The sequence below is a fragment of the Mastigoproctus giganteus genome, chromosome 4, assembly GCF_048544385.1.
Source record: "Mastigoproctus giganteus isolate SK-2022 chromosome 4, ASM4854438v1, whole genome shotgun sequence".
NCBI classification, from domain to species: domain Eukaryota; kingdom Metazoa; phylum Arthropoda; class Arachnida; order Uropygi; family Thelyphonidae; genus Mastigoproctus; species Mastigoproctus giganteus.
In genome coordinates, this window is record NC_143578.1 from 136,565,414 (window position 1) to 136,637,502 (window position 72,089).

Sequence of the window (72,089 nt, forward strand, 5' to 3'; positions counted from 1 at the left end):
ACTGTAGTTTAAAAAAATAAAGCGAGCAGTCTTGCTGACAGTGGGCTAAACCAGAGCATGATACGTTGGTCATACAAGTATGACCAACGTATCATGCTCTCCTCACCCGTGGTATGATATGTGCTGTGTTGTTGTCTGCTGCCAGTTACTTAAATTATTAAGAACTCTTGTCACCTACGCCAATGGAATCAAATGCCCTCAGCAAATTCCATATTTACTTAAAATCTCAACGAAAGATTAACCCTTTGTGCACAGGTTATATAGTATTTGGGCTGTTCGATTATTCAATGGCAAGCAAGCGAAAACTCTTCAGCTTGGATCGTTTTGATTCAATTTAACTGAGATGTTTTATAATTTGAAAATTCCATGCGGAAATAATTCTTAAAACATGTGGATGCATTCTAAAATTCAGTTTGTTATTTTTATGATGTGAAAAACTGAAGTGTAGTGGAGGGAAACCTCCATACCCCCCCCCCTCTTGAAACTGAACGCCTTATGTAACACTCAGTGCGGGGGGGAGGGGTTACTATCATTGTGGTGATCGAATATACCTTTTCCACTTGTATGGTAACATCTTCACAACAGATTGAAAGAGGACCATAGAATATATTGTTACTTCTGTCATTAGTATTTTTCAGATCATTAAAAAGATGTACACAAGATTTTTTTTCCACGTAATAAATGCTGGCTTGCCAGAGTCTGCAAACAGATGCTTGTAGAATTCCATTAGGTGTAATTTTACAACACCCTCCCTTCCCAAATATCATGCATGTCTAGGGACAGATTTCCTTTCTGATATCGCTGCCGAAAAAATAAATATATTCTGTACAGCGGTGGGCAACACTTCTTGGTGGGTAGTGACACTCTTCATTCCTTGATTTCCCCCACCTCCACTTCAGTTCCACAGGTTCTTTGCAATTAGCCTCTAAGTTATACTTCCATATGTTATCGTGCGGAGGAGAAAAAAAAAACAAGAGCCCATTAGCTTATAATTTCGTTGTAATAAATCTAATATAATGAAAACAGTACACAGAAAACAGGTTCAATTATTATGAAATTAATGGGAGAAACGTAACTTGTCTGCTCGGCTCATAATGCAAGGTACATGAATCACGTTACCACGAGTATGCATAAAAGTTTATAAAACAGGGAAGGGGGGGGACAGCGTATTCAGATTTCACTCATTGAATGCCATAATAAAATTCTAGAAAGTGTTAAGCTTCCATAAAGGACTTTCTTAGTGAAATTAAAACGCACTTGCGCTAATACCACGAACAAAGACACTAATGTGATGTGGTTGTCAAGAACTTTTCTAGCTGTACAATCAGCACGTTCCAGTAAATAAAAAAAAGCCGAATAAATCAAGAGAACATGAAGAATTTTAATAACCCATTTATATTACTTTCCAGTTGTACATACTATAAGTTTCTACCACTTATTCATGAGCTGTGTTTAATGCTCATCCCCAGGGGCCCAAAAAACAACAGAATCGCCAGTTAATTTCGCATTTTCCTATCGTAAATCTTTTTTCTTTATCTTATCTAATTAATAATGCATGTGCATCGTGTCTATTTGATAACTGCGAACAGATAATGTCTCTGTTCGCACCTTTAGTATTTCCTGCTACATAATTTATTTTAATGACTATATTAGACTTACTTTGCCATCAATCGTTTATTTTCCGTCTTAACGCTGAATAAACACAAAACTACTGTATGAAGCACGCCACACTGCGGAAAGAAACGGAACTGTTATTATTATCTCATTTAATTAAAATAGTATGCCATTGTTATCGACAGCTTATACTTTACTGAAATATACTGGATGAAAGATTAGAAATGAGTGAGCAGAGTGCAAAGCCCTTGCACCAAAAACTCAAGCGATATCTCACAAAAAAACACATTTTATTTCATTTTCTGAATCATAAATGGTAGAACTGCACAAAATATGAGTTGTGAGCGCAAATTGAACTGCTAGAAAATATTTTATGGGACTTTTACGAGTTCTAAATTACAAGATGTGGATATGTGGGTATATGGGCTATAAAATAAAAATGTAAACGCTATAACACTTCTTCTATTAATATAATTCAAATCTTTTAACAAACATTTGGAGTATATTAAGCCATTTTTTTAATTAATCAACTGTATCCAGTTGATTAATGGGTAAAATATCATCAGTGCTTTACTGTAGTGTGAGAAAGATAAAAATTTATCTTTTGTCTTTGCCATTCGTAATAATACATTTTTCACAAAATAAGACCATATCGGTTGCAATGGTCAGAGAAAAAAAGCTTAATAAGAACACGTTTTATTGATATCACTATTCTCGAAAAGACAAACCCATTGGATACAACCTCGTGGTCAGCAAACAGATTAGAGAATTTCACATATCGCCCCAAACGGAGTCCGAGAGTCATGTAACCAATTTCTCACACACAGAATGGCCCTCTCGGAGTGCTATATTGAAACGATTATTATTACTTTACGAATCTACAACGGTATCGAAATCTTCTCCCCATTTAATAGGGATCAAAAATCTCAATACATTTGCTTTCACAGACCTTCGAAAATCAACCTCCTACCAACAGAATTATTATCAGCACAGTCTTCCCATTTATTAATATTTTGATATATTGCTGACTGAGTAATTACAGGGAGATCAACTTCCTTTCCTGAGTTCGTGCGCCTAAAGGAACTGACGGGGGGGAAAGCGTTAAAGAGAGGTAGCTAGCAAGATTCATAACGAAAACAAGTAAGTGGAGGGGAAAAAAATCTAAATTTCGTTTATCTAATAATGTCTGTGCTAAAAGTTTTGTCTGAAAATAGTGTGCATATAAAAATCAGTTTTTAAGATGCACCCGGTAGAAAGCTCATAACTCAGTATCGATCGGAAAAATCCCTCGGGGGATGATGGTCATAACCAAACAACTAATCTGACCGCTGCTCTTTGATCTTCTACACTAATGCAAATATTAAATGCATTTCTTTTGCTAACCCTTCAGACGAGTCTTGAGTCGTTCGTCAATAGAACCGCATGGACATTTTGCGTGAATATTATTAAACTCTTAGACAGGTGAAGCTAAAGGAATCTCCAAGCAAAAGTAAAAATTCTGTACTGTGATGTTTACAGAAAGGGAGTGAGTTTTCACTTCAGATAGCTGAATTTCTTCCAAACTTTCCCAAGAAAAGAAAATCTAGAAAGCAGAACTTTGAAAGACTTCTTTACACACGAATCCTGCATAGAGTGTAGGACCTTTCGGGGACAAGTTTATACAGCGGATATATATACAGTATATGTATCATTATTTCTTTCAAAAATTTCTTCTGTCAAAGCAAACACCGAACGCTAAAGAAACTCTTTCCGCGACCCCACCGCTACGCTGCTGGCGAAGGCATTACAGAACAAAGTTAGTTTTTAAGCGTAGACCAGTAACGTCGTCTAGTTTAAAAATGGCAACACGAATACTCCTGAACAGGCTTTCCTCTCAACGTTAACATCGCTTTCTCATTTAATACGAGGCTAAAATACACCTTGAGTCTAATGGGAATTTCTTGTAGGTCATTAAACTATGGCGTAATGTAGCATTGCTTCCTATGGGCTTAGAATAATGAAAGTAAAAGAATGTAATGAAACTCAGAAAGGGCAAAAAAAGAGAAAGCTCAACTGTTTTGTGGAGTAATCATGAAATAAAACCTAATGTGCAGTCGGAAAAGTGGGGAGAAACATCCTGCTGGTTACCTCTTATCCAGTGGACTGTGATTTCCTTATAAAGTAATTGAATAGGTATAAAAATCTTGAAAAGCTTAAGCATTGGTTTAAGGCTGAAGATTTAATTTAGTATAGCACTACATTTGCTTGGAACTAGTGAACAACATGTCCTCTTCAGCGAAAGTCCAACAATAGAGCCTACATCGAACACTAGGTGAAAACTACTTGTATATATCCGTTCTGGCCTTCACTTTTGTAAGCCCTATCTTAGTAAATTACTATATAGACCAGTTCGGTGAAGATTCCATGAAAGCGTATCAAGAACTAAATGTATTCATGTTTCCATAAATCTTCATTCATTGGTTGTATTGTTTGAGGATATTTTAGAGCATCAAACTACTTTGGACAGGGTACGCTAGTTGATAAGGTTTATCATGTATTATTTCTGTACAAGTTTACGTTAATGGGTTGATTTGTACGCTACATAACAATAACTTGCGGGGACCCTACTCTCTCAGCTTTAGATTGGAAAATTACAATCTTGATTGAGAGGTCCTCCAGAATTTCATCGGCTTTTGACCGAATTTGACCTGAAAGCTGTTCTAATGAATGATGTAGCGAACGAACTTAAGCCATGAAAAATAACATGGAAATACTCAAAACCTTGAGCATTTAAACTGATCAGGACTCCATTTTGCTTTCTTTTTTTTTTTACACATCTTAAACAAGAGAACTGTTGTTAGAACTATTTCTGGATTAAATAACCAATGACAAGCACGGCCACTTGGACTTTTCACACAGAACATAAATGGTAAATTAGCATGGACGGATGATTAGAGTGGTACTCTGTCTATATTTAAGTCCACTTTGGCTCTTTTGTCAAGAGAAAAAGAATAATGCACTCAAAACAACACAATACACCCATGACATATTAATCGATCCTAGACGGGATCGATTAATTTCTCCAGTTTTTGAGACCTTATAGGCGTCTCTGCCGAGAATAAAAGAATGAGATACTCATGGTGAAGAAAACTTTAAACTTTTCGAAAAAGTGACGAGTGAAAAAAACACCCATCATTATCATATAGTAGTAGTAATAAAAATTATCTCAATACTAATTGATCAGCATCACAAAGGGAATATATACGTACACGTATACTTATTTCCGAAGACTTGATATGGTATACTCTTTTTATGTTTTTATGTTGTGCTCAAGGCTTTTCCTTGGCCTGTGGGAGGAGAACAGTGTCCTAAACTATGCCATACGCCTCACTGCCGAGTAAAAGTTTCGCCCGCAAGCAGAAAACTCACGGTTAAAACTTTAGTTCAGAAAACTTTGCAATATCTTAAGTAACAACGGTCTCTGCTAGCAATTTCCTTGAGGAGCTCTGTGGCTCTGTTGCATTGCAGCACATATTTCCCCTGTGGTATTAAAATTGAGGGATAGCAATGATAACTATTTTCATTTATACTTATTTTTGTACAGGGTTTCTCAATGAGTCACATTATTCTCCAACGGCTGGATGCATCTTTACAGTTCTCTATTGAATTCATGTTGTAATGGAACAAAATCTGAAATAAAAACTATGTAAATGATAGTTATTTCCAGAAATTTGAGTATCGATGATAATTAAAATTCCAGTTATTGGGTTTAGTTTGCAACAAAAATAAAATAATTGGTATTAATATCACAAAACCTACACGAGTTTTAAATTGTAAAATGATTCGTGGCCCAACTTCCCTATACTCATAATCCGAAGGCAACCACATGACGTCAGTTCTAATTTCATCTAGAGTTCAAATAATTCTACAAAAATATTTTATCCCAAAGTAAAAGAATTATGAACACTTAATATTCTTAATTATACGCGTTATAAAACATTTCTGCTTTGAATTAGTCTCCCAAAGGAGTGAAAACCGTGGAGTCTAGAAAAACTGACAAATGAGAGAATAGTCTTCAAGAAATTATTACAGTAGCACAAGTGTACGTTTAAAATCCAAACATTTTTCGGTCTGTTGAAATGGATAAAACTGGGTTAACCTATTTCTTCAAAACTGTACAGCCCATAAAAACGAAAACACCCTGCAATAAAGAATACTGAAACAGTGTCTAGACCATAAAATGGATTCTCTCGTACATTATCAGACATTTCCAGAATTCACATAGTTACATTAGCTAAGTGAAACATCTTCATATACTTCCATTCACACGTCGTCATGGCTGGTTACACAATGAAGTGATTTCCTGGCCGAATCTTCTGCTGCTATTATATATGGCTTCCCACTTCCTTCATCCATTTTAAGAAGTAGTAGAAAATAGCCCAGAAAACATTGGAATTAACTGACATTCCATTAAACAGCAGTGACAGAAATCAGCCTTAAATGAGCCAAAATTAGATAAGTGTAAAGTGGATTCGACAGCTGTGGCGCCACTGGTAATAAACATGGCGACAGTTACACTTTCTCTATCGGAAACACTTCGAGTGAAGACAGATTTGATGGTTACCCAACCACAACACACGATAAACATTGCTAACATATAAACTGTTTGTTCTGCTTGGTCGATATGAAATACTGTTGGAATCAAATGTCAAATATGTATTATTTGAATACATGTTGAATTGAAATTCTTTGTTCCTTTCAAAAAAAATGTTTGTTTGGCCCAATGTGGCTAAAGTTTCTAAACGAAGTTTGAAAATTTTCATGTAATTCAATGGAATGACAACGGACAAAGGACACCAATAAGAAACCGATTGCTCAAACAGTGATGTTGATCTTCCAATATGCGAAATGCAAACGTCGTCTCTGAGTTCGATTCAAAATAATCGCAAAAATTCATTACAACGTTTGTTGCTTATTTTTATCGTGAAACCATTTAGTTGCGTTTTACAGCAATTGTTTTATTTTTCTTTTAGCTCTCTCTCTCTCTCTCTCTCTCTCTCTCTCTCTCTCTCTCTCTCTCTCTCTCTCTCTCTCTCTCTCTCTCTCTTTCTCTCTCCACACCCTCCAAAGTCAGTGCAAATTCACACCAGAATATCTCTCAATTTATCCGTTTTCTTTTTGTACTCTATCAATTACCAGTCTCCATTAATCTTTCCAAGCACTCTGATGTTCACATGTAACCCATATTCCCTGAGGAACTGCTAACGACTTTCACCATCAGGCCTATCGTCATCACTCTTTCCTAGCTCAGCGAGTGTTTTTCCTTGAACTATGTTTTTACGACAAATTTACTTCTTTCCAGATGACTCTTAGTCGCCCTTAATTCATAGAACATCACGGGGGTAATTACTCAGCAGTACATCAGGCACAACCCGGAGATGCACTCCACGCAATAAATTAACAATCGTACTCTAATAATTTACTTTTTGAAAAGGAGTCGTGGTTTGGTCCCAGCAAGTTTTCCTTCCAGTGTACAATATCTGTACATAGATGGCTGACATCTCACCGCCTTTATTCAAGTTTCCGCTAACTCATTACTCACTCTGAGAAAGCTGTTAGGATCGCCAAGAAGAATCCCTTCATCGCCTGTCACATCTCTTTATCACCCCAATTCCTCCCTGAAGGCATCCTTAGTGTTTAGGAAATAAATGACTCCCACAGGCTGACACCATTAGATCTCAACGAATCTCCTTCCCTAGATGGACCTAAAGCGTCGTAGGAGGCAGAATTCTTTCATTAACCATGCCTTCCATTACTAAAGTTCTTTCAATCTATTTATAAAGATAAACTATCCAGTCATCCAACACATATTAATAAATTATCTTCTGAATATACTCCTGAACTCGACTTTAACATACTGTTCCATCTGCATCTTCCACTGGTTTTGAATTTCATAAGAAAAAAAAATTGACTTTATACAAAATACTTAAATAAAGGTCTAAGTATTTTGTATGAAATATTTAAATGTAGCTTCAATAATTTCTGTCTAATACAGAAATTGTCATGATTAGAAGGGTCTGGTCAATCTTTTAAACTTAACCGGAACTTTGTCCATCTCACATGGATAAATAATCAGGTTATATCTGAAACTAGTTTTTGTTGATATAAAGATCTTATTCGCTAACTTATAAAATAAAGAAATAAATAAACGTTTGTTTTCAATAACCTAAGTACTTCCGTGTTTATCGAATTTGTCACAAGTCAATTCTAACATATTACACAAAAAACATCATTCTCAGTGCCGGTCAGCTCCCTGCTAGCAATGTTTACTACAATTTTGCTCATTTATTTGGACAGTTTATTGTTTGCTGTCTTGTCTGGAGCTAATCTTGTCACCACTGGCAATAAACGAGTTACTTATGAGATAGAAAACCACTAAAACAAAAACTGAAGTTTCCCCTAAAAATGAGCGTTCTTTTAAAGTAAATTACAATTGTCATCACTACCCTTGAGTGACATTTTTTTGATCGAAATGGATGACAACAGATAATCCTGCCCGGTGTTCGAGAGCACCCATAGTAAGAACAGGATTAATGCAGTGAGGCATGCTGGTCAGTCCACACGATGGGATTAGTCGAGGTGAAACGAAACAGCTTGCCATTCCGAGTGTCGCCTAAAACAAGAAAAACCGATGACGTTGGGGTTCTCAGTTGATTGATTTTTTTTTTGCGGCACATAAAGATTACAACAGACGGCAAAAACTGACCGAGAGATGCATCATTAGTTAAAGTGCAGTGGCAGATATTGTAACAAATTAGGGGTTCTTATCACCCTTGTTCCTGTCCTTAATTCTGGGATCCCTCTTCACAGACGTCGGGTACATAATTACACCATTTGAGAGATCGAGTGCCGGCTTAAGCTGTGAAATAATCTGTGTTCCGGCCCTCTTTTAAGCTATATCTCCTATGCTGTGTAATTATTACAATACCCTGTCAAATTAATTGTACTAATCGGAAGTGGAAGAATGGAAGACGAATCGAATAAGCATCGGAAACAAGCTGCTGATTTGAAATTCATACGCAACAAAAACAACTTGTTAAAGTTGTTTAACAGGTTATAATATTGAAAAACATTTTGATTTTTTTATAACGGAAAATAAAGATTTTCGCACAATTCCAGAATCTTGAAGCAGCTTGATTGTGAGAAATGGTCCCGATCAAGCAAATATTACTCCTTAATTCATCGTCATAACAAGAGTGGAAAAAGTAATCGCAAAACTCTTATAAGAAACATGAAATTGTAAAGTAAATTGTTTTCAAATTACCGGGAGAAATAACAAACATACGTGGAATTAGCACTCGTAAAATTAGATTAACTTGAACACTTTTTTTCCATCTGAACGTATTGCTGAAACTACAGCAAGAATTCTTGGAAATCATTGTTGCCTATACTTGAACAAAGATTTACAAATAAATAAAACAATAACCTAACAACTGAAATTAACAAAATAAAAGGAAGCAAAGGATTAAGGAGGAGAAGAATAAGAGCGTTCACCCTCACTATGAGAACACTCTACAGAACTCCACACAACTGCAGCTTGTAATCCAAGTAGGAGACCACAGAAGGAAGTCTCGAGGTGGGGGCAGACACCTCAAAATTTAATTAATGAACTAAAAGAATAAAGAAGGTTAGGGAAGGAGGGAGGTAACTGGTATGATTTCCTCAGGGAGCACCCACAAAATCCCCAAAAGGTCGTATTTCCATAGTAAACTACTGAAAAACAGCTAAGCATCCACTGATGCCCCCATACGACTTATCAAAAGAAACAGACGAAGCTGGCGAAAGTACGAAACTAAATGCGACAAGACAAGCCCTCTATAGTTAACATAAGAAACTAAAACAACAAAATTCAGATTTTGCTGTCGACTGGTTGAAAATAGACTAATCCAAACTAAATGCAAATAAGCCAATTAAAATATACGAAATCAAACTATGAACTAAGAACTTCTTTTAGTTCATTAATTAATTTTTGTGGTGTCTACGTTCACGTATGGGATGTTCTTTTGTGATCTGTTTGGATTACAAGAAGCACTTGTCGAGAATTCTGAGGAGTGCTTCTCGAGGTGAGGGTGGATGGATATACTCTTATCCTTCTATTCCTTTTATTTCGTAATTTCAGTTGTTAAATAATTATTTTATTTATTTATTGAAATTTTTTTTGGCATATAGGCAACAGCGGTTTCCTAGTAAACAAGAATAGTTGCTGTGGTTTTCAGCAGTACGTTCACGTGGATAAAAAGCGTTAAAGCTAATCTAATTATTATTTTTTATTTTAAAAGTATATTTAATAAACAAATTATAATCAGAAACCTCCGTGTCATCCTGTTTTAGTTAAATTTGTGGTAACATGGATGATGTAAGGGGTTTCTGAGTTTTGTTTTCTGAGTAACGCTATTTATAGGGCTAGCAAACTCTTTTTGAGCAGTTTTAAAAATCAGCCTTTTTGTCTGTGTTTTCTAGGATGCCTGATTTAAAAGAACACCCAGCGCACATAAAGTTCTGTTACCAATATGCACTTGGAAAAACAGCTTCTGAAACAAAGGAAATGCTAAATATGGCGATTGAAGAGCAAAAAATGGGCAGAATGTAAACTTTCATGGTTTATGACTGCTGCTGATGATGCTGAACGTTCATAGTTCCCATCCGAGTCGGACTGTCTTCCCTCTGGAATGGATCCCCAGAGGTTCCTGGCCCATTACTGACAACACCAGGTGGGTCAGAGTCACTTTAGAGATGGTACGTGTTTTACTGGGCCTGGCCCACCTTCCCGTGGTGTGGACGAGTCATCCTGAGTGGAATCCATGACTTTGCACCCAACTACGTATTTGTGACGTTTTCCCAACAACACCATCCTGAATCCCCCAGTCACCCTGTATACTTTTTGTATTTGGTTCCTTACGCCTTTTCGTTCATTTACAAGAATAAAATTTAAACTCAAAGAGAGACAGACACAAAGACACAGAAGATTAACAAAAATCAAAAGAAGCACTGCAAGAGATTACAAAGCAATTGAAGAATTGTTGAACAAGGTGAACCTCGAGAGAAACGCCATGAAATACCCGTTAAATGAAACTGCAGTTTTTGGATAATATCTCATAATTTTCTGTTATCTTCGAAAAATCTCATTTATTACAGACAATTCAAATCTAATCTAACTCTAATTTATCCCATCCACATTTCATTACATATTACTATTCTTTAGCAAACCGAATAAAATTAGACTACATCTCGAAGTTTATAAAAATGTCCGCATGCTTTTAGTTAATTATGTTTAATGAAATGCATGTTAACCTTATTAATTTTAATAGTTATTAATTGCATATTTCTTCGTAAATCTTTTCTTTCATTCTAAAGAAATTATGATGGAATGAAAGAAACTACTTGTGCAAGTAGCTATAATTAAGCTTTTTATTGGATAAAATCGTTGTTTGCAAAAGCAGTTTCATTATGTGATGACGTGTAAAAGTCAGAAAAGCGTAGCAGTTTTAATTTTTAGAATTACTAGAAAAATTGTGCATCTTTAACATTTACAAGGAGATGCTGTTATTGTCGTTGCTGTAGGGTTTTAGACATCAGCAACTTAGGCAACATTGCGCTGCGTACTGTATATTGTCTGTAAATTGGGTGTGTTCTGTGGTCGATTTGGATTTTCGGTGGAAGAAAAACCACAGTTTCCCGGAGAAAGAAACCATGCAATCCTCGTTTGTGACCAATTAACTCAGCACCATATCAAAAAAGTCAATAAAGATTTCTCGCGTCATGCACTGGATTCGAACCGGGCCTTTTCCACCCAGTGTGGGAAGGACAGTGTTTATATGCACTGTGCTACGCCAGGGCCGATAAGAGGCAATGCTTCATTGTAAATCAATGTCCTTGCTGGTAGCACAGTGGTTATAATCACACCACTATCCCACACCATGTGAAAAAGCCTAGGTTCCAATTCAGACCATGGGTGAGTATGTTTTATGCAAGTCTCATGGGTATGTATGTCTTCAAAGGGTAAATCTTTAAAGACTAGGCGTTCAAAATACGTAATATTTTTGTCTCTGGACTTTCCAGCATGTAGAATAACACTTTTCGTTGTTACATAATGCAAAAAAAGAGACGATCGATTATTACCTATGAAGACCTACCTTTATAAGTCTTCATAGGCAATAATCGATCGCGTACTTGCGAATTTCATGAATTCAGCGGTACATCCACGCATTAATCTCGACTCAATTAACGCGCGAGTATATTTTAAACTTCATGAAAGTTTGACAATTACATTTGCCGTTAATAGCTCCAATATATTTCCCCACTCCTAATCCTTACATAAACTATAAAAACACAATTAGGAGAATAGACATCGTGTTTGCCGAACAGAAACGCTGTCAGGCGTAACGCAACCATTAACTTTAATGAATGTACAATGAACTGGTCCTTACGTGGTGAGGTACGCTCGGGAGTCATAAATAACCGCTAAACAGGAGATATAAAGTGCGATATTATCTTCATATCGAGTGCAACGAGGTTTCAACGAATATTTCCATTACACTAAATACGAGAAAAATTATGTAGCTGGCCGAGCGCAATTACTTCCGCATTTACACTGAACGAGTCAATATGGACTAATAGCGCAGCGATGAATTAAGTATTGAAAATATCATCCGCGCATTAAAGAACCAAGTTTAAAGAAAAGTCTTCTGTGCCAGAAACAAACACGCGTCCATTCCTGTGAAGCTGTTAATGAGAACGTCTTTCGTGCTTGCATCGCCACAGCATTATGACTTTCAACTGAATGAGCATTTATACTTATTCCACTAAACTGCTGTAATTTTATTAACTGGCATCGTGTACGCAGAGCTAATACTAGAAAATCATTTCTATTTTTCACCTTAACAAGTAAAAATCCTTTCTACACCAACACCATTGCATTTAACACATAACTCCGATGAAGATAGTTCAACACACATCACATTGTACAATGAAAGGACAGAATTCATAGGATACTTAGTTCCTGGGCAACGCGACGCTGTCACCCCCTCTCGCTAGTGGACGAACCCACCGCTTGGCAGGTATATAGGTACACTGCATTCACGTAAACGGTAATACGATGTCAGTATGGATAAATGTCGTGAGGTAACCGACTTTGAAAGAGGGATGATAGTGGGTACCCGGCGCATGGGTCACTCTATCGTGCAGGTAGTACAGAAATTGCACTATCCCCGTTCGACAGTATCAAGAGTGTATCGGGAATAAACCATTTCCAAAATAACAATTCATTGTGGACAGCGCTATGGGAGGAGAAAGGTGGTGGATGAATGTGGCCGTCGACGTCTGTATCGCATTGTTTCAGCCAACCGGAGAGCGACGGTGGAACATCATTGCCGAGTTCAACGGGGGGGGGGGGTTGCCAGAAACGTCTCACCAAGACCACCAGGCAATCATTAGACAATAGGTTATGGCAGCCGCCAACCCACTGACCCATTGCTAACATCAAGACACAGGACCCTACGCTTCAGCTGGGCAAAACAGAACATCGGCACCGGACCTCGGATGATTGGAGCAGGTGTCCTGGTCCGATTAGTCCCGTTTCCAGTTATTTCGAACGGACGATAGGGTGCGTATCCGGCGGAAACCCACGACGCTATGCACCCGTCACACGTCATGTCAAAAAGGAACTGTTCAGGCAAGTGGGTGGTCATTAATGGTCTGGGGCGTGTTCAACTGGTACGTCTAGACCTCATCTGTGAACGGTCCAAGTTACGTGTCAATCCTTGCAGACCATCTGCATCCCTTCATAGTCATCGTGCATCCACAGGGCGATGGACTCTTCCAGCAGGAAAATGCGCTCCCCACAGAGCTGTGGTGACTAGAACATCGTTCGAAGAGCATTCCGCAGATTTTACCACCATGGAATAGCCTCTCCTTTCACGGGACACGAACCCTGTGGAACATCTTTGGAATTCTATGGAAAGGTCCGTTCGAGCTTTGGATCCTCCACCCAGGAATGCGACGGAATTATGGGCAGCGGTGCAGCAAGCATGGATGGAAATACCTGTGGAACATTTTTGTGAACTAGTGGACTCAATGCCTCGCCGTATGACTGCCTTTATCCAGGAGAATGGTGGACCTACCCGTTCTAAGTAGGTATCCCATGATTTCTGTCCACTTAGTGTATATTTTTATTTTCAAGGGCGGGAGATTCATGAATTTAAATTAATGAATACATGCATTTTTAGCCTCTTGTGAAACTTCCTTTTTTTTTTTTTTTTTTCATGAAAACCCCAAACACGAGAGGTATTAGAACCTATAGTACTTAGTACCGTGCTTGGGTTGGAGGTGCCGACCGGGCTAGCCGGGTGGGTAAAGTGCCTGCCCGGCAACCCAAAGGTCGCGGGTTCGAATCCCGCCTCGGGCTTGGATCAAAGTACTGCAAAAACCTTGGGAGGTGCATTATGGCCACAGAAGCCGATGCGCCAACAACTACCAAAAAAAAAAAAAAAATGGGCTGGAGGTTGAGAAGACATTTGTTGACATTAGACTTGAACTTCTGTAGACTGCAGTTTTTAGGAAATACGGAAAAGTGCCCATGGAAGTATCGGTAGAAGAGGCATGCAGCAGAAACAGTATGTCTATGAGACAGCGAGTGGAGAGACTCTGTTAGAGAGGAGTCATTAATTAACCTAACTGCCCTCTTCTGAATGGAATCAAGAAGCCTGAGAGAGGTTTTGGGGGCACCGCTCTTTGCTCTTGTCTAAGAAATTCTCTCTCCCCATTAACGGGTAAACAAGCCCACGGTGACATCTTTAATTGAGAAGTGCTCACTGCTCAACAAAATTAACAGAACAAAATGTTTTTGAAGAATATTTTATTGTTAACAGTGTCGGCAGTGGTGAGTATTTTTTATACAATATGCTTCCTGGAATGCAAATTCTGAGCATCAAATAAAAATTGATCTTCTACCTTACAGAGCCGTATATTATTCAAATTATTCATGCTTATAAAATCACGGTTGAAACTCGTGTATTTATAGGCATGAATAAAAGTTTTGCATCACTTCATCCCCGTTTTTTGACTTGCTCAAAGGAATAGCCACATCTCCAGTACTCATGATGGCAAGTCATCGTCGTTTATATGATTCTTTGAGGTGGGCGGCCGTCTGACGACCTGAAGACGGACAGTTGCAGGCGGAAGTGGCATGTTGGCTTAATGTGTCATGCAGTGTCGTCTTGGCACTATGGAAGCAGTTATCAGTGGTATCGTCATCGTCCTCCCCACACAGGGTGAAAATGGCCCGGGTTCAAATCCTGTCGATGACGCGAGGAACTTATGGACTTTTACACTCCGTGGCTGAGTTAATCGGTCTCAGGCATAGATGGCGAGGTTTTTTTATCTCCTGTAACTCGGGGTTCTTCGTCCAGCAAAGCAGGCAAATCGACCAGAGAACACAAAATTTGCAGACACAGTACACATGGGTAGATGAAGTAACTTTCTGGGTGACCCTAATAAAGAGGTTTTTTTTTTTATGGAAGCAGTTTCAGGAGACAGAAACTATTACAAGAAACCAGTACAACGTCGCCACAACAGACCGCTATCTGGCTCTAAGAGCAAGATGGAACCCTACGATTTCCTCTTATCGACTTCAGGTTGCTGTGGCCACAGGTGAAAACATTGCCAACAGGACTGGGTTAAGAAGGCTCAATTCAAATGGCCTCTACGCATGGAAGCCAGTGGTTTGTCTCACATTAATCGCAAATAATCGCAGAGCTCGTCGAAACGTGTGCCATAAAGGTGTGACTTGGAGCCCGAATAAATGGGTACAGTTCTGTACTCTGATGAGTCCCGTTTTAGCCTACAAACAGATTATAGATGTTAGTCCATCTGGAGACAACGAAGAATGAGGTACCGTCCCTCCAACATCAGAAAAAGTGACGGTCGAAGCAGTGTTCTCGTATGGGGCGGAATAATGATCAACGGCTGCACCCCCCTCTTCACGTTTTTAATAGGGGCCGGTAACAGCGCAGGGGTATCGAGAACAGATTCTCTAATCCTATGTTTGACTTTTTAGGGACACATTCGCCCAGATTTTCTTTTTCATGCACTAGAACGCCACTGCACATAGAGTTCAAGTGGTGGAGGAATATCTAGAAACTGAAGATATCCAACCCAACGACTGCCTTGGCTAGCACGATCACCAGACTTCAATCCAAATGAACATGTGTGGGACGCACTTGGGCGTTGCATTGTACGCCGACAGACTACTCCTCGGTCGCTTGGTGAGCTAAGGTCTGCGTTGGTGGAAGAATGGGATTTGTTGCCACAGAATCTTTATAGATTCTCTTATATTGAGCATAGTTCGCTGCTATCAGGTCTTTTTAGCCGTAGGAGGGGATCATACGCCGTACTGATGTCATGTGACCATATTTTCGAGCATCATGTATCGACTTCCGTAATGCGACCTTTTTGGTAATTTTTGTAGAACCCTATAAATGTCCCTTATACCTGTCCGAAGTTTTTCTCTGTCTTCTTATTTCATGGTTATTCTATAGTACACCACCACACCAAATTTAGTCCCTCTTCATCTCAAGCTGCACGCGTTAGACCACGTATTCCTCGTGTTCTGTTAATTTTGTAGCGCAGTGTATTAAGCTGTATTTTAGGATACTAAATCAATAATTAGAGAAATCCTCCAAACGCTGAAATACGCCAAAGTTTAATGTAAAAAAAAAAGCAACCACCTTCCTTTTAATTAATGTCAAATGCTAAACTCGCTTTATTTTTTCCTTTAAGTTTCGTTATTATGAGGAAAGAATAATATCATGTGTGACAAAGTGCTTTGTCCTTTCATAAAGCTAACAAAATAATCATTACTCCATTCATCATTGAACACATAATACCCGTCTCCAATTTTTTGCTCCTTTGAAGCAGAAGGCTTTGTTGCGGGTCTTTTATAAAGATAATTGTCTTGTCACATCTTTCTTTAAATTAATCAAAGAAATATACTTTAAAAGACCTTGTAGGTAGAAACAATAATATAAAATTAAATTTTCTGGTTTAATTAATATCCTCGCAATCCTCAGTTAACAATTCCTTCCTTGAGTAAAATTAGAAAAGCTACAGGTTTGAGGGACTAATAATTCTTTAGGTTTTTTTGTGTGTTTTTTCAGTGCACCGAGTACAGCACAGAACTAGTCTCTGGGGCTCATGAGGTACATTGTCTAGGGATCCCTCTCTTCAGCAACCTGATTTCTGGCTTGAATGCTTTTCTTTATTTTTGTATAGTTAATTTGAAGTATATTGTAGAAGTTCACAACAGATCTTTGTAAGAGTAGATAATAATTCCGAATTTCAAAAATGAATTTTTTTCTTTTAAAAAATTTTGTTGACTGTTGAATATTCTGTGTGCTTAATGATCCTCTTACCTTTCTTTGAACAAAGGAAGCAGCTTCCTGCCTTGATAAACTTTCACGAATTCTAAAACAGTATCGAATTATTCGGTCTCTACAGGCAGTAATGATAACGCCCGCTTTGAATCGCTTGTTTGTTTCCAGCTATTCAGTAAGGCAGGTGTTCCTTGAAATCCTCGACATATGACGTGATATGACTTATTTACAGGAAGAAATTCCACTTCCTTTCCTAGTTATCTCCTAAATCGACTACCAACTGCACATGGGTTACAAAACCTAATACAGACGACATGTCCTTTGTCTGCAGAATTGTTTGATCTAGTTGGTTTGCATGTTGTGCCAATGGACAAACCAGGAAGAGCTAGCGGGGAAAAACCCTGCTCTCCCCCATTGAGGTCAGATAATGATAACTCCAATGATGCCTAAAGAACTCCTCCGGTCACTGATGGGAATCAGACCCAGAAATCTACAAACAAGTGGCAAGGGCAAAGTATCGTGCAAACTGTGCCACGGAGAACCTTCGACAAATACAGTTCAAAAATCAACAAGTTATATCACGGAGTATTTCCTAACAGTCTACGTTCGCCAGTGCAACACAGTCACTGACACATACAGAAATATTAGGGAATGACTTGTAAATGAGATTTCTACAACGAAATAGAAATCACTCCAAAGAAAATTAATAACGAATTTCAACTGAGAAAATACAAGGTTATCCAAATGCATCTCTCCGGAAGTGGAGTATGGTGGAGTATGATAGAATAATAATGAAATGAGGAGACAACAAGAAACTTTGGACAATTATAAGGGACATTTATAAGGGTTGTATAAGAATTATCAAAAAGGTCACGTTTCAAAAGTCGATACAAGATGCTCGAAAATATGGTCACATGCGTATGATCCCATACAACGGCTAAACAGGCCTGACAGCAGTGAATCACGCTCGGCGTAAGGGTGTCTATGAGATTCTGTGGCATCAAATCCCATTCTTCCACCAGCGCAGACTTAGCTCACCAAGTGACCGAGGAGTTGGCTGTCGGCATGCAATATTACGCCAAAGTGTATCACACAGATGCTTGTTAGGATTGAAATCTGTGATCGTGCTCACCAAGGCAATCGTTGGATATCTTCAGTTTCAAGATATTCTACCACTTGAGCTCCATATGCAGTGGTGTTGTCGCACTTGAAAAGAAAATCTGGGCCAAACGAACTCCTAAAAGTCGGACAAAGGGTTCGAGGATCTGTTCTGTGCAGTTACGGAATCCCTATTAAAAATATGGAGAAGGATGCGGCCGTTGATCATTATTCCGCCCCACACGAGAACACCGCCTCCACCGTAAATGTCCCTTTCTCTGGTGTTATAGGGATGATAGCGCATTGCTCGTTGTCTCCAAATGAAACGGGACTGACCAGAGAACAGAAATCTATCCCATTTGCTAGGACTCAAAGTCACATGTTCATGCCACCAGTTTCGACGAACTCTGCGATGGTTTGGGGTTAATTGGATTCAAGGTATTTGTGTTTGTATGGCGGTCTCCAGGGTATTCCCTATAACCGAGGAGTTAATGGGATAAAAACCACTGGCTTCCTTGCGCAGAGTCCACTTGAATTGAGCCTTCTTAACATAGTCCTGTTGTAAATGTTTTCACTTGTGGCCGTAGGTGAAAATGACCCTTTCTTCCTTAAGATACAGTATGTAAGTTCTTAACATATATATCATAAATAAAGATTCGGATATCAAAACTGTCTGTTTGGCTCGGAGTTCATATTATTTCATTCTGCGTTACTCAATTCGAAGTTTATAATTTAAGCGTAAATATTGTGACAGCAAAAATTTATGTTTACCTGTTAGTAGCTTTGTTAATTGAAATTAATTTTTCCCCCAAAAAAGAAGTGCTTTATATATTATCTTTTTTTTTTATTTAGCAGATGTAAAAAAGAGAATATTTTTAACCTAAATTGTACACGTCGAAATGGTATCGTCTTAAAATTCCTTAGCCCAGAGGGGCCTTTTGGAGCCTTTCAAGTAACGCCTATCATTGCTGCCAACATTGCTCTAGTTTGCTTTACAAATTTGGAACCCCTGTCAAACAGGTCGATTTTACCAACATAGAAACAGCAAGATATATTCATGATATATCACAAACAGGGAACCATTGTTTTGCCACAGAAAATATTATAAATATTTACAACTTCATAAATACTTCAAGCTTAAACCGCTAGAGGAAGAAACAATCGTGACAAGAACTGCTCTACCAATGAATTACGGGTCATTTTAGTATATCGACCTTTTAGAGCAGTTTCACTTCCATGTTCCTACAATTTCAACCAGCCAATGATCGTATTACTGAAGTAAATGTAATTTTTATTTACATTTTGCTCTCTCACCAAGAAGTCCCTGTGCTGCTGGCCAATTACAGAGAAGGTTACATGAGCATCCTATACGATGTTGTTGTTGTAGTAAGGTTTTAGGAGCATCGGCGAATAAGGCCATATTGCTCCATGTGTACTGTCTGTAAATTGCATGTGTTCTGAAGTCGAATTTCTGTTTTGTTGGACGAAAAACCAGAGTTTCCGGGAGAAAAAGCCGTGCTACCCTCGCCTGAGACCCACTAATTCAGCCAGGTTGTGAAAAATGCTCATAAAAATTCCTTGGCAGGATTCGAACTCAGGTCTTTTCCACCCGCTCTGGGGAGGACAGTGATTCTACCAACTGTGCTACCCACGAGATTCTTATAGAATGAACCACTTTGAAGACAGTACATACAAATAATAAACGGGAATGCATCTGTAAAGCCATCCATAGCTTGATCTTCGATGAGTGTAGGAGGACGTTCTGTATAATTGTCGACAGTTTGTGCCCAAATTCGGCAAGGCGAATGTGAAACCAGCTTGGGCATCTTGAACTGGTGTGTCCCACATGTGCTGGTTACAGAATATAACTATGCTGTGGCAGTTTCTTCAGTCTACATTGTTGGACTGAAATTTTATCACGGATTTCAGCCTTCTTCCAGCTTAACTGAAAGACGAGTAGTTAATGACCCTAGTCGCATATTCTTTCGACGCAAGCATTTACAAATTTTAGCCAAGATTTCTGCCATTTTCATAGTAAAGTTTCATAATGCATGCTATGGCAACGTTCAGATTTTCTCTTTGTTCTATCCTCTTTTGCATGGCATGGACTATGTACCTGATAACTGTCGTTGCATTATCTGAAATAGATGGTTTTCCACACAGATCGGAGTATTTAAAGAATTGTCAACATACGACTCTCTCAGAAATGTATCCCCGAGTGGTGTTAAACTAAGGGTTTCGATTTCCCCTACAAATAAAGAAAAAAATCGCTTAAAAACGCATCTCAGAACTCTATAACTACTACACCTTCCAGCATATGACATGCAGTGACTTATAGGTAGAATTAATGGATCAACAAGGGATGTATTGCGAACAAATGGGAGGGAGTCCATTAAGGAACCATTTTTTGTGTATGGGCAAGTTGCAGTTATTAACAGGAGATAACACTCCAATAATGAATAGGAGTACGAGCCATTCTCGTCCTGTAGGTGAGCACATTAAGTGGGAAAATAACGCGCTGTATGTTAAATCAATAACATCATGTATTTAAAGGTAGCACTTACTTATTTAGCAATAGAACGGGAGGTTGGCTGTAGTCACGGCATGCTTCTAAGCATAAAATGCCTTTCGCTAACGACCTGAACTATAGGGAGAAAATGTCGTTTATGAAATGCGTGTTGTTTAATCCTTAGTCACTTAAGCGTGAGGGGGTAGATGGGGGCCTCTGAGTCACGACATGCATTTAAGGTAGGTGAGTAAATTACCTTTTACGGCAACTCTTCGATCTTTAGGTGGCTCCTTGAGGTGGAGCTCTAGTAGCTGTCATTAAAGGCCAGGTTGGCTTCGTTCAAAGAATGGTCAAAAGCAATAGCCTTAATTCAGATTAAAAAAAGTCTGTGATGGAGGGATCATTGACTTTCTCTAGAACTCTAAATACGTTATTGGGACATTTCATTAAATTTATTACTTTATTACCCATCCTGTTCAAATTTCTGTTTACAAAATCAAAGAACAAATAGCGAATTAATTGATCCGTCTATGCTCTAACGCAGTATCGAAATTCCAATTCAAAATCAAACCCAATAAGACGATTTTTCTCTTTACTCACGCTGCCGTTCTTGTTAATCTGGTATAAAACTTGAAGTTCGGTACTTTGAAGCAAACTAGTTTTCATGCAGTAACTTTTTGAGCTATCAATACTTCAAAGGGAAGAGGGGGTGAAGGGAGAACTCGTTTCCACCTGAGTGAAACGACATGCAGCAAATCAAGAAAAATTGGGACAAGCCACTTGATTTTCCATGCTAGATGAGCTAATCAATTTAGCTGAAACAGCGCGTGGTAGGAGCCACTCATCACAGACAACACCCTGACGGAAAAGAAATCTACGTAGACAGCGTGAGAGGAGATACAGTGGACATCTTGTCACCCGCTCACTGTCCTTTTTTCACACCCACTATTTCAGTGTCTTCTAATCGATCATTCTTACCGACTGAAGATTCCTTTTATAGTGTCATCTCACAAGACTAGGGTGAACAGTCGATAAACCGATAAAACCGTCGTCTTCCACCGCCTCCTACCCATCTCTGCTCACTACGCTTCTCAGATCTACCTTGTTAATAAGAAGCCTAATCCTTCGAATAAAGCTGGTTTAATCTTGATAACATTCGATGTTGCAAGTCTCTGTTTTCGGTGAGTGTACCATCGAAGTGTTTATTTGTGCTTTGTTAAGCTTTGTTATCGACTCATGCAAAGCAGTATTTCTCCTGTAAACAGGAATGCAGTTATTTTCTTGCAAAAAATAATGTGATAAAGTACTTTGAAAGAGTGCGTATTTGGTCTTCTGTCTTTGCGATATTAGTAAATATCGACTATTTCTGATTTCATTAAAAGTTTTAATCTATCCTAGCCATTGCTGCAATTGTTTTCTGTAAAAGAATAATAAACGACATTGCAACATTCCTTTATGATGCGAAAAAAAAAAAGAGTCCCTATGCCCCTATGTCAATATTTTTCAGACCAAAAAGAAAAAAAATTTAGTGAATAACGCTGAATTATTAAATTGATAACAAAGTAATCTCATTTTCATTATATGAAATAATCATCAATTCTAAGGCAAGAAAATCAAAGAAAACTAAATCGGAACTTATTCCCATATACTGAAATACTAAAATGAATGTCCGAAATGTCGGTTCCATTCTTAAATCTTCATTGAGAACATTCGAGGACATTGAGGATTTTGGAGATATCTTGATTCTTGCTGTTCTATTTCCTTCTGAAATTTACATTCAGCGATGAAATGTTTGCGAATTTGTTTTCCGTTGGAGTTCAGACTCAATAATTGAGCATGAAGATTACTAAAATTTCTTGTCCCATAACAATACTTAGTGGGGATGTATCAAAGTTCAATTTATGAAAGGAACGTAATCCTACGGGCTGCATTTTCATCGAGAATAGATGAACAAACACCTTGTCGTCTATTGTCTTTATAGAAGTCAATTCATCACTAGCGGTTTTGGCCAGCCATACCATATTCTCAGATTTTTCTCAGTCTTTCCGTTACAATAAACTTTTTTCAACCGTATGGCAGCTTGTACATACTGTGAGTCTCGTTTGGTCAGCATAATCAGTTCTTCACCTGTGAGTCCTTTTGGAAGGTCTGTGTTCGAATTCTACGAGGGCTAGTGGAATTATTAAAGGCCTCTTCAATCAGAATTATAACTACAACTGCCAAAACACCAATTAGCATCAATGGAAATCATTAAGGGTGCATTCTGTCTCTGTGGCCAGCCTAAAGATTGGAAGCACATCGTTTATGATTGCCTCATCTACGAGAAAAAGCTTTCTCCCATTTTGTGCAGAGTCTTTTTGAACAGAGAAAATCGCTTCTCGCTTGTCTGCAAACCAAAACAACGGTGATGTATAGGTTTACTGAAAAGTTCATTGATCTGCCTCACATGAATGTACACTTACCGAACTATCCTCATCTCTGGACGTGACATCCACTATATCGAATTATCTTTGGACTTGCTACCTACTGGACTGACCACATGCCAGGATGTGGCACCTACTGGATGTGGCACCTACTCCGGACTTGTTTTCTTACTCCAGGAATTGACAACCACAAATCTCTGCTGACCCTGTTTCTCAGGGTGGGATGCTTTTTCTAGTTTGTGTTACTTTTGTGTACATCCCTTCTCTTCCTCCCCCTTTCCTCTGTTGCTTCACGCATCTTTCATTTGGTACATCATCATCGTTGTATTTCTTTCATAATGAGAGTGAATATCATCTGTGAAAGTTTAAATTCACTATAAAAATTGAATTCTAGTTGATTCTTCGTTTTTCCATGCAAATTTGCTGATGTCTCGTGTTTCAAAGTCTATCAGCTTATTGTTTTGCGCATGCTCCTTTGGGTCTTTGTCGGCAGTTAACTCACTTTAAAAGGTGGTAGTGCTTAGTCTTACGCTTCTTCATGTTTGGTGATGGTCTCGCGCAGTTGTTATTTAAATGTTGTTGGAAGTCATTAGAATTCGCAGGCGTAATCTTTGACAAACGTTACTGTGGTCTTCTTCAAGCACGAAAAAGACGTTAATTATACGGAGATCACGAGGTTCTGTTCTAGAAGATTATTTCTGCCTTGTATGTGAAGTCTTCAACGTTCTTGATTATACCGGTAGCGTTACTGTCCGGCATTTTGCGAATCATGTTAATCATTCGAGTGATTCGTATTTTGTTGGTCAGAGTTTGTAGCTAGGGATTTTGATATTCTTGTTATCTTTAGTTAAGCTTTTGTGTTTTCACCTACTATTTTAGGATTATTCGTCTATTGTATTTATGTTAGAAAGTATTACTGTAATACCCGCTTCAGGCTAAGCGCATACCAATTAGCAAAGGCAGTTTTAGTCTGCCTGAACCATGGAGGGTGAAGTTTAAATTCGTGTTTAACGCACGATTAGTCGAATGAGAATTAAGTGGAACTTTCGCTGTGTTTAGAATTTAGCAACATAAAACTGTGCCCCGTTTTTAATAAGTCAGAGTAGAGCATTTTCATTTAATTTCTTCTAATGAGTTGGTCGTACTAGTAGTCTAGTACTACTTCTACGAAGTGGTAAGTAATATTATCCGCTGTTTTCAGCGGAGGGTGCAAAAAGCGATTAAATAGTCTTTTATGTTGACTCGTCCTCCCAAAGTAGGTGAATTAAAATATTGATTTTATTTTAACAACTAAGGTCTTCATCTCGTTGGTAGAGATGCTTCCATAATTTTGGTTGACTTTCGTAAAAGTAAATTTTCCAGCGGGAAATTGTACTCTGTGCCTCGTTAAGAATGGACGAATTTATTTCCTCAAAAGATCCATATTTTATAGAAGTGTTGATAATCCGGGATAGCCACATAAGAGTCCTGCATTTCATTGTGGACTAAAACCGTAGTCAACGCAAACTCGTGTCCTACTGCATCCCCGCTTGATTACTCACCCATTCCCCAATCATACGCCCGTAACTTCACCTTGTTAACGACTAAGCTTGTTTCCCATCGGCGACTTGTCTCGCATCTTCTCTTGACAAGCCGGTGTGCGGTCGGCTGTGCTGTTAATTTTGGGCTTTGTATGTTTAAGCAACGCTTCCTGAAATGTTTAATTTTGCTGCGAAAGTCGCTAACGTTCTCCAACGGTGTCGTTGATCTTTCCTCCCCACCTTTTTATCAATCACGTGCAGCAGATATTCAAGTCCAGCGCACACCGGTTAGACAAGACAGAACTGCTTTGGATAGTCTTTGCAATAAACTGCAAAGTGACCATTTCTATCTAAAGCTGTCTTGACTAAGTGATGCGCACTTGGCCTGTGTTTATTTTTCTAACATCTGTAGAGTAATCTTTGGTCGCTCTGGGCAAGTGGGTGGTAGGTTAAGTAGCCCGGAGAAGCTTAATGTGTTGCAATAATTATTAAGTTGGTATAGGCATTAGTCTGAATTGTATGCAGAGTATTTCAGTAAATATTTGCAATATTATGATTATCTGTTTGTAATGATTTATTCTGAGTTTGTAGGTGAACTTGAAAATAAATATTTTGTTACTACTTTTCGGGACATAGTTTATTTATCCTAAAATGCAAATGATACTACTTATCACATGCATGCGAAAACAGTATACCCTCAAATTAAAAATTAGTTATTTTGCTTTTTCCTCTTCATTTCCATCCACTTTAATTTTATTTATAATATTTTTTCATACTTTAACTTCTACAGAAACCTTAGTATTTCGCAATCCAAATATGGAAGTGAATATCTTACTCAAACTGCTGTGAGGTATAAAGAAATCCCCCCCCCCTCTCTGAGGGACGCCACTGACCCAGTTCAATGTATGCAGTGGACAACTTGAGTGGGGCTACTTCCGAATAAAATTACCGAGGTTTGTAGATTGGATGCAGTAGGGCAGGTTGAGTGGGCATCTCCCCAGAAATTTAAATTTCCTAGTGAAATCGGCAGACTAATCCTTAACAATTGATCTTTTAGTATCAAAGATAATCTACCCCCAACTTAGGTCTGTTACATCTGCTTGGCTAATTCTTTTTCAGAAATTAGTAGCCTGTTACGTCCCGCTAATTCGATATCTAAGTTTCGGTTAAGTAATAGATTATTTGCAAGTTGGTCCTTTTTTTTCCCCCGAACTTTAGTTCACGTGTGTAATTTGAGAACTGAGCTGCACGTTATCCCTCCTTTTAGATGCCACATGAAAAGCTATCCGGAGAGCATGATCTAATTCGGTGAACCAGTTTCGTAATTCGTTAATGGTACAAAGCAGATTATAAAAGAATTTGCTTCCGCTTAATGTCCTACAAATAACTATACCAACTGCTTAGGCTGGTATAGTTATGCGCCTAAATAATTGGACCATTGAACACGAATATCTGATACAAAAAGTACCGCTTGCAATAGTACTTTTTCGCTGGAAAAGTAACCTACGCAATAGACATCCCTGTCTTGTGGAGTAGTCCGTTAACTATCACTGGGATAATTCGTGTAAGAATTACAAACATGGCAGTAACTCCTACAGAATTACTCTTAATTAAACAGTCCTTACACAAAACAAATGCAGTCTCCTGCAACATGTTTGACGCTCTTGAGAAACAGAAATCGAATAGTCACGGGTAATCAACTGAAATTAACTAGGTATTCAGGATGAAAAAAAGTTTAATTCCAGGGATGAATCAAGAAATTGGAAAGGCTCTTAGCTTCGATTAGTTGTCTCCCCCCCCCCCAACGTTTTCTATAGACGGTGAAATATCTTGCCAAGTAACCAGTCATTGTAATCTTTGCAGCGTACTTCTAGGAAACTGGCCATGCAAACAACCCCTGTTATCAGAATTGGTCTGATTATAACTACATTGATATTTTAGAGCAGTTACTGCTCAGTTTTTTGGAATATAATCTGAATTTGCAATCACTTAACTTCATCTCATCTTTCATGCAATTCGCAGGATCTCTCACTTAGCCGCTGTTTTAAATCCGTGAACCCCAACGACAAACCCGGGTTTAAGATAAAGTTCGCATGGCATATTAGCCAGTTTATTGATTAAATCTTCCGATCTACCTCAAAAGTTACAAATCATGGTGTCAATTTTTAATAAAGGATCCAATCAAATTAAATGAATATTTCAATCAAACCTGACTTAAAACAGGCAAAACCCAATGGTGCTGATACGCCATAAAACTCCTAAGCAAACAGGCAAAAGTATTCAAAAATGAATGAATCTTTAAGAAACGAAGATTTCTATTATGGAAGTTAGAAAAGTTAAAACTGCTACTATAAATAACGACGTCTCTCTCGGCGAGAAAAGTCCACTTTCTTTCGTCGTGCAATGTTTTTTCATAAGCCTTTTAATTTCACTTTCCTGCATTTTCTTTGCTGGCCAGAAGCCAAAGTTTGTGAAAACAGGACTACTTTGCCAAAATGTTTGCACTTTATTGTTAAGGCTTTCCGATTGTAGAAAGCGTTCACAGCTGCTTAAGCAAAACAAAAACAAGTACTATCCATGAGTCAGCACCCATCAGTGAAGAAAAATGTTTGGAACGCTGCAAACTGACCCGCTTAGACGCTACAGATAGTGAAGTCTTGCTGGGCCATGCTCGTTTTCATAATTCTCTGCTTATTAAACTAATGGGTTTATTTTTTAAGAAAAGGAAGAGATTAAAAATGATTTTGGTTTACAGAATGAACACTGATTGAGGTTTGGTTTTCGTGATAAACGAATGGAAGAACAAGAAAGATAAGTCCCATTAACCAAGACACAAACAATTCTAATATTTACTTTAAACGATATAGTATAATAACCAGCACCTGTAAAAATTTGCTGGGAAGTACTGGTAAAAAATTGCCAAGTTATCAGTATAAACTGTTATTACTCTTAAATCTGTTCCTTCTAATATACTAAATTTTCAAACACGTGGCATTTGGCCTCCTTCAGTGTTTTTATTCGGTTTTAGAAGCATCAGCGAGCAAGGCCATACTGTTCCGTGTATAGTGTCTGTAAATGGCATGTGTTCTGTGGTCCTTATGTCTTCCTGGACGAAAAACGCGAGTTTCCAAGAGAAAAACCATGGTACCCTCGCCTGAGACCGACTAAGTCGGCCACGTTGTGAAAAAGGCCAGAACCTTCACCAGTGATAGCAGAAAAATATGTATAGTAGGTTAATAATAAATATAACAGTTTATAAGAAAATAAGTATATATTTTTTCTTAGAAGTTCAGCTTATAAGAGATAAAGAAAGTTGAAAGGTATTGATCTCTTTATACGAGTTACTAACCTTGAACTACTAATAAGTTTTCTAAAATAGTGTGGAAAAATAGAACGTTAAACATACCAAGAAACTAATTCGGCAAATTAATGATAAATTATGGTTATAATGGCAAAGTGCCATTCTGCTACTTGACTATTAATATATTCTAACAATAAAATGTGAATAAAAAAGGCAACTTTACAGTCAAGTAACATTTCTCTAAAAGACAAATTTGATATTATTTATTATCATGCTTCTTGGCATGGTCTCGGTCCTCCTGGACACCTCATCGGCGAGAGACTAGGCACACTGCGACAACCCAGTGAAGGTATAAACTCCCAAGGTGAGATGTCAATAGTAACTTTCCGAATGTAAGAATTTTTAACCTGTCTGTAAATAATTCATATAGCTATGGTAGGATTTCAATCCTTGTTATATAAAGATGGTAAAGGAAGACAAACACTAATAGTAGCATCACTTTTGTTTTTATAGAAGGGTTTCTTTTTAGTAGTGAAACATTACGTAACTCGTGGTAGTTTGAGAGGTCAGTGAGTCTTGGTAAGGCTTTGGATCTTTCTTTACCTGCGCTCCATAACAAGGATACAAATCCAAATATAGTCATATGTGTAATGAAATACCCCAGGGTAGGGTAAACAATGGATAAATGACTAAGAAATAATTGTAATACGTGTCAGGGTTTGCTTATTATAATTTCTTAATATTCATCCGTTCATTGCGATTGTTTCTTAGTAAGTCCTTGTTTATGCAATAAGGAACTTCGTGCAATTTATGGTATCTTTAAATAGAGAAGCAATTCACTTCGACGGTTCCTGTGGTTAGTCCATACAGATCCTCGAATGTTTTCCCTCGATGGAATAAAAGATCACCACCCTATTTAGTAGTTGTGGGATTGAACCATGGTCACTCAAAGCGTGTGTATTTCTACACCTTCAACTGCCTAGTACATTCATATTTTAGAACATTCCCTACAATTTTAAGATGTACTCCTATTCTATAGGTGCAAGATGCGATAAAACGAAGACTCATTTGGTTCATTAATGGGAAATTATTTCACTTCCTTTAAATTAGAAACTGTATGATACGCGGTGTTCAGTGATTGGTCAATCATTACAGCTAAATCCATCTCCAATTGGTTGATACTTCATTATAAAAGACCATTTCTCCAATTCGTTGCTTTACTATAAAAACTTGACACGTGCTGGGGAGCGTTAGAACAGTTCAGTGACTATACATCCCGTATCTTCCAGTCATCGTTAATTATTTGTTTCACGGACAATTAATTTCAAAAATCGAACTTGGTGACAAAAAAAAAGTAGAAGAATTCGGACAATTATCAGGACAACCTCTTTGCTCATAAGAAGACAAAAGAAATTTAAGCGATGTTTAAGCTCGCAAATAATGGCGTTAAACTATGTAGATAAGAAGATTTTTATCCTCGTTAGTCTTTTCTTCAAGGAATCTAAATAGTTTGGTGAGTGAAGAAAAAAAGAAACCCTGATAAGTCCTTTAACACGAGTGTGTCCAAGAAAAAGTAATTCCTCCACAAATTAGCCCCATCGAAGTTCCCCGTTGTCTCGTACCCCTGGAGGTTTCAGTGCACGTCATTAGAGATAATGTAGTAAATGACCCCCTCTATAGAAGGAAAATTTGTCGAAGCTCACACGTAATTAATTTAGCAAAATGTTTATATAATGAAGCTAGGCAGAATGGTATGTGGCGTATTGTTGTACGTTCCACATTTGCTCACGAGATGCGTACCTACACTTATCTCTTAAAAGGGACAACTTCTCTCTCGTACATATACAAAAATTAATTAATTTTGTTGTTCCGGCTTAATTAAGTCTTAACAAAGAGGCCGCCCGTTATTTTCTAGGACCTAATGAGGACGCGAATATTTATCATAGTCACGACTTCTTGTTTCCTTGTAAATACGGATGTAGCCAATTTGTTTTCTATCGGTTTCGCATCATTACTTTTACAGAGCCCATTGTGTGTCGCTTGATGTCGACACGGTCTTAAGTTTGCTCAGTCAAACTTCTCCAAGAAAGCTTGATGGAGTTTCTCAAGAGTGAAATTTCACCTTTAAAACTTGTGGCGCACTCTGGCGATTAAGGCTTCTCATCGACTTTCACGAGGAGCTTTTGTATCAAATTTTAAGTGGTTTTGAGTTGATTTATAATCGTGCAAAACGTATTTTATTGAAATTTCGGGTATTTTTATTAAAGATATACGAATATCTTTTAAAAAGATAATAATTTTAAAGAGATACGATTAACAGCTTTCTTTGAATGTGAAGGGTTAATATTTAATATTTATCGCTTTAATCCTTCAGGTAAAACCTTTGTGAGCTTAACAATTAAATATTGAAAATCATTTTAAAATGTTCTTAAAATTACAGCGCAGTATCAAAGTTGGGTGATGAGCGAGAGTTGAAAGTTTTAATGTTAGATGGGGGTTAAGTGTCAAAGCAACTTAGGCGTCAGCCACGTTGTTTAAAAAACATAAAAATCCCTCACGAAGTCGACTACAACTCGAACTCAGTCCTTTTCCACCTGAGGTGGAGAAAACGATGGTTATAACCACTCCACTACTGCGAGGGCACGAATATTTTAAATAAGAATTCTAACTGCAATCTCCAAAAGACATTAATCAGAATCAATATGGAATTACAGCAGCATAATCTAAATAACTCCTCTATTCGCATTAATTAGCATTCATATCGCATAAGGCGAGATATAAATAAGGAACATTAAATGACTGAGAATTCTTCATCTGAATCAATTCTCCAGACGGATCTCAATCGATGTGACATTTTCTTTCTTATTGATCCCATAAAAAAAAGTATGCAGTGAAGGGGAAATGAGGTATCGTTGTATAAAACTGAATATTAAGGTGTTCCATTTATATTTATGTTATACAGAGTTTTTAAAAATATTTTAGTTTAGCTTTTCATGGTCTTTCATCCTACAGGGGTTAAAAACTGTTTAAAATGCGTGATTCAAACGAACGCATAGTTTGAGTAACTTATGTCTCAGTAAACAGGTATACGAATAAAAAAAAAGGAAAAATCGATATCTCATATACATGCATAATAATTCTTATTTCAATAGCACATTTGATTACGATGAAAAAAACTACGCTAAAAGTATGACGCTGAGATGCCTTAAAGGAATACGTTTTGCCTCGAGCTTGGATTTTAATTAAAATGGGTTTTGTTCGCTAGAAATGGAAATTCAGTTTTCTTCAAAGAAAAAGACAGATATTTCGGGGTATTTGTATATTTTAAATTAGCGGATGGAAACGCGGATGCAGAATAAGGAGTTCGAGGGTAGGCGGCCAGAACATTGTGAAGAATATGTGCGTGGGTGGTGCACTGAGAAAAACAATCTCTTTCTGGGCATTTCTAAATTATTTCTGAACCAAAAGCGGTCGAATTTTTCCAAAGAGTAAGTGCTATCATATTATGCATGTATATTATCAGTAAAATAGAATTCCCCCTTCTTTTTGGAGTGGTCAGTTTGGAACAGATTTGCCTGCTGTCTCTTTCCATTATATGCGACTGTGCGGGCAGCTGGAATCAGTATGAGGGATGCACGGAACAGAAGACATGGAGAGGGATGGCCGAGGTTAAATATAAAGGATCTTTCCACAGTGTAACTTAACGGAACGAAAAAGAAAAGGGAACTTACACAACCTGCTGTGTTTTCTATTGTTTCTACTTTTGACATCGACTGATGGATGTTCCGACAAGTGAAAAGTTCCTAAAAGGTGGAGATTATTAATAGAATCAGCATTCGTGCTAAGTCAAGCGCTTCTGAGATCGAAACTAGGTTGTTTGTAAATTTAAATAGAATGCGTGTTTTATTCGATGCGACCACTATATATGCTAAAGAAGTCTGCGGACATCGTTAAACCCTTGATTTCGCTTAGCCTTTGCAACTTGAGTTTCGTATGGTCATAAATGGGGAGTAGAGTGAAGAAGGTTTTATTATTTTAAATAGATCCATATCAGTTCTATTCTCTGACCGAGAGCTTGTGGTTAAATTTTGTAATCGACTCCGACTCTAAGTGCAATCTGGACTACATTTTTATATTTTATTATTCGGCATTTAGTGAAAGCTAATTTGTCTTTTCTAACTTTGTAAAACATTTGAGGAGGCAAGTTATTAATCTATATAAAAAGAAATTATTTCAATATCTCGTCACTTAACATTAATAAAGCATTTTGGCTAACTGATTTTTCTTTCACATTCGTACAAGAACATTATTTCTTTTATTTAACTTCAGAAATCAATAATCGTGCGAATAGCGTTATGTTTACTACATTCAGTTAGTTAACATATGCAGTAGTTATCGATATTTTTCCAGGAAAAGTCTCAGACCGCTTCAATGGTTCTTCAAAGAACCACTGCTGCCATCTCTTGGAACCAAACAATATTAATTCCTGTAATGTGAAGAAGCACCAGTTTCATTGAAATTTTCAGGTATATTTTCTCTTCGATATTAAACACAAAGGACGGAAAAATTCTGAAATTTAGTTAGGAAAGAAACTTACTTAATCATTTACTTTGTACACGCGATTAGATATAGTTTTAATCCATAATGAATAGGCAATATTAAAACGGGTAACGTTGTTATTATGACCAGCTGATGTTAATAACTCAAACTGATCTGCGCAGCCTTAAAGCAAAAGTTCTTCTTTAGGTGAGATATGACACACGAAGGAATAATGTACTCTGTATGATAAATGGGAATAATAATAAATAGAAAGCTGGAATTTCATCAATGAACAAAAAACTTTGTCCACTGACAGCGAACAAAATACCTTGACACGTTAATGGAACAAACTTGGAAAATTTGCTTTGGATAAATTGATCTCAAAAGTATTTTGGGATCATCTGACAGAAGCAGCCTCCTTCACTAAGTACTCACGGAATCATAAGTCACTCCATCTGGCAATAAATATTACCACAACACTCCTCTCAGAGGATTATTTGTAGCCGAGTGGTCAACACTGTAGTACACTCTTTTGGACTGACTATAGTCGAAGCCCACGTTACTGCTAAATATGGCAATGTTCTTATATTTTACGTCTTGTGAACTCCCTTAACTCTATAGTCATAATAAATTTTCTGTTTATACTCCAGGATGGAGTATAAACAGAACATGGTTCTTGGTAGAGTGGTTCTATGGTTCTTAGTAGAGTGATCACAATACCAGCGTTCGGTAGCTGAATATCTTGTATTCTTCTAGCATTCATAGCATAATGAATACTAGCAAACTGATTAGTGTCTTAGCTAACATTATAGGAAAAATTTCTAACGCTTATCACATTGTTTTTGAGACAAAGGTAGCGATACAAAAAAAGCACGTTATCTCTAATCTAATATTATAACATCTCATCCACCCATGAGTGTTTTAAAGATAACATCAACCCTTGCTATAAAGATAACATCAACCTATAAGTATTATATGTCCATACATTGCATGAGTTCCTTGGTCGGGTTGCTTGTTCTGCTGGATGAAAAGCCCGAGGTTCCAAGAGGATAAAAACAAAGCTATCCTCGCCTGAGACCTATAGCTCAGCCAGCGGTGGGAAAAATCCCATAAAAGTTCCTCACATCATGGTTAAATGAGTGAAAAAGGCTTGAGCTTCAATTCGAGCCTTTTCCATCCGGTGTGGAGAGAATAATGATTATAACCACTGTGCGCAAGGACAAGATGCCGAGACAATGGGCTACAAAATATGTCGCAACTGACATCCTTGATGCTGTTTTAAATAATCAGTGGCGAAACTATAAATTCTGGGACTTCCACCAGGTTACAGAACGCCTCTCCCATGTGATCTTTAACAACGATACCAAACAAGCTGTCGGACTGTGTGTCTGAAACGGAAGGAATAGAAGGACAAAGCAGTTTTAATTTTGATCCGAACAGCTAGAAAATCAAATGTAGTCGTGAACTGCTGAAGAATGACAGCAGTCAAGAGTACATTAAAAGTGATGTTACTAATAATACGACCTACCTAATTTCTTCACTTATTGATGCAAATTAAAAGGTGGTCTTGCGGAAAGAATGCGTCCAAATAAAATGCAAACCTGAGTGCCAGATTTCGAAAGAAAGTGGAGACCTTGTTCATTGGCTGCGTAGTCAGAAAACCACTCGCCTTCAACTTAATATATACCAACTAAACGGTATATCCTTGGTTTTTCATTCGGGATTCTAATTTTATAAACACACCAGAAGCTCTTGAACCTAGGTAGTGGCTACGATACAGTTTTGTACTTACAGTTTTGACCTTTAGCTCAACGTGTTGGCTCATTGATATTTCTTTAAACGTCATACGGTTAATTAGTAAATTAATTCAATGTTAATTGAATAGTAAAGTGAGATTGAAGACTTTCTTTCAATTGTTTTCAGTTTGAGTTTTTCTTTCATTTGGAAGAATATATACGGCCTACATTATATCTAACCGTTCCGATAATTTGAATTACATAATTCAACTGAAAATGGATCTCTCTCCTTTTTTTTTTAAATTTAGATGGTATAAACTGTGGACGACTTCTCGCGAAGTTCCCATGAAGCATTCTTTAAATTACAAATATTAAATCACAGTGGCGAATTTTCTTGCACTCCAAATCCCTCTTATTTTATATTCTAAAATTTTCGGCTACATTGAAACTGCCTATTTAAAGCTGTCGGGAAAAGATTGCTTGTTCCAGAGGTATCATGTCATGCTCGACTGACAACGACGCATACGACGATTATACCCTTAGGCCCCGCTGGTGGCATGGTTGCGATTCTTCAGACTCTTTCTTCACTGTCTTCTTTTTACTTTTTTTATTTTCTCGGCTGTCAAATCAGGAAGTTCTTTTCCTGGCTATTCATCCATCTTTTTTCTTTAAGTTGTTGGTGAAATATTTACAGACACTCGGGATCAGATTAGAGGTTAGCGGCTGGAACTGTTAAAGGTTGGCAAAAGTGGAAAGCGCAAGGTAGGTAGGGAAAATAAACTGTTCATTAAAATTTTTGTGATTTTTCAGATATTTTATTTCTTTTCATTCAACAAATCATACACAACAGTCACCTATTTATACTGTATATAGAGCAAACAGTAATAAATATTTGTACCAACCATAACAGTATGATCAATGAATTATTATAATTAACTTTTCCGGAATGGCAAAAAACAAATGAAAATAATAAATAATTTTAAAATAAATAAATACTAATTAGTATGTCATATTTACAACAAAAAACGTGAAATATGGATTCCAGGTAGAGATATTCCACCAGGACAGAAGCAGTGATGCAAGCTATATGAGTCCATGAAGAAGTCCAACGACGGCGAAACTACCTTACCACCAGGTCGGCCACTTCTCCTTCTTTTATTTTATCTTCTCGTTCATTTCCTTCTTCTCCTCCTCTCTTTTCCCTTCCCTTTAATTTAACTCCCCTTCTACTACCTTATCTTTTCTCCCCTGTTTTCCCATAGTCCACTCTCCAAGCTAATTTTCTACTTCTTCAGGTGCCTTCATTCTTCCTCACTGTTCTATCACTTTAACAAGCACCCAATCTCCGTACTATTTCCCATTGCTTTCAATGGCATTTGCAAGGACTTGCCCACAGTCTAATCTATGTCTGAGTGAGCAGCACATGGCTAGGGATGTAAAACAAGGGCGCATCCTTCTAAGTGATCCCTCTGACCCTAATTATGAAGTGGCCAATCATACAAACCAGCACTAACACACGATACATTACACAACATATCTGACTAGCTTCCACAAAACACTATGCCACTACCTGACCAACTTGGGTAGGTAGAGCTCCTCAATGACACCACGGCGGACGTGTAAGAAACTCTGAAGCAGTATAGACAGAAGCATAATACAATACAATATTCCTAAATACTGCCCTAAAATTTTCTAAATATATAGACTGTCATCTTTCTCCTCCCTGAGGGAGCACTACATTTCATCAAAAGAGTAGGTGTGCCTAAATGACCATTCAGTGTAAGTGTAAAGTGTGTTTACTGTCAAAAGGCACCAAGGGTTCCCCCCCCATCTCTACGTTGCTTTCTTTGTAAGTGTTCGCTGGGAAGGCCAGAGATTTAAAAGTGTATGGATATTGTATAAGTGTAATGCTGTGTATTGTTGTTCATCTGGCCATTTAGCCGCTAGAACCCTACTGGGGCCCATGTCCGATGAGTTCTCCAGAAAAATAGCCGTTGCTGTTTTACAAACATATTTTATGTCTGTAAATCACATGCTTTCTGTGATCAATTGGTGTGTTTGCTGGTCAAAAACCCCGAATTTCCCGGAGGTTGAGAAAAATATCTTTCAAAATTCGTCGCATCATCGACAGGATTCGAACTTGAGTCTTTTCTTCCCGGTGTGAGGAAGATTTTACCATGTTACCCACGACGGCCAGAAAAGTAGCGTTTAATCCATTTGAGCAATGGGTCATTGACGGTATAATTTCGAAGTTGATTAGCAGAAACCGTAAGATGCTTTGTCAAATGTACTCATAATGATTTAAGTAAACGACATCCACTTAGTAGTCCTTATCAATAGATTCAATGCTGAATTGCCGTAATCACAAAAGATTGGCCAGTTAAGATTGATTTGATTGTTAAAAGTCATTCTCTTATTTAATCCCTTTAGTTTTAAAATAGATAATTAGTTTCCTCCCGTAAAGATGGCAGGAATGTTTATGTACATACTTTTATTTTATTTATATTTATGTACAGTATTTATATTTTTATATTTCCTATATGTTTTTTGTTTATTTTATGTTTATATTTATATAAATATTTTAGTCGATCTGGAACGAGAATTGCGTATTGTTTATCTCGAGGAAATCGGGTTTTTCATCCAAGAAAACAGACAAACTGAATCGCAAATTACAAACGCAATACACTGACGTCTTTTATTTTCTTTGACTAATAGAGAAAAAAAATGGAAATCATAAATTATGCAATGATTTTGTGAAATTCCAAAATGCATATTAGGTACATTTTGCCATATCACATCAGCAGTCTCAGACAACTGACCAACGTATGTAGATTAATGTACTTTGTTCCCGGAAAGATGAACTATTAGCATGATTGCATAATCCAAAACTTGGTGTAGAAAAATGGTTGTACAACGAACAACCCACTCATCTAACCAGCCAGTTTGACTTTGCAGATCCGCAAGGGTGTAGCCAAAAATTATTTGTTTCTTGGTTAAAACAAATATGAGCCAATAGGCTGCCGAATATCGAGTCAATATTTCGTCGTCTTTTGCCCGAAGATAGATAAAGTTCTCTTAATTAAAGCGCACGTGCCTGGTTTATGTGCGTGTGTGCGCGTACAGGGAGGACTCATCGTGTGCAATAGAAGGACAAAACCGTGCTTGTTCCTCGAGTTCTCCATCCATCTGGAATTTCTCTTTCGTTCATTCACGTGTGCATTCCTGCTGGTTGCTACAGCAATAAATACTTCTACATTTTTTTCAAGAATCTGTCAAGTGATGTCTCGATATCTGAAAGGAGTACAGAACGCATCATCCTTTCTCTACGTTTATTCGTACTTCTTTGCTTTCCACTACAATCTCCACAGTCACGTGTTGTTGTTCACAGGCATTACCACTAATCAATAATATGCATCAGCAAATGTCAAGTGGTTAAGCTCTCATCGTTTACCTGCTTCCCTCATTTAATCACGAAAGAAGACAGAAGTGGTAGCATAGCAGCAATGGCATACTGTCATCTTTCTCCTCCCTGAGGAGGCTTCACAGAGATAAGAGAAACAGCACTTAGACTGGCTGTTTGTTTTTTTCTTTTACAAGTATTTCTCCACCCTAACGGATAAACACATCTAAAATCCCACAGAACAGCATTGCTCTTTTAGTAGGCGTTTAGGCTCTCTTCAATAAGTGAAAATACGATGTTCTTTGCATCCTGCAGATCTAAAATAACCACACAGACTCATTTATTCTAGCACAATTATTCTCTCAAACCAACACTTTGAGTAATATTATTGTTATGCACTAAAAATAGCTTTTATCTGAATTTCTGACGATCATACTGCTGACCAAACGTTATGAATTAATCAGAAAAATCATTTACGCCATTCTTGTACAGGGTTGAGCAAAAACAATTACATATTTTAAAAATAGCACCATTTCGTGGCGATTGCAATGGAGAACACTGTGGTTTGTGCCCTGGAGTAGAGCGCTCTAAAGCATTCAGTGAAAATGGAGCGGTGGTCGAATAAACGTAGTACAATTTGCTGTCTCACCACTGTTTAAATCAGGTGACTCTGTTGCAAGTACTCAAAGTAAATTTAGGTGCCACTTCAATATCAGAAGAAATGGTAGCGTTGCAAATCGAAAGATCATAACACATTAGATTTAAAAATTTCGAACAAAAACGTCTGTAACAGATGTAAAACTTCAAGCCAAATGCTTACGGTGCATACTCCAGAAAACATTGAATGAATCAGATCAGCGTTCCAACGTAGTCCTCGAACATCTGTTAGCCGTCAATAATTTTGATTTTCTACTTGATCTACTATTTCAGTAAAGGCTGATTTATTCTTATTTTTATTCTTATTATTTCCAAAAAAACTAATGTTCAATATTATGTTTTTATATTATATTATTATTTTTATATTATTCAAAAAACTACTATTATATCAGGTATTTTTATTTCTAAACTTTTTCTAATTTACTTCAAATATCACTACACACTGTAATTCCAGGATCCTTACTAAAAGGTTGGGTAGTTACGCTCCCGGTAAATCCGAAGTATCTATATAATGTGCTGTTTCTATTCTTTTACTTTCAGCTTGCTAACTCTAAATTTTTATACCTCAAAATCTATTAGAGAAATTCTAGGGAGATTGAGGTCTATTGCTATCCTTATTCCTCCTCCTATTCGCCTTAATTTTGGCATAAACCTTTCTTTTTCACTACATAAATAAATTGCACTGATAAAAATTAATAGTTGGTACTCACTTCATTATTTTTTATTCACTTCCATTATTTTTATTATTATATTATTTTTTTCACTGCTATCTGTCGGGCTAGCGGTTATTCTGACAGTTTTCTGCTAAATTTAACATTTATTGCATTATTATAAACGAGTATTGAAATTATATTTTTACTATATTTGAACCTAGACAAACTGGCAAATGGCAAACAGAAACAAATAGCCTCAGCCAATTACTGATAGGATGTATTGAGTGGAGCTAGCCCTAGTGAATCCATCGATGTATCCATTAATCAATAATTTTCTACGTCATTATTTTATTTTATTATAATTTATGTATTTAATTACAGGGTATAACAATGAAGTCCAACATAGGTTATCTAAATACTTGGCACTATGGCCTTCTAGGTATATTTTTTTCACCCCTAATACTTATATTCCAAAATTCTTATTAAATTTCGTCAGAAAAATTTCATCATAAAAAAAAAAAAATGTCAGTTTTCAAGAAAAAAAAGTTGCTTGGGAACCAAAAAATGTTTCTTTTAAAAACAAGTTGCTTTACAAAAAAGGTCGCCTGGGAACAAATCTTGAGCCGCAGGGAGGACGGGAAACAACTTTAAATCACAGAGATGAAATCGCTGCCAACGTTGTACCGAAAGCAGCGAGGCAGTGAGGTCGCAGTTTGTTGTACTGAAGCAACAGCGTTGCATTCCCAGGACATGCTTAATTCTTTTTTTTTTTTTGTCCAATGCCTCAATGTTGCCCAGTGCCTCAAACTTGCCCAATGTCTCAATGTATCAGTCTGCTCAGACATAACCATATTCTTGCCGATGCTGTGGACCTCCCCATCCTAGCGTAGGATTTCTTGCTGACTCCTGGATCCTCCAGGGACTCCCTCATGGTGCTTGCTGACCCAACTCGCTGAGGATGCTGTGAGCCTCACTAATAGCGTGATTTTTGCTAGCCAGGAGTGGGTTCAGGAAGAAACCTCATACTCTCTCACCCCTGCTTTTTATTATTTTTATCCCTTCCCTCCCTTCTGGCCCCTATCTTACTGGAGGTGGGATTTACCATGGCGTGGGATGTTGGTGACCATCAAATTTCAGGTGTGAAGACTCCTATTTACTTCTCTATGTTTTTAACCTTCCCCTTTCCACAACTATACTAGCACTTCCTCCTTACTTTTTATTTTTCGATTGTTCTCGGTAGGTCACTGACTGCTATAAACGATTCCCTCACAAGTCTAGTGCAGGAAGCTGCGCCCTCTTCAAAGAAATGGCCAAACTCCTCGTAGCGCACACGGGAGTCAGCCAGGGGCTCTCGTGGTGACTGCTGCCGCTTGGTTGTGAAAAGTCCAGCTACAACACTCCACACTTACTGTGATAATCCACATCTCACACGACTTAGTACTTCGTCCGTCGATTCACGACTAATTTCAGTGAAAACCCTAGAACCTCTCAGACCTGATAAACAATTTCCAATGGCTCAATCTATACCGGAGTGAATTGATTGATCGCTTTTTCGAAAGAAAAATCGATATAGGGTCCCAAAAATTAGTCAACTAATTACCCTGGCTGCTGATGTAAACAAAAATTACCCTGGCTGCTGATGTTACTACTTCGAACTTCTTTGTACATGGAGATGTACAAAGCGTAATTCCTTGTACTCTTCTTTTATATTTATTTCTAGTTACAATAACGTTTAAAATGTCACTCATTCATTTAAAAACAGAGCAGTGAACAACTTAGTAACTGTAGGTTGTTTTGAACCGTGTGTTCTAAGATGCTTCTATTTGAAACCGTGTCACCCGTAAACGAATGCTGCCCTCCATGTACTGACTAGAAACTATCACCTTATTAGCTATAGGGAGAACCTAGTTGTAACTTGCTGCGCCATGCAGCTGAGGTTGCCAGCTAAGAGGCATTACTTTTTAGTCGACCCTCATATGTGACTATATTCCATTCTAATAACTTTTATCCTTGCACTCTGATCCAATCCAAATTTTCAGTAAATTAAAGAGTCTAAGATTATCTTGATGGGATTATTTTTATTTCGATCCTTCGCACGGAAACAAGTTAATTAACTGTTTCTGAGCCAAGGCAATTTAGGCGATGAGACGTCCGTGTATTATGTCTGTAAATTTTGTGTATCTATGGCCGGTTTCCTGTTTTGCTGAACAGCAAACCCGATGCAACCCCTCGCCTGAAACCGAATAACTCGGCCTCGGTGTTTAAAAAAAAGCATGGGAGGGTGGGTACTTTTATATGATTTTTTTCATGATCAGTGTTACTGCATGGACATCTAAATAATATTTTAGTCTTTTGACGGATCATCTCGCGGGTGGACTAGAATATGATAGGACTACGCGTCTAATATCCCTAATTTATGAACTACCTTACTTAATAAGGTAGCCCCTGGTTTTTTTCGAGTTCCTCTTAGGAAGGTTTCTTCCTCCCACCAATTTTTATTTTCCCATTCTTCGTTTCTCATATCATTCAGCATCCCTATTCATATCCTACTTTGACATATTTTGCTTTCTCAAACTGTTACCAAAGTCTGTCCTATTTCATTCTTCTGATTTTTCTGTAAGTTATTTTCTTTTCTTTCCAGCTGATATAAGATTTCTTTATTCGTAAGCGTGGCTTATATCTAGTATCGTGACAACATTTAATATAAACTACCATTCCTGGACAAAATCATGAATCGCATGATTTTTTTTGCGAATGAAGAATCGCATGAAGGGTTCTGTAACATTTAAGATGAATTTTTAATGTTTACTGTAAAGAAACGTAAGCCTTTTAATAGAAATAAATTTGAATTTCACGATTTATTGGTTTACGGAGAATGCTTTGGAGTTCAGCATACATATAAATCGTAGTCGCTGCGTGTCTCCTTGTTAAAAATGTTTTCTATAGCGTCTGAAATGAGAGAAATGCGACTCCGAAAGGCGATTATATAGCAGAAATTTGTAACTAACGCTGTTGTGGAACTTGTCGAGGAAGAACACCGAGAAACTTAAAAAAACAAATAGTTATATGGCAGTTGCCTACACATTAATGCCGTGGGTTTGATAATCCACCAGATTTTCAACTTTAGTGAGCAGTGGAATGGCTCGCTCAACTTGAAAATCGTTAAAATTATCACTGATTCCTTGAGAAACCGTGCCATAAAATATAATAATTTATTAATAAAAATATATATATAGAATTATATACTATAGTTATAGATGAATAACAGGGCTCGATGGAAAGAGGAAGAGACAGAATCTTCCGAAATACAGTTCTGTATTCAGTACAACAAATTATTTTTTAAAGTATACAGTGGTGGACAAAAAAAACTGCATCACCCTAAAAAAAGTAACATTTGTAGTAAAACGTATAAGATATTGTTCGTTTACAGTCGTTTTGTTTGTCACAAAGCAAAGATGTTGCGTCAGATAACGCTTCTATTGCATCAGACAGTAATTGCGAGGTACTGCATCAGCCGTTTCTCATTAGTATCCTGTTTTGCGGAGGTGTAAGCATGGCTCCATCTGTTCAGTTGACACCAAGAAAAAAGTGTAGCTGTTGTTCTGTCCCAGGGAAGAGCTTTCTACGCGTCCTATCGCTGATAAAATAGGCTCCCACCAGTCAACAGTATCCCGGGCGCTGAAATTAAAGCGTGAAACCAGTCATGTGAAGAGAAGGCCTGGATCATACCGTAAGATCGATATTTGAAGTTGCTTTGCCTTCGTAATCGCCATGCTAGTGCTCCTGGTCTAAAAGTGGACTTTGAGATGACCTCTGGCGTTGAAACAAATGCACGAATTATCCAAAGACGACTTTCGGAATGTGGTCTGCATGCCTATCGGCCCAAGAAGAAGCCTTTGTTGACCCAACAAATGAGGAAGAAGCGACTTTCTTGGGCTAGGACGCATGTTTCATGGACAAAGGAGCAATGGGACACCGTTATCTTTTCTGACGAATGGAAATTCAACCTGCATGGCTCCGATGGGAAGCGATATGTCAGAAGACAAAAATCGGAGGCATACCATCCTGACTGCATTACACCGATCGTAAAGTTCCAATCCGGTCAGATGGTCTGGGGATGCATATGAAGCAAAGGGGTGGGGCTAATTAAGTTTATTAACGGAACTGTGAATGCAGAAACCTACACATCTTGGAGGAGTGCCTGGAACCCGTTATTAGGGATCACCAACAGACGTCCAAAACTGCATTTTTCAACAGGGCTCAGCACACAGCAAAATTGGTAAGTTTTATGCTATTTAGATTTAGTGATGAATTTATCTTCTTGTCTCACAAGGATTAAAACATACTTACCCCAATGTTTTCCCTCGTTTTTCTCCCTTAATGTGCAGTCATACCTCAGAAATGCTGGCATTACAGTGTTGGACTGGCCCGGCAACAGTGCAGATTTGAACATTATTGAAAATTGCTGGTACATAATGTCCTCTAAAATTGCTCAGAAGAAGCCAACAAGTAAGATTCAGCTGCAGGAGAGCATTGTAAGGGTGTGGTACCACGAAATTGGGCAACCGTATATCCAGAATTTGATAAACTCTATGCCAGATCGTTGCAAGGCTGTAATTGCAGCTCGAGGAGGAACAACAACAAAATGTTGAGGACTTATTTTGCTGATTTACAGTACATAACACTATTACGTTACGTTAACTTGTCATTTCGTTTGTACACGTAAATTCAATAAAATGTATGTTTGGTTGTGATGATTGCCATTTGCATGATTTCTTATATCCTCATTAATTACGCATTTTACCCTTTGGGAAGATATTTATGCCAATTAGGTATATGAGGTGGAGTCGTTTTATTGGATTTCATCACAGAGATATATATCCCATCTAACAAATGCATTTCGAACATTTCTGCAACTCACAATGCACCGCAAAACACATTATTTGCAAAATTCACAGAGTCCGCCTCTGTAGAACACAAATTTAAACTTTCCATGGGACAGGTGTTAAGTTTTATCTAACTTAACACTTATCACGATTCGAAAATCAAATTAAGAAATCAGTTGTACCATACTCATAAATTATATGAAATATAATTCTAGTTTTCTTTGAAAACGTTTAGTAACAGAAAAAGAGTCGATTTAGTTTTTTGTAGCATAGACGCCAAAACTATATTTTTGTACATTTTCCTTTCTTGTAGATCGTAGCCAGGTCATCATTGGGCCAACTGGCAGCTGGTGAAATGATACTAAGTCGAAAAGTAGTTAATTCCATACAAATAAAATATCGCTGAGGCAGAAGCCAAAAAAGAAAAAAAAAACAAATAGATTTAGATGACCCTTGAGCAAACATGTTACCTTTCTCTTCCCAGGAGAGAAAGGAACCAAATAACAATAAAGAAAGATACTTTAAAATGGGGTAGTTCCTTTGGGTTTAACCCCAATCTCCAACTGCTGGCCGACATTCAGTACAAACACCTTTGTAGTCCACTAAAGAAGAATTACGGGAGCAGAGCGATTTGTTACTCTTCCCTCGCTATGCTTTCAGACTTCTAGGAAAGAATGTTATTTAACTGTAGGGTACTCGAGTGTTGCCAAAGAACACCCTCATAAAACACTATCTAGGTCAGAGCGCTCTTTACGTTAGCCAGAGTTTCATCAATCAGCAGAGAACCCAATATTTAGACACAAGCCTTTTTCACTCGTCCTCCGAATGAAACTTTCCATCATAACTTTCCTTCAGAGTCTGCTGCCTAATGGCTTTAAACTCTCTCTCTCTGAAATTCCGAAACATGTGTATATCCATTAAGTGTATCTCACGCAAAGTATCGCGCGCTTCAAGCATTCCACGTTAATGTACTCAATTAAACTTAAAAATTAAAAAAAAAATCTCTCTTCCACCTTATCCTCTGCGTTTTAAAAGTTCTATTTTCTTCGGGCAAATTTTTGATATCGATTTATTAATCGAAAGCTGAAGTCGAATGTCCGCAGGCAGACCAGTCAGTACCTTCTTGTTGAAAACTACAGCGTCCGTATCCACATGACACATCATAATACCCGCATTAAAAAAAACCATCTTGGGCCAGTATGATTTCCATATCTCTATGCTCTGGACAATCCTTATTCGTAATAAGGTTTTCAAAATTTGCGATACAAATCAAGCGGGATCCAGAATGTGATAAATGTAATAGTCTCCATGGTATCGCATAAGCTTATTTTTGTTTAAATATTCTTTATGAAGAACTTGTCATTTTCTTCTTAGTGTGAATTTTTTGATGAGAGTGAAGATGAAGGTTTCAATGAACTCCACTCTCACCGAGATAGTAAAATATGTGTTCCTCTTGACTTTGTGATGAATATTGCCAAGTACAATATTCATCACAAACCTTGTGACAAAAAAAGTGAATATTAAGTGATCTTTAAATACACTGGACTATTTGTCATGCGTTTATGAGACTAAAAATAATTATAATTTGTTTTGTTAAGTGTACGAGTTTAAAATTTTTATAACATTGGTTCATTTTTCATTTAAGTCATCGTTATTTTGTATTCTATTTGCGTGGATTTTTTAAAATAACTATTAAATAATCTGTATACGGGCGTTATTAAGTAATATATTAATTTTATTAATTTAATTTAATTTATTAATTTTAATTAATATAAATATTAGAAATTATGGGATCACTTACGACCCAGTTGGTAATTATATTACAAAAAATATGCAGAGGGTCATTAAAAACAATGTCCTCTGCATCATCTCCATTTAATACAGGGTTCTTATAAATATAAACCTTTAAAAGAACCTTGAATAAGGCAGTAAACACTCTCCCATCATCATGCACTCGCAGTTTGCACAGTTGTAATGATCATGGTACTTCCACACCTTTGGTCTTTGAAGTTGTCGCAGACATTCTCTCAGATATGCCAGACAAGCTGTGCTTGCTATCTGAGAGTCTAAAACGCTGATGGAACTGATATTCGGGTGACAGCCAATCCTTTGCTTGCACCTTCACGATGTGGGATATAATCCAAGGTTTAACACCCATGCGAAAGCATGTGGGTGACTACCCACCTGTGAACCAACGTAAGCAGGGGTCGAGGTGTGACGCACACACCACATGGAGAAATGCCGCCCCTCTGGGTTACCAGGAAATACTAGGTGGTAGATGAATCTCATCAACCGGTACAATACCACGATTTTGCTTACTGGAGGCTTGAAATGGTGGAACCCATGTTTAGTCTCCAGAGCTAAGTTCTGGTCAACTCTTCCCCATCTTTTGCATCATGCAGTATGATTGACGTCTTTTGAGGTTATGATGAACACCATAGCGAGATCCAAACTTCCTTACATTTCGAGGGTACAGCTCAAAAACGGTGTTCGTAGGCCGGCCGCTAGTTAGTACACCGGACCGAACTATTGGTAACTCTCTTGGAGGAAACTAATCAGCTAGTGTATAATCTTGCTACCGCTACTCTGCCAGATAATCACTGGAGGGAGTCCGAGTAGTGTGTATGCGAGGGCATTGACGAAGCCACGTTATGTCAACGATCTGGGTATATTCTTACCATGTGTATTCCATATACAAAAATTTCACTACTTCATACAGCATGTCCCCTCCCCACTTTTTCTTACTATTAAATACACCATGAATTCTCAAAATAATAGAGCAAACTTATCTGCAAAAAGATCTAAACCTCGCAAACACTTCCTTGTTCGTTTTACAAATTTCCGTGGTCTCAATTCTAATCTCAACGATGTCCATTTCCACTTGCAGTCTGCCAAACCTCATGTACGTTTCCTGACAGAATCTGTTTTCGGTTGATTCAACCACTCAGTTGCCCAAATTATTCGCTGTATGGTTCCTTTCGCCTCAAAGGTTGTACTTGTGCATATGTCCGTTCCGATGTTCCCTGTTAGAGACTTGGTAATTTGGAATCTCCTCTTTTCGATCTTCTCTGGCTTAAAATCTCTCTACCTCATTGTGTCAAATTCATCTGTTGTCTCTACCATTCTTCCAACCCCACTAATCACTTGTAACTAATTGACTTCCTCTCTTTGCAACTTGACTTTCTCCAGTCCAACTTTCCTAACAGTGAGGTAATTTTCCTTGATGATTTTAATGTTCACAACTCCAGCTGGCTTCAGTTTTCTAGTCACACCGACCCAGCTGGTCGAGATGCTGAGGCTTTTGCAATTACTAATGATCTCGCACAGATTGTTCATTTACCTACCAGAATACTGGACAATCCTAACCATATAGCCAACACGCTTGATCTTTTTCTCACAAACACAACCCTTTTAAGTAGACGGGCGAATCGAGTGGTCCTTTAGACACCTCAACTCACAACTTGGTGATTGTCTCTTCTCCAATGGAGCCTTTATCTCATGGCTATTCTCAACCTCATGTTTAGCATTACACGAATGCCAAATGGGATGATCTGCGAGATTTCTTTTCATCTTTTCCTTAGTCAGTTTACTTTTTAAAAACTTCTGATGTCAACGTTTGCTCAGATCGTGTCAGTGAAATTATTCTTGTAGGAATAGAATCCTTTATTCCACACTCCACTTTAAAATCTCGTCCGTTATCTAAACCTTGGTTTTCCAATAAATGTGCTAAGGCCGTTCAGAAGAAGAATGTTGAATATCGTAATTGGCTTGTTTCCAATTCTTCGGTTTCATTTTCTGCCTGCACCAAAGCTCGCAACAATTGTAAAGCAGTTATTAATCAGTCCAAACTAGTTCGAACAGACTAAGAGTAGAAAACTCGCTTCTTTCCCTAATGGTAGCTGAGCATTCTGGTCTCTTGCCAAAGCTATTGGCCGCAACTTTTGCCCTTCTCTGTTCCCACCTCTATCAAAACCAGATAGTTCTGTTGTCACTTCAGCCAATGATAAAGCTGACCTGCTAGCATCCCATTTTTCTTCCAACGCATGTATTAATGACCTTGGTAAAACACCTCCCACCATTTCCAGCACGCTCCATTCAATGCCTACTGTGGTCTTCCGTCAAAAGGATGTCAGAAGGATTTTGACGAATCTTGATGCTAAGGAAGCTTCAGGTCCTGACGGTATTCCTTCGCTTGTTCTCAAAATCTGTGCTCCTGAACTTACTCCTGTTCTTTTCTGCCTTTTTTCACTTTCTTATTCCAAAGGTGTTTTTCCTTCTGCTTGGAAATTTGCTCATATCCAGCCAGTTCCTAAAAAGGGTGACAAATCCCTCCCATCCAATTATCGTCCCATTGCAATTACTTCTACTCTTTCTAAAGTAATGGAGAAATCAATTAACCGCCGCCAGCTCTTAAACTACCTAGAAACCTTCCGTCTGATCAACGATCGGCAGTATGGATTCCTTCAGTGTCGATCCACTGGTGATATTCTGGCTTTATGTTACCCATTTATGGACTAATTCAATGGAAAGGTTCGGTGAAACACAAGTAGTTGCTCTTCACATCTCAAAGGCCTTTGATCGTGTTTGGCATAAAGATCTTCTGAACAAGCTTCCATCTTATGGTTTGCCAACTGTTTGTTGGAATTGGTTATCCAGTTTTCTCCCTGACCGCTCACTGAGGGTGATGGCTCTCAACTTCTCCACTAATGCTGGTGTCCCCCAAAGTTCAGTTCTTTCCCCCACTCTTTTCCTCTTGTATTTTAATGACCTTCTTCCATTGACTGGAAATCCTATCCATAGTTTTGCCGATGATAGCACACTGCATTCCATTTTCCAGTTTGAGAAACTCCGCCCTGCTCAATCAGCTTGGACTTCTCGAATATCCGCTACCAATTACTTAAATTCCGTTCTCCAGGTAAATCTCCAGTGGGGAAAAGATAACTTAGTTGATTTCAATCTTTTTAAAACTCAGTCTTGTCTTATGTCTCGCAAAAAGAATTCTTATGCAACTATGCTTATCTTTAGTGACACAATGATTTTTAGGCAGGATGATATATCTCTTTTGGGGATTACCCTGACTTCTAATCTCTCTTCGCACAAGCACATTAGAAATATTGCTTCCTCTGCATCTAATAAACTTGGTTTTCTCTTTCGCTCTCGGCGTTACTTTTCTTCCAAACATCTGCTCACTCTGTATAAATCGAAAATCCGCCCTACCATGGAAATATTGTTCCCACATCTGGGGTGGTGTCCCCAAAACCTCTCCCTGGATTCTTGATTCCATTCAAAAGAGGGCAGTTAAGGTTAATTAACGACTATTAATTAACCTAATTAACTTAATGACTGTCTGCGCGGTAGCACAGTGGTATCGTCACCGTCCTCTCCACACCAGCTGGAAAAGGCCCGGGTTCGAATCCCGTCGATGACGCGAGGAACTTTAATTGGGCTTTTTTCACTCCGTGGCTGAGTTAATCGGTCTCAGGCGTAGATAGCAAGGTTTTTCTCCCCAGAAACTGGGTTTTTTTCCGTCCAGCAAAACAAGCAAATCGACCATAGAACACACGCAATTTATAGACACAAAATACGTGTTAATGTATTCAATTACGGGCAACCCTAAAATAATAATAATAACCTAATGACTAAATCTCTAACAGAGTCTCTCCACTCGCTGTCTCATAGACGTACTGTTTCTGCCGCATGCCTTTTCTACAGATACTTCCATGGGCACTGTTCTTCTGAATTGGCTTCTATAATTCCCGCTCTCTCTCTCTTTCAAAACAGTCCGAATACGTGCCGCCACCTGCCAACGTCCATTTACTGTCCAATTTCAAACTCCCAGAACCAACTTTTCACTTTCCTCATTTATTATTCATTCAACTGCTTTTTTTTTTTTTTTTTTTTTGGAACAACCTTCCTTCATATGTATTTCCCGAAAATTACAGAGTACAGAAGTTAAAGTGTAATGTCAACAGCCGGACTTTTCACTCCGGCTGTTCAAGTGTAATTGAACAGCCGGGCCTTTTCCACCCGATTTGTGGAGGACTGTGATTATAACCACTGTGATACCGCTAAGACCAGCATTATAGACAAATGTGTGTGTATGTGTTACGTATGGCGGATCCAAAACGTCAGTTCAACTCCACCGTGGTACCCTATGATGAATTCTTGTACAGTGTGTGCGCTATTTAGTTGTTTCTGGCCTCTGGGCTACCAGGATAGGGCGAGTTTACGGCCTCCGTAGCCGAGTGATCAGGAGCGGGAGTGCAGTAGCACACGTTTTTGAGTAGACCGGGGTTCAAGCCCATGACTGCTGAATACGGTCGTTCTGCCAACTCGCACTGGACCAGCGTGGCAGATTATGGTCAATTTTCTTCAGTATGAATTGTTGAGGAAGCTTCCATCCTGCAGTGGGTTGATAATGGCTGCACTTTACCTCTTTTTTTTTATGGTTGTTTTCGCGCACTAGCGACAAAGGCTACAATGCGCCAGGGTAAAATCACCAGGAAGGCTTCTTTCCACCCTTCCAACTGCTGTGACACGAGGAGATGGGTCATAACTATGCACATACTGTCCTACCAACTGGATAAGGCAATTGAAATCCCGCACTCAGAGGAAGGCAAAGGTGTAACCTGTGATTGCCAGCAAAAAGTAAATATAGTAAATAATAAAATATAATAAAATAACAAAAATGAAATAAATAAATAATAAAACAAAATAAATTAAAGTTAATTTTTTTAAATTAAAAATAAAAAAAATAGAAAAACAAACAAAAAAAAACATATATATCCCCCACTGGGCAAAGGCCAATGCCAGTAGGAGCCTCCTCTAACAAGAATAAAATATCTGATAGTCGAGCAAGAAGGCATCTCCGATGATAGGCATGGCCAATAAATTATTGTAGAAACTGGAAATTTTCTTTGGAACTCTAGGAATTCCGGTTTAGTTCCGGGTACAGCTATACCAAAGGAGACAAGAAGGTCTGTCGTAGATAGCAGTGGTGGAAGTGGTATGGAATTGTTCCTAGTCTTCTGTGGCGCCTCAAGAATAGAGTGATGATTCAACAAGGTTGAATCCTCACTCTGTTGAAAGCTGCAAACTGCATTAAATGAGTCGTGACTGCAGAGTAAGTAAAGTTTATACAGACCAGTATAAAACCATTTTAGAGTGGACTCTAACATGGAAAAGGTGTTAGCACGACAAAACTTTAGAGTAACATGACGCTTAAAGGTAAGGGACCATTTGTCATGCCAACGTTGCATCAAAAGATTCGAAGAGAATGTCCGCCCCCCTGGATTCGAAGTGACTCTGATGGTAATAGCTAAGAAGATCACAGCGACAGCACCTCCCGTGCAGAAGCACAAACCTCTATGCAAAAGATATAGATCAAGTGGGCAGACAGCCATTAGGGATCTTCAAGGCAGGGGTAGAAACATGCAGGCCATATACATCGCAAAGAGCATGTTACGTTGAATAGAATATAATTTGGACTGGAGTTTTAGTTGCTTTGGAACAAAAACAATGGACACGTTAAGCTTTAGAATTCGAGCACACCTCTTATTTCGTTGTTCGACATTCTATTTTAAACTTAGCAGTGTCAATAAGGCCACTGGAACTTACTGGGAAGGTAATGCACACCAGAAATTCCCCTACCACGTATCAATTACCGCATTAATTGAGTTATGACAGGGGAGCACATCTCTAGTTTGATACTCCTACTAAAGGATATAAACATTTGTGTCAATACTTTATGTTTGAAAATTCAGACGATGCACTTTTTTGCTTTTGGTCGCCTGTGTACCTTGATCACGGCTATCTCATTAAGATCTGAGTGGATACTAATTAAGATAAGTGACAAATAAGGTCGCAAGTCATTTTGCATTTCTCACTTTAAAGACCTTGCTGACCTTTACACTAAAGTTACGGAACATGGCTCTGCCATTATTCTATAGTGCCAATCAAGAGACACTGGCGTTCAAATTAACCAAAAATATGTAATATAATGTAATCAATATTGGTTGTTTGGAGATTTTTTCTGCGTCAATCACTTTCGTCGTCTCAATATGCATATGGACTGCCTAAAACCAGAAATAACCCAGAGGAAGAAACTTTGCTCCCTCAGATTGAAATCGGCTAACTTGTTGAAAAGTTCTCTGATATTTCCTCTAGATAGAATTTCGTACCCAAATCCTTCCAAATGAATGACAAGAATTGCAATCCATTGTCCTCTATTTGCGATCGTTAGTATAATACTAATTACAATGGGCCAAAATGCGCCCTCGCGGGTAGCCCAGTTGATATAATCACGGACATCCCCTACAGCAGAAAAGGCCTGGGTTCAAATCCCTTTAACGATGCTAGGAATTTTTATGAGCATTTTTCACAACGTGGTTGAACTAGTTGGTCTTGGACGAAGGGAGAATATTTTTCTCCAAAAAACTTGAAAATCGATCACAGAATACACGCAATTTACAGACTCAATATATTGACGCCTCATAGCGTTACTTGCTTTTTCTCTTAACACGCATGCATGCGTACATACTATAAATTAGGCAAGGAACGGCGCTACTGGGAATGGGAAATTGGATCACACTCTTTTTCATGTTCAAATTGAGCGAATAAGTCATTCACCTCACACTATTGAGGAGAAGTGAATAACTTCTCTTCACTGTTTAATTCTGATGCTCTTTTTATAAAATTACGTATGCAAATTCAGTGTATGCATGCTATCAACCCTATTCTCCCATATCGTGATGGTAATTATTTCTCTGAGTCAACGAGATTCGAGAATACAAAACCCTGACTTGGCCTGGCATCTTTCCAAGAATAACACATCTGGCAATACGGTATCTAGCTATCTGTATCTCTCTATTCTTCACGCTACTCAAGAAAACCCACAGCATTCGCGCACGTTCCAAAATTACTATTTAAAAATTCCCTCTGTGTAATGCGTAGTCTCATCCAACTTGGGCAATACGGTGAGGCAAATAAGGCCTCCGAGTATAAGTAACGCGAGATGATGCGCACTCTAATCTTTGCAGCAGGTCGCCAGAGACTGCTATTTAACTAGAAGACTTCAACTGGCTGTTTATCGATTCGTTTTCTGCTAAGATTTTGCAACTGAAAAGCATAATCAGAATATCTGAGTGAGTTCTAATCAGTATCTGCAGAAATCAGCTTCCATGTTGCTCATTAAAACTAGTTCAACGCATTCCTTTCATTTAGGGATATAAACAACCCTCGCTACAGTTAGAATATTGACATCGCTGTCCCCTGTATAATTAAACAACCCGAATTTCTCACGGCATTAAAATCAGTTTCGGAACATTCGCAGAGATTTCTTTAGTCTCTTCAACGTCTATAAGAATGTAATCGACGCTAGGTATCATCTCAGAAGATAAGATGATTGTTTAAATGCTTTTTTTAAAAACGATGCACGTAACTTGGAATATAAGTTACTAACCGAATACTTTTTCGATTTAATTCAAAAGTAGTTCTCCGGTGCTTAAAGCAATATAATGATTCAAAGAATAACAGTATTCATTCCATGAGGGGGAACGATACGCAAAGTCCAATTACCTGTTAAATTTGAAATACAGCATCATATGCGTTCCATTCTGGGCTAAAAGTTGTTCCTTATCATTTTACCAACTCGAACCAGAATAAAAAGCTACCCGAATGTCTCTCTAGTCTGAATTCTAAAAGTCTCGAATAGCAGCGTGATTTCTTTCTGCAATTAGTTTTTCATACTGTCTGTAATATAAAGTGGAAGAAGCTGGAGTTATTGGTCCTACACAGGATCACGGACTGGCTAAAGAGGTAGTAGATAGAGGATTGCCATAAATGGTGAGTTTTCAGGGGGTGACCAGTGTAACAAGTGGAGTCCCTCAGGGCTCATCGTTGGGCTCCTTCCTATTTTTATTTTCATAAATGTTATTGATGAGGTTATCCAAGGGAAGTTTTCCAAGTTTATTAATGATTTGAAGATTAACAATCCCAGCCAGGCCACATTGCTTCGAAAAGACTTGAATCAGTTGTTTATATGGTCCGAAAAATGGCAAAGTTTAATGCTTCTAAATGTAAAGTTATGTATTTGGGAAACGAAAATCCTGGAGTCACTTAGGTATTAGGAGGAGAGGAACTAGAACTAAAACCAAGGCCTCGTGGGTAGCACAGTTGGTAAGATCGCCAACGATCTCGAGACCGAACCTAAAAAAAAAAAAAAAAGAAACACCAAAAATAGTCTGGACTCAGATAAGGGTAAAGAGATTAACGCTGAGTGGAAATCGATACAATTATGAAGAACGGCTTTGAAGGTATTGACTGTGAAGTTTGACAACTAGACATATAAGGGAAAATCAGAATGAATTGTATAAAGTGCTGAAGGGGTTGAGGAAAATTAATGAGCATGGTTTGTAATTCCTCTTAGGTGAGACAACAGCCAGGCAGGAAGCAAATATAAAATCTCCGGGAATAATAGAAGACTAGATCTCGTAAATTTCACTTATGGACAGCGGTTTTATCGGACTCTGAAATAAGTTGCCTCTCAACGTGGCACAGGAAGTGAGTTTGGCTACATTCAAAGTGGAATTGGATGGTCTAGTGGAAATGAGCCAGAGTAGGAGCATTCTGTTTTCTGTTATTAGTTTAATTTATATTATTATTTTTTGGCCGATGAAGGAAAATCCGTTTCCTTGCATCATTTGGATCTACTAACACTAAAACTAAATACTTCGGATTTAGTAAAGTAAAGAGGATTACTTTGGAACATTTTCATAATGACAATCGGTCACCGAAAATGTTTATGGGACAGTGATGCACTTGTTCTCTTCTCCCACCATCCTCCCTCCATTCATTTTACAGGGTAGAAAGCATTCATTCACACGGTATGACGTCAGAATATGCTTCTCTTTTTAATGTAAACTAATCAGATAAAAATGTAAAACGTCAGAAGGGCGGTATGTAATTCATTAAGATTTTCCATTGTTTTGAATTGAAGAATTCTTGATTTTCCATTGTCTTCAAGAAGATTCTTAAAGTTCTCTCCAGTTTTTTCTTTATTGCCATCTCTAACCAGGTACTCACCATTGATATCAGTTCCTGGTCATTTGATGATTTGGCTTTCAGGGGTCTTTCCATGAGTTCTGGAAAGGAGTAGACGCACCCTGTTTAGCATAATTATAGATTAGAACCACTGTACTCATCCGGAGGAATTTTTGGCGTCTTGGCTACTCAATTCATAGTCCAATTCCTTAGTACGCTAATTCATGTTGTTTTGCCGTGTATTATGTCTGAACAAGTGGGTGTGTTCACCAGTAGATTTGCAAGTTGTGCTGGCTACAGCTTTCTACGAAAGCCATTTCAAGACTCTTCTGAGTAGCGCCAGTATTTAATGGTTTGAATGAGTAAATTCTCTTTAGGTGTCACATTAGTGTTGACTGACCATAGCGTAGAAGATTATGTTCATTTGGTCCTCTATTACGAATCGTAAAAAGGGTCAAGTGAGTTCTACGCGTACGGATATTCGGACAGGAATTAACAAATTGTGACATTTCCATAAAGTTGACTTTTTCTAGCAATAAATCACAATCCTAATATTCGTGCACTTGAAACTCACTTGCACGTTTTCACAATCCGCAGCTGAGAACAATGAAATGCGCTTTATATTATTTTAACAATGGATACTAGCGCCACACCTAACGGGCGCTCACTTACGCAAATCATTTCTCTCTGAAGCTGCCATACTTCCGATATGCCCCTCGTAATTAACTGCGCGTAGTACTTTCCTGTAATTCTGACTCCTCTTTACAGGAAATTAATTAGCACAATTCGTTCACTATCAAAATAACCAAAAGCAGCAATACTAAATTTCTTGAGAAATTAAGAGATGAGTGTATTTAAGCCATGCACTCCATCGCAGATCTAAGGTCGAAATGATGAATTCGTGTTTTATCCACGGTAATAAAACAGATAAAAAAAAGTTCTCCAGATTTAAGTAAACATGTTCCAAGTGTCATTGCTCTCTCCAGTCGAATAAACCTTTTGCTCATCAATCATTCTTTGTTGCCGTAACTTAAAGTTAAGATTCAAATGGTCGGTGATGAGTGATTTGATGAGTGACTGTTATACGAAATGGTAAAAGGTACGAGTAATAAAACTTGCTTTTCATTCATGAGGGAATGGTACACTTTCCCTCTCAGAGAAAAAGAGAGAGAGTATTACTGGTCATCTTTCTGTGAATCATTGCCACGCTTAAATTAATAATAGTTGAATATTCTGTAGTATTGTACGCTGATTTCGGTTGCATTCGGGTGAGCACGAGGATGTCCTATCAGGTAGCTCAGTGGACAGCATTTCTCCTCTCTCACATGGTGCGAATGGAAGAGCAGATTGGCTGTATTCGATTTTCGTTGCCGGCGTTGAAATCGAAAAATAATCCGCCGGACGGACGGAAATATTGTGTGCTCTTTCACACCGTTGCCGGCTAGTCGGGGAAAAGTGGTTATTAAATTCGAGAAACAGAGATTTTATCATCTTCAAGCAGGGAAACTTTGAAAACAGAATGCACTCAGTTTAGAGACGTCGCATAGCGTTAGCTTCCTCACCACAGAAGCATTTAACTTCGATAACAACCCTCAAATTGGTATTTGATGACAGTAAAACGTTTCTTAATTTTCCATTTTCAAATTTCTCCTACCTTTTTTCCTACAGATGTCTATAAAAAATGTGGATGCTAACCGGATGATAATATTTTGTACAAAGTAGTGAAAAGGGTTATAAGGAAGATATTAATAAATAACCCACTCGACAAAATTAACAGAACAAAATGTTTTTCATGAATATTTTGTTGTGAACAGTGTCACCAAAGGCGAATATTTGATATTATAGGCATGCTGGCATGCAAATTCCAAATATCCAATGGAAATCGATCTACCACCTTGCAGAACTACACATTATGCAAATTATTCATGCCTATAAAAACACGAGTTGGGATCCCATCACTTCATTACCGTTTTTTGACTTTCTCGGTGGCACAGCCACATCTCCAATACTCAGGATGGCAAGTCATCATCGTTGGGATGATTCGTTGAGATGGCGGGCCGTTGGATGACTTGAAGCCGGCTAGTCGCAGGAGGATGTGGCACGTTGGAGTAATGTGGAAGCAGTTTCAGGAAACAGAAACCATTACAATAAGACCTGGTCAAGGTCACCCGAGGTGTACGTCAATCAGAACAGACCGCTATCTCTTGCAGCAAGACGGAACCATAAAAATCCTGTTAACTATCACTTCAGGTTGCTCCAGCCACAGGATAAAACATTTCCAACCGGACTGTTAAGAAGGCTCAATTCAATGGATTGTGCGAAAGGAAGTCAGTGGGTTGTATCCCATTAATCCTATATCACCGCTGGGGTTTGCGCAATCCTGTACTGCTGAGCAGTGCCAGCAAGAACTGCCCCAGGTAGGGTTAAAAGATGGGGGGAGATTTCGTAGTGTTGTGTCATAGAGGTTAGTTGTAAAGGGTCGTTGCTTTCTATGTGGATTTCCATTGTGAAAGAAGGTCTAGAATCGTTAAACACCTAGAAAATGGTGACAGGGGTTCACCCCAGTGTGAGAGGCAGACTAAATATCTCTTCTTTGTTTTGTTCGCCTAAGTTTAATGGCTGAGTGTGCGAACTCCGAAAGAGCTGTGTAATGATGTTCATCTTGAAGGAAAACATGTTCATGATAGCAGCGAAGGTCTTGAACTTTTGTCATCATCTTAAGTCTGAATTCCACATAGAGTGGATAGGTATACATAACGTGAAAGCAACTGGTCCCAAGGAAACTCGTCCAGAAAAATGGGACAAAAGAATGGCCCAAGGACCGAGCTTTGGGGGCAACCCCGAGTGACTAACCTGGTCACTCGGGGTCACTGTAAGTTCATTGTGAAATGAACTTACAGTGACCCCGTGATTACAGTGACCCAGTGACCTTGGTGATTTGCTGGTACCTGGCCGAAATCAAGACTTTACGATGGTTCAGATAAGAACTGATGCACCTGTACAGATTTATTGGAGCCCTATGGTGTCTAAGCCTCCTGAGAATACTAGGCCACCACAGCCTATCAAATGTGTCTGCGAAATCAATCATAATGGCTAGTAAGTATTTAGTTCGTGTTTCTTTTGCCGTGATAATTAGATATTGTAGCGCATCTTCTGTGCATAGACCTTTTTTTGGAGCCAAATTGTTGTTGTGAAGCCGGTGTAGAATCAGCACATTATTTATCCAGTCTGAAGTGAAGTAACCATTCCAGGAGTATAGCAAATACCGAAAGTAGGGCTATGAGTCTGTATGAGCTGGGGTTTTCTGCAGGATTTTCAGCAATTTTCAGGAGTCATTTCACATTTATTGCATATAGTCAGGAATGTCTATGGAAATTGAAAAATTTCTTAATTATATCGACTTCCAGGAGATTCTTTCCAGGGTTTGAACAATGCGAACTAGATGTAAGCAAAGCAGGAACATGTTTAAAAGTGCGCAGACAACAGTAGAGGTATCACTGACAAGAAGAAGAATTGAGTCGCTGTAAAACACTAACGGTTTTTAAATAGGGTTAATAGTCGGGTGCCATATGAGCATAAAATCTGACAGATAAATCGCTCTGCCCTGAAAAAAAACGTGATGAAAGCGAATCAAGCAACGTCCTTGGAAAACATCATACTAGAGCTCCAGTCCATGAGAATGCTTGCATCCAGATCAGTGGGGAGATTCATAACATGGATTTTTGATATTGGTAAAGCTGTTTCTTACATGCTCCAAATCATATGGAAGAATGCCAAATGTCGCTTGCACTGGCACTTGGCCCATTCATTCTTGGATCATGGACCATTAGAAATAGAACATTAGAAATCAGATGCTGTGGAGTTGCATTACACAATATTCAGATCCGGTTGTGTGCGTCCATGGAGAATACCTGAGGAATGTTATCTGACGTAGTCCAATGAACCTACAGTGACGTTCGGAGGAGTCATGGTGTGAAGCTACTTTTCGTAGTTTGTACTCCAACTGTTCTTTGTAGTATAGTACCAAACACCATCAATGACGAATCATACACTGACATATTGGATAATTCTATGGTGCCTACACTAGCTTACACATTCCAGTATAAGAATGCACCATCTCTTGCGGCAAGCAAAGTAAAAACCTGGTCTGAGCAACGCCAAATCCAACGATCCTGGGCAGTCCAGAGTCCGGGCCTGAATTCGAACGAACACTTTACTTTTTGGGATGAACCGGAACGCTGGATCAGGGCGCATTCAAATGCACACACTCTTCCAAAGCTGTATTGACGAGTACAGTGAGACGAATGAAGACAAATTCCTGATGTCTGCTACAATGAAAAAGAAGAAAGTGTTTCATGACAGATCAATGCAATCACTAAAGCCAATGGTAGTCTACACTCTATTAATCTGCTTGTTAACGTTCATATTCGTACAGTCATGATGATGTCTCAATACTTTTGGTAAGGTGGTATATATATATATATCACCTTACCAAAAATTCTTAGATTTTTTTTCATTTGCGTATTCACCTTTATATGAATGGAGCATGTATCCTAGTGAGCAAGAGATCCAATGCTATTGAGCAGAGAGCACGAAAGGAACAAAACCAAAGTATCCCGGAGAAGTCTCCGTGAACATGATTTTTTTATCAAGTAGAAACAGAAGCAGTGCAGAACTGACTGAATATTAAAACAGTGACTTGAATATCTTTATTCCTTATATGAACACGTAACCTTCAACCAAACAGTACCTTTTTCTCACTGGCTGTTACCAGAGGAGACGAGGCTGTTAGTCTGCCAGCCTGTCTCTGGATCACAGGCTTTTCTTTGTGTGCGCACATATTTATTATCAGTTCTTTGTGTTTCTTTATCAGATTTGCAATATACTATTCTTTCTTTGGAATGAGCAAGAAACGTCAGTTCAGAGACCATTTTTCCTTTCTCTTTTGACAGGCTGATAACTAAATGATAAATGACACTTCTTAATATTTCCTTAGTGTTTCGTTTCGCCTCACGGTCTTCAAGAGGATCAGATCTTATCACTGATCATGCCGCCAGTGATCTGTCAGCTGACCACAACAAATTACTTCTATACAACGAAGGTCACCTAGAGGACACAGTGTTCCTGGCTTATGTCTTGGAACAAGGCGTTTGATGTGTAGAATTGCTTCACGTTAAATGACTTAAGTCGGTTGTGTGGTGTTATTCTGGTTAGATCAGCAATTAAATCAGCAGTGACGCTGTTTACAAAGCTGTTATTGATATTGTAGGACTGATGCTTCTACCTTCAAGTGGTTATCATGGATTGCCGGGCAGACAAGACAAAAGTTCGAAACACGAAGTCTGTAGATTGTAACACTTTTAAAATACTTGTTAATTTGGTATCGTTACTTTTTTTAAGCAGAATCCGTTTATGTCGTGTGTTATCTTAAACTTCTTTTGTGTGTATTTCGATAATAACGTTACAGTTTGCCACGCCTGCGTCTCTTCCAGCATTACTTAAATCAAACGAAATACTAGCTTTCATATTTACTTTTTTTATTAAATGGAAATTCGACATTTTTTGTAAGCGGCAATGTTCTGCATGAATGAATCACGTGAACAGCGATTTTACCGACCTCCCGGAAAAATTTCATTTTAAAGAGCGGAAAAAAAAAAAAATACAAAAAAGATCAACACACGAATTTTGAACACTATCAAAGGTGCATGCTTGAGAAAATTTAAAGGATGAAAATTAAGCCGTAACGAAAAACACATGCTAGATAAGAAGATAAACTTGGCATTTTTAATCCTAAGCTGCGTCATGAAATGCGATGAGCTCGTCCCAATGTTATTAGAATTTTTTTAGCAGTTTACAAGTTGCTATTCACAATATTTTCATTTACAGACGCGCGAGAGTCAAGTGCACCTTAACAGCACCAAGAAAAACTAATTAAAATACTTTTGGTGTTCATCGTTAGCGATATTCCTCCGTGTGATTTGCAGTAGAAAAGATTTCTGTAATAGAATAACTCCTAAACCAGTCCTACGAAAAAAGTAGTTCATCTTTTATTTCAAACTTCTTTTACTCACTAGGCTTAAAACAACGCAAAATGTTAGTATAGCAGCAGGTCAATATACAATTCAATTTCTAAACGCCTTAGAATATTGGCTGTTAATTTTGTCTGCAAGTACCAAGATTATTATAATCGATCCTCTCAAATCCGGTGATCTTGTAACTTCATCATTGCAGGACATTAGAAGTTGCTGGTTTTCTAGTGGCCATTTTATAAATATCTATTGAAAAACTGCTCATAAAATACTATGGAGAATTCCTCAAGAACACCACTTTCTTATCCAGCATTTTGTTGTAATTATTTAAATCCTTTTAAATGTAATTGTGGAAATTTCTAGAGCAATAAAAGCAACAAGGTCAACACAAGCTCTAATGTTTGGGAAGAGTATTTCTAGACCATTGAATCAAAAAGTAGACCATTGAAACATTAAATCAAATTCAATGGGCTAGAAAAAGAATTTCTAGACAAAGTTTCTTTTTATTTTGCTGTATATGATGTAGGCTATTTGGTCTTATATTTTAATCCAGGCCACCTACTTTTTTTTCTCTAAATTTTCAGTTAAAACTATTGCATTAATTAAACTGATCGCGGATTGTGAAAAGTTCAATTTTACTTGCAGTTCCACTTTTAGTATATTTGATCTGAATACTTCATAAATAACTTGAATTTGGTAAATTTATTTGAAGCTAGTTGTGCATTTAATATAGTATGATGAATATATATTTTAAATTCATTATATTGTATTTTCGTAGCATCGAGGCCCATTAAAATCAACAGGAGCCTTAAAAATTCTTGGTTTGCACGTTATATTAATTATATCAGACTTAAGCGGTTGTGATCCACACCCTACCTATTGTAGAACAGATTGGGTGTGTATAGATATAAGGTTTTCGCCTTATACCTATACACGCCCAATCTGTTCTACACTTTAGTACAATATAGGTATAAGGCTATATTGTACTAAACCTATATACCTATATTGTACTAAAGACTTCATTTCGGATATGCTTTATTTTACATATTTTATGATTATTAGAAACCAGGTGGTCAGTTTGAGCTGATATTTCCTCTTAATTTGAGATTAATTTAAATTATTTTGCTTCTTACCGTGCTAAATTTTACCGCATATAAGATTCTTAACATGATTTTAATTTATTAATAATTTAATTGCGTTTGTGTTCTTTAACCTTAACTAGCATCTTTTAATATTGAGTTTTTATAAACGTTATAAATGCCATCGCCCGCATTAAAATAAAGAATTTGCTCGTGTTTTGCCTCAGTAAAATTAAATAAACAAAGTGCTTCTAGTTAAATAAAACCGTCATTCCGAATCACGATCAATGCAAAGAACGCCTTCGACGTTTCATTTAAAAGGAAATACATCTAGTGCCCAGTCAGAGCACCGACTAGAATGACACGCGATTTTCAGGAACATGTCCGAAAAGTGGAGGCAAGTAACTTGGTACGGAGTGCTTTAGAAGCTTAAACTTGTCAGTTGTAACGGGAAACTTTCCCCAAACGATTGTAGTTTGAGATATGTCTCCATTTACTAGTGATCGGGAATTTGGACAATTTCAGTGTAACAGGCTACAGATCGAACGTGGTTTAAAGATGTCCGTCCAATCATCGCGAAATACTATCAGAGTTTTAAAAACGCAAGTACTAAAACTATACGCAGTTGGGATCTTCCATCTACATCAACAGATGAAAGTACTTTGCAGTTATGCACAGATGCAGTTATCATTTCCTTTAGCGAACGAAGCCAGAACAGACAGCACAGTCTAACCCTGTTGAACTCCTGAAGATGAGATTAACGTCAAAGGCTGTTATTTAATGCTTTAAACATTAACCATCGCAAAGCATAGAGATGACTTTCCCTAAAGATTTTTTGTGACATAATTTTTATTATCTCTAGTCGTTTCAGCCAATCGACACACATGATCTGGAAAAAGTCAGACACAGCACTAGCTCACTTGTCGCCTCATTTAGGAGCACACTGACCGCAAACTACCCAAAAGACATCCTTGGCCATCGAACAGAATGATGTAGAGCAGAACTGTCTCTGATCCATGTCTCAAGACTAAAATCCCATGCATACATATATTTGGGCATTACGAGTGACAGCCAGCGTTGTGTTCGTAATGGTATCCTTCCATACATATCTATATATTATTTAAGTACTTGTTTATGATTCATTAAAATGGAACTAGAATTAGGCCCACAAAAATACCCCTGGCCCTAATATCCCTAAATATCATCATACGATATTTATGACGTTTAAGAGTGGAACTTAGTTTGAATTTAACATTCAGCAGAACCTTTTTAAGAAAATCTCTAGTATTCTAATTAAAAAATGGATATCTCTCTCCAGTAGCCTTTTAAAAGTTCCCAGAATCATTGATAAGAAAGTCTTAAGAAATCGAATTCCAGACCTTTCCAAATATAAGATGACTGTTACAAGTATTACATTTTACTGGAGATCCTTGGCGGCAATCGAGAGAAGGATCCAAGCTTTCTAAGATTTTTGAACATTTCAGTTTCAGTTTAAGTGAACTGTAGCGAAATTTTAAGAGAAAAATTGCTACGAACAATCTTTCACAAACAAAATAAGAACTTTTTGATCAAGCCTAGCAAAGTCTCGCTGTTACTACTTGTCTGAACAGGAGAAATATCACTTGCAGCGCGATCACATATATCCAACTAGGCCTAGTCTGCTAACAAAATGCGATTAATGACTGCAGGAAGGGAACGCTCGCCAGTGATAAGTGGCGATAATATTATACAGCAGTCTACAGCGGGCTATAAATCTCGTTCACGCGTCAAGATTCCACCATCAATGATCAAATAAGGCACACTGGTACACTCCCTCATCAGTTTTGTTACCGAGAAAGAAAGGACGCATAAAAAAAAACTTTTCTTGTGAAAAAAAAAGATTGGAAACTTTGACTTTAGTCGAAGACGTTTTTCCATGTCAACCTGAAAAGGTCAACAGATCCAAGTTGATTCTACGACATGAACTGCCTGAATGAAATGCTTTAAAACTAAAGGAGTTATCTAAAGTAAAGTCGAAGAGAGTTGTTCTATTTAGAAGGAAACTAAGTTGTGTTGTAGGTCATAAGGGTGGTTTGATAAAACCTTAATTTTCATTTATACTGCCATTTGTAAAATGCAGTCACTTAAAAGAGAGTAAAATTGAATGTAAAAATAATTAATGAAAGATTCCTTAAAATGAAAGATAATTTTAAGGAACAAATTTATAGGAATAAACTATTCCTCTCAATGGCACAGCATGTTCAGCTAGTAAAAGATACAAAGAAGCAACTTTTTTACAGTCATAACACTAACTGAAGAGTGAATGCAGAGCTCATGGTATTGAAGCCGACCCAATTCATGTTATTAAATTTAAGCTATAATATGAAGGACAAACCGAAAGTTCCGTATTAAAAATGTATATAAGGAAAAAAGTATGCCATATTTAGTTCAGTAAAAGATATTCGTTAAATTCTAATCCGTTCATTTAAAGATTTGTAACCGACTAAAATCAGTTTTGTTAAATGGGATGAATGTAGCTTTGAAGAATCCAAAGCAGCGTCAACAGAGTTTCGTATTTAGGGCACCGATTATTATTATTATTATTATTATTATTAGCCATATGGTGCAAGGAAGCCTGAGGCTTATGCTACACGAGCCAAAAAAAATTCCCGAGTTACCCTTAGAGAGAGAAAAGTAGAAGGTAGTCACCAAGAAAGAGAAGAATAATGATATCCAACTCAGGAGCCTGGGTGTACCAAGCCCATACTCACTAGATGTGAGCCCCTGGACTAGAGTGACAAGAGATTTGCAGGGACATGTTGGAAAAGTTCGTAAGGGGTTACTTTCACCAAACGATTGTAATTTGTACTTCCTTCTAAATATCATCAAAGACGCATTTAACAAACAAACATGAATGCATCTATCTAACAAAGAAGACGTAGCATGAAGTGAACCAGCCTAGGGCAAGTATAATTCGAATTCAAAATAAGCAGCAAACAGTACAGAATGCGTAGTAATCCAAAACGTGCGACAATATTGCAATAGCCAGAAAATTCCTTAATAATCACAAGCGAACGACATCTATGCATCTGACAGTATTCCTCCTAAAAATCATTCGCTGCTCATCAGTTCTGCTTCTGTTTCCATGGTGATAGCCGCAGCGGTTTAACGAATCTTCCAGTACTGTAATCAGAAAGGTTATATCTCTGCGTACGAGCATTGCTGCGATCCATTGTAGTTCTTAAATAAAACTAAAAGCGAACACTTCAGCCTCTCGTAGAGAAAACTGGTTATACAGCAACGCTCTAGGCGGTTACGAGCGAATAGCCGATCAATCACGAAACGTTCTTCTGTCATAAAACGGTACTATCAAATTATAGAGTTAGTCCCGGCGGACCATTACCAAATATCTCAAGTGCTACAGGTTCGAACACCATAATAATAAAGTCGCCTGATCGCCTCGCTTGGGTGTCTCTGGAGATCCGCCCAAAGGTTGTCTCTCTCGTTGGTTATAGTGCGAAAGGAGCAGAAGTTGAGCTTCATTTGAACATTTACAATACTTATCGTTGTAATTTCCAATAAAAATTGTCTCCCAGACAATAGGCAACCTCTTTAAAGTTTGCATTCCATACAAGTTCTGTTCTAGTTTAGGAATCATCAACCCTTCTAACGCTTTAATTTGCGACTGAAGTATTTCTACTTTAAGTAGTTAGCTCGGTCACGTGATCGATTTTACATCTCACCACGCGAAGTCAACTGTTGTGTTTAGTTATTACAACAACTTCTCTCGCCATTCGCGTTGTTTCTTTGTGCATGCAATAAAGCCATCCTTAATTTTAGCACCACTCACGTTTTATTGTCCCAGTGGTAGCATCCTCCGCAATGCGTCCAATTCTTCAGAAGAATAAGAGAGGGAAGGCAGTATTACTGGGGATCAGCGACAATGAAATTTCTGATAATCAATTACCGCGAATATAACGAAAAATACACTGGATTATGAATTCTGATAATCTAGTTTGGGGGGCGTTTTTAAAATAAATTACGAAGTGAGGGAGAAAAATGTTCCCTTCGACATCTTAAAAGAAGAGAACAACTGAATTTTTTTTAGCATCAATAAGGCCAAATGATTCAAGGGTTACTAATAATATAACAGACGTGATGAACACGCCAAACGATGAGTGGTATTGCTTTGCATCTTGATCAAAACGCTGCATTTTGATGGTAGCTGGCAGATGACTCTGTTGAACATATAGTTCTTCCCCAAGTGGCGCAGCAAAATATCTAGGGAGCTCCCTCCCTCGGAAAAAATGTATTAACTTACCTTTATTGTAATTTATATTTCGATACAACTTTCACGAAATTTTAAGTTGTTGTTTTGTTTTGTTTTGTTTTTTTTTCAGTGATAATTACGAAACTATTGGAAGATTCCTGGGTCTGTGGGGCGTTCCGTTACGCGACTGAGTGTCCCCATTTATCATTCACCAGTCGCATAACGAAGCGCAACAAATAAAACAGAATCATAATCAAATATCGAGGGAATGGCAGCCTTAAATCGAGAATTATGTTCTCTTTCACCGCATGTCTTGTGCAGCCAGCTTTAAGACATAACTGCTTTGAGGATATGCCGCGATGACTTTTTACTGAATATTTCATAACGCACACGCGTTACTTGAGCGAAAGTGAGCCACACGCCTGCCGATCCATGGAAATGAGAGAAATGGTAAGCGTTAGCCTCCCGAAGTTATGTGATATATCCCGCTGGAACAAACAGAACACCGTTGTTCACGTGAGAAATCAAGTTTGCAGTCCACTGCCCACGTGACGAGATAGCCGAGAGTCCCAAGGAACGACTGGATATTGTTTGATAGAAAACCATGGTTGCACGCAGGCTCTCCGCCTCCTACGTGTGCAGAACTGCTATATTCTGAGGGATTTGTACTTCGTCTCTTGAACACAGCCCAAGAAATTATTCTGAAAATAAATTTTACATTTCTTTTGAAAGACATTTTTCGGAGTTAATTTTAGTTTCTTGCCACTGAATCAAGGAAAACCAACAAACAAAGAGAAATGAACCATTACTAATCATGCTGTGGTGTTAAAAATCCCTAAAGACGATGACGTTTTTTTATTTAAGGTATTGAATATGGCCCGTAGTCGTTTGACTTAATACAGATCAAAATTTTGATTTTGCCAAAAAAGCATAGCCAGATGTAAAAAGCAGGGTTCATCTACTAATCCTCCTATTATTCAGTTGCTGCTTTATTAGGTAGCTAATTTGTTTTACTACTCAATAATTAATGTTATGCATTCCATCAATTTTAGCTCTTTGCATAGGAAGCGAATTCAAATGAAAAAACATCAAAATTCGATATCCAATGCAAAGATTTATTTTGATTCATTTGCTGCGAACTCAACAATCAGAATCCTGCAGTTATCCGACTTGATATTTAAACTGTGTTGAAAAGGTAAAAAGCACGTTAATTTTCGCCACCTATGGAATGTGCAACATATAATTATTATTAAGAATTACCTCATTCTAAATAAAGAGACATAGCCATGTATTATAAAGACACAGCCATGGCTTGTTTCCCACAACGTTCATTTATTTTACTAATTTCAGGGCATAATTTCATTGAACCATTATATTATAAACTTCTAAGGATTGATTTTAGATAGTGCCTCATGATATGGATGAATGTAGAATTATTTTTTAATTATGCAAATGATGTTCTAGTTTTGGAGCAGCTAAATACGAAATCTGACCATAAGATATCTAATGGTTACAGATAATGAGTTTTCAATCTCCTAAATTTGCCTAAAGCTTCTCAATCTGCTCATTCGTCACAAACTGGAATTTCAGGGATCCATCTGGATCCGTTACCATCTGGATCCCAGATGGGTTCAAAGTGCCCTTTTGGGAAAAGTGAATAACCTAACTACCAAGAACTCAAATAATGGATGAATAGGAAACCAATTTCAAAACACTACAAGAATTTTTATAGCTTACATATGTAGGTTAATTAAGGTCACTTTCTCTCACTAGAATAAGGCTATAGTTAGAGATAGAATCTTTATTGCAACAAGAGGGTTACGTGATGGTGATTAGCTCTAAACATCAGAAAATTACTGTTACTTGCAATCTTAGTCGTCAACCGAAGGTTGACAAATTACCATCACGTTATAAGATTTCAAAGGTGAGAGCATGTGCCCGGAAGGAAAAGAAGAGTACTTTCTTTCCTCTTAATTTTAAAGATTTTTTTAAAAAGTGTCGACTCTGATCGGACGCTGTGTGAATTAGCAATCTCTGAATATCTTTCTGAATATCCTTCCCTCTTTGACCTGATGACAGGACTCCAAAGTGGATCCAGAAAAGTAGCCAACTTATAGTTTAGTAGAGTAAATCAAATTTACTTAAAGGGCATTCTACTTGCTTACATAACATGATTTAATATTGGAAACTTTGGTACTTTTTTATAAGAACTGTTTTTAAGGTAAATTGAGGATGAATATGGAGGGTAAAATTTAACAGTGCAGCTTATTAGAGTAAATAAAATAACTGAACTGAATAATAAATGTTTCTTAAGAATTATATGTATTGTGCAATGGAAGTCATGAAAGCTTGAATAAGAAAGAAAATTTAATCTATTAGTTTTGATCTTAGAGAACAGTATTACAAGCTTCAACTGAATTTGAAAACATCGATTAGAGGCAATGTGTACGTAGAAATGTTAATGTAAAGCACAGGTAAATTCTGAGAATATTAATTATGGTTGTTATATAGATTGTCATATTTTATGTTTATGGAATTCAAGACAAGTAACTAATCCAGTTTCACATTTTAATACTGATTTAAGAAAATTTAAATGAACGAAAGAAAGTGATGTTATAAGCAAAGTTGAAATAAAAGATGGAGAAAGGCGTTGTCGATTATAAATTTTAAAGTTACCTCATTGTGTACCTTATATGTGTATAGAAATTATTTCAGAGTTGGATTTTGGGCCTAACTATACGGTTTCGGGCTGCTCCTTTTAACAATATACTGTCCTGTTGAAGCAAAGTGTGGTAATATTTCGAAGTTCAGTTCCATCTGAGAACATTTGATCTTTTCAAGTGGAACGCCAAGAATAGAACCCCATGAATTTCAAGTAAGCCTGTCCCATTATTATTATTATTAAACGCTTTATTGAAAGCATGTGCAATACGAGTGCATGATACCCGAAACAAACAATAACCCGTCATGGTATAGTACCAGAGGTTTACTATGTTTATTGTCTATAAAAAAAAGAATAAAGATAGTTAAACAAAAATGTACATAAGTTAAAATAAGTCAAAGCTTGAAGTTAATACATTACACACCTTTAGAGAGTTTATTGTAGTTAGCACCAGACAGTGTGATACAGTTATTTTAGAACGTTGGTCTTGTAAATTTTGTCAGTGCACAGCGTCTCCCAGTCAGTTCTAAGACTGTATAAAAAATCGATGGTGTTGGCGGGAAACATTCTCTGCAGACTTCGCTACTAAATATTGAGTCGTATTGGTCCTGCTGAAGATCCCGGCATTTTTATTTTTCTGAGCGACAATTGAAGAAATGTCTAGAGAGTCCAGTCTGGCAGTGAGGTTACAGTATTATTATCGTTCGTTTAAAATCATCTTCCATGGTGTCCAATCGAGGCTGGCTTAGGCATAAAGGATCCCTCTAGAGATGGTAAACGGTTTATAAGTACTTTTCTCAACCGGCGTAAAAGCCAGTATCAAGTTTTAAAGAAGTTGCTAAGGTGTGTTTGTGGAGCTCATGACCAGATGGCATATCCAAACAATGCAACTGGGAAGACGCATCTAGAAATATATTCGGTGAGGAGACGAGTTTTGGATTTGTCACACTGACAAGTTCCTGGCATGCTCTACAAAAGGCAGCCAAGGTCCTTTTCTTTGCTGTTTCAAAAGAGAGATGCTTATCCAAAAGATGCCAAAGTCACACTGGTTTCTTGCTTTATTGATTGTTGCTCCATTAAGGTTAATGCCAAAAAAAGAGAAAAGAAAATATATTGTTTATATTTTTTTATAAGTGATTATCATGTGAGCTGTTTTGCGTGGGTTCAGCTGTGATCCTAAACTTTCCAAATACTCCTCTAATTCTGCTAATCGTTTTGTGAATCTCTAGGAAACAGTGGGGGCATCTAAGTTGTTTTGCGATGAGATAAACATTTTTAAGTCGCCCACACTTTACAGCTGCAGTAAAGAGAATTTCCAAGAGAATGCTCCTTTGTGCGATGCTTCTGTTCATAGAATGGTGTGAGAGTCATTTTTGGTTTTATGCATAACCAAGATTTAACGTTATCAGAGGAGATCATCCAGTTCGAAAAAAAGGTTGTTCTAGGATCTGTAAGAGTGACTGGATCTGAATCCTACCGTAGGATGTTTCTGTGTTGAGAAATACGATATTCTGATGTTAATCCGGCTTTGTATTACTGAATCTCGCCTTCAAGGTTCCTTAGAGAACAGAAAAGCATAAGGATCCGCCAAATTTAAGAGGGAATAAAAAAGGGAGGGCACAATATGTATACTTGATGGAGATATATAATTTCTTGGAGACAGCATTCTTTCTTAAATGGGAAAGCCAATAATGGCTGTGGATGAGAAATTCTTGGTTATATATTATGTGGCCTATGTAATATTTATCCTTTTTAATGGGAAAATTAATAGAGCCTGTAAATGAGTAATTCAGGGTTGTATTAGTGTTGTTTATGCAAAGCTAATTAGTTAGTTCTAGTCAGGATGCTAACCCTCCCTTTTTACCTTCCGAATGCCCTTTCGAAGAAGCGTTGTGGTTTTTGTCGGAACCAGAATTACACCACTTCGTTGACTTCCGCATTATTTTGAATTTTTTAAATCACTTGAGCTTACAGTGATTTGTATATTATTTGGGTTATATGCCGATTTTTTTTTTTTTTTTTACACATAGTTTTTTGTGTGTGCGGAGAAAGCGAATCATGAAAGACAACTCTGATGGCCAAGGCCCATGATAATTTAGTAATAGGTCAAAATTAAAAAAATAAAACAACCTAAATGTGTATAAAGCAGGCTACATCTCCCAACTAACTAAAGCTAAACTAAACTATTATATTAGGGTCTATAAAGTTACTTCAACTACCCACGTGTATTGTGTCTGTAAATTGCGTGTGTTCTCTGGTCGATTTGCCTTCTTTGCCGGACGAAACCCCTCAGTTTCCGGGGGGGGAGACTTGCTATCTACGTCTGAGATAGCATCCGACTAACTCAGCTACGGGGTGAAAAAGACCACAAAAGTTCCTTGCGTCATCGATGGGATTCAAACCTGAGCCTTTTCCACCCGAAATGTGGAGGACAGTGGCGATACCACTGTGCTACCGTGCAGACACTCCCAACTGACTGTCATAAACGTCGGACAAAATATTTCAAAGCATCGATTTCACTGTGAAAACAATTGGTTTACTGTCAATGAACTAACTTCTCCGTCGCTATGCATTCCGTATCCGTAAAACAACTGTCCGCTCAAGTTTAATTGCCCTCATTGGGTGGAGAATGAGCTTAACTCGACTAAAACAGCGATCTCCTACAATACACATTGTAGGAGATCGCTGTTTACCATCTCAAGTTCTAGATATAGAGATTTCCCTGAAATTCGAATGCAATGTGACCGCAGCCTAATTCAGTGCAACTGCCAAGATTGAAAGAGGGACAGCCACAAGCGGCGAGAATCAGCTCACATTGTATAAGTTGAGCGTCTTTCCTCACTTTTCGCAATTTTCCGATGAAAGTGTGATTTGATCATTCACGGAACCAGAATTTAGGGCCTTAAGAAAGAAATTCTTTAAAAATAAAAGGTAAACCGCAGTCACTGCAGGATGGACGCCTCTTCAACAGTATATATTGAGGGAAATGGGCCATAATCTTCTACGCTGGTCCAGTGTGGGTTGGCAGATCGACCGTATTTAGCAGTTAGGGGCTTGAATCCCAGTCTACTCAAAGAGCGTGTACTACTGCACTCCTGATTCGGCTTCGTAGTAATCCAGATATCCTTGATTTATTCATCAATCAATGATCCTTGCTTCTTTCTGGACGGCGGAATTACCGACAAAAATACTTGTTGGCTGTGCCTAAACACGAGCTTATTTATGAGATGGGTCAAAAGAAAGTGGTCTGGGTTGGAGTACCCAAGTGGCAAACGCGGCAGTGCAGT